This window comes from Labrus bergylta, chromosome 23, assembly GCF_963930695.1.
Source record: "Labrus bergylta chromosome 23, fLabBer1.1, whole genome shotgun sequence".
Lineage (NCBI taxonomy): Eukaryota > Metazoa > Chordata > Actinopteri > Labriformes > Labridae > Labrus > Labrus bergylta.
Window position 1 is genome coordinate 16,544,546 of NC_089217.1, and position 62,085 is coordinate 16,606,630.

At 41.0% G+C, this 62,085-nt stretch overlaps 2 protein-coding genes across 2 annotated transcripts in view; both read right to left on the reverse strand.

Moving 5' to 3' along the window:
- Window positions 1–34,152: 34,152 nt before the first annotated feature.
- On the reverse strand, window positions 34,153–48,205 carry LOC110004222 (NXPE family member 3-like). Its single transcript, XM_020659769.3, has 7 exons — window positions 47,700–48,205; window positions 46,348–46,480; window positions 43,983–44,462; window positions 42,898–43,193; window positions 42,498–42,568; window positions 36,696–36,902; window positions 34,153–36,612 (listed from the first exon to the last, which is right to left on the reverse strand). The coding sequence occupies exons 2-7, from the start codon at window positions 46,462–46,464 to the stop codon at window positions 36,068–36,070; spliced, it is 1,716 nt and encodes a 571-aa protein (XP_020515425.2). The 5' UTR covers window positions 46,465–46,480; window positions 47,700–48,205; the 3' UTR covers window positions 34,153–36,067.
- A 13,791-nt stretch (window positions 48,206–61,996) lies between these two features.
- LOC110002972 (NXPE family member 3-like) overlaps window positions 61,997–62,085 on the reverse strand; it is a 971-nt gene continuing 882 nt past the window's right edge. Inside the window, exon 2 of the mRNA XM_065951609.1 lies at window positions 61,997–62,085. This exon is cut by the window's right edge and continues 618 nt beyond it. The gene's annotated coding sequence lies outside the window, so the exon portion shown is untranslated.

Genomic DNA, 62,085 nt, shown 5'->3' on the forward strand with positions numbered 1-62,085 from the left:
CTTCACAAGACTTTCCTCCCTACATTCAACCATTGTTTAGATATCCAGTGATGTGTCAAGATCTGGACGATAAAGAATAAAAACACCAGCTCAAACAACAGATAACAAAAAGGAACTTTGCTCACTAACAGGTGTTCACTGGCGTTAATGTATTTACTTAGGTTCAGGAGCAGGATCATGCCTAAAACCGCACCTGTAATTACCTGACAGCTTATTCACACCTGGTCACCTCACCACATCCCGTTTGTCTCAGATTCTTCTACCCACCCTCCCTTCCCTACTTCTCATCCATTCACCCTCCTTCCTCATCCCTTCCCTCCTTCCTCATCCGTTCCCTTGTTGTGGATTTTTCTGTTGGTAATAAAAGATCTCAAGTCAAAGTCTTTTGTCTTTGTGTATTTTATTGCATATAGTAAGAGTTGTTTTGCAAAAGGGGTAATCAGCTACAAAAGTAACATCAGTCACAAGTGCATCAAAGATTCCCGGGGCAGTCCCGGTTGCAGAGCATATTTATACATTCACAGGGTGTAGGTATTTTGCATATACATGAGTAATACATGGTCATTGGTTTCAGCTTGCCCTAGTGGCTACAGCTTCTTCTAGTTTGCCTGGTGATTTATCTACTGTATGCAAGCTTCTTTATAAGGTACCTGGTACGGTGGAACAGAACAGAAACTCCTTTGTCAGGAGGGCACTGATTTAGGCTCATGCTGTACTCAGATAATGAGGAGCGTACCTGTTGGAGATGCAGACCAAGGCCATACAGAGGAACAGTTTTTAATTGCTAAATGACGCACAAACATCTAAGTCTTTTAAGTTCAAATGAGGACGACAGACAGACAGTATTTTTCCACTACAAACACCATACATGCAAACACCAAGGATGCATACAGATCATCACCCCTGCCCCCCCTGGGCCGCTCAGACCACAACCTGGTGAGACTGCAGCCCATTTACATACCTATGGTGAAAAAACAACCCCCCACAACCAGGTATGTGAAGAAGTGGTCTAAGGAGGCCACTGAGGCGCTGCAGGACTGCTTCGACATCACTGACTGGGAGGTGCTGTGCAGCCCACATGGGGAGGACATTGACAGTTTAACCCACTGCATCACAGATTACATAAACTTCTGTGTTAAGAACACTGTACCCGCCAAAAAAATACAGTGTTTCTCCAACAACAAACCCTGGGTGACCCCTGAGTTGAAAACCCTGCTCAATGAAAAGAGAAGAGTTTTTAGAGCTGGAGATAGAGAGGAGCTGAGGAGGGTGCAGAAGGAGCTCAAGAAAAAAATCAAGGAGGGGAAAGCCAGCTACCGAGCAAAGATGGAGGAGCATTTACAACATAAAAATGCAAGAGAAGTCTGGAGGGGCCTGAATAACATCTCAGGTCACAGCAGAAGGTGTGGGAGGGGCCCTGAAGCAGGAGACAGGGAGTGGGTAAATGAACTGATCTGTTCTTCAATAGATTTGATTCTGATCCCAACCCCACCCCCACCCACCAGAGCGCAGACCAGCCCGCTTTTCAGACACTCCATCTGAGTACCCTGAGTACCCTGAGTACCCTGAGTACCCTGAGTACCCTGCCACCCCCCTCAACAGCCCTCTCCTCCTCCTTCTCAGACGACCCCCCAACAGCCCCCTCCTCCTCCTCCGAAGGCCTCTCCATAACAGCTGATCAGGTGAGAGGATCAGAGGAGGATGTTAGTGAAGCTGACATCCATCATGGACAACCCCTCTCACCCCCTGCATGACACTGTGGGGGCCCTGAGCAGCTCCTTCAGCAGCAGACTCAGACACCCACCCTGCAAGACAGAGCGCTACTGCAGGTCTTTCATTCCATCTGCCATCAGACTGTTTAATCAGACTCTTTAACAGCATCACCACCTCATGCTACACACTGTGTGTTTTTTTTATAACAATAACTCTTTCCAGTGTAGTTACTGTGTAATTTTCCATTATTGTATTTTTTATTTATTCAACTGATGTAAATGTGTTTGATTTGATTTTTAACATCTATTTTTATTTTTAATAATTATTTCCCGTCCCCTGTTTTCTTGAGCTGCTGTAATGCACAAATTTCCCCCACAGGGGATCAATAAAGTTTATCTTTATCTTTATCTTTAAATGTCTCTCTTTAAGACTCCCATCGAATATGTTTTGAGAATCAGCGGATACAACTGAAGTCCGCTGTTAATATATTATCTATGTTTTTTTTTTATACAAAAGAGAGAAAAGGCTTATTTTCAGTTTAGTTTGCTTGGTTTATGAATTTGTTGTGATAGTTTAAAAACGGTACATGTCCCGTTTGACTCTGGGGAGGACAGTACATGGTGGCGGGCTTTGCTCCAGGCTGCTCTCATTGAATCCCCGTTCAGGTCGCTCACAGATGCGTGAGGGAAATGGATTTATTATCCCACCACCACCGGAGCAGCGTTTCACTGGGGCTGTGCCCCACTTTCTATTGTGCACAAACAAGACTTTATAACATGTAGGGGGGAAAAAACACACAACTTTGAGAAAGGAGGTCTGGTTGACCGGTAGCTTTGTTAAGTTGGCTGCCCGGCTACCGGCACTGTTGCTCGGCTTGACTACAGGACTTCCGTCCGCCAGGATTTTGAACTTGTCAGGCCCGGGGCAGAGGGCTCTCCGTGGGTGAAGTGTCATTGTTTGAAGACAGGGAGTTATTTTAAACTGTAGCAAAGAGATGAGCAGCAAGTTCGACCCGGACTCTCTAAGCGGGGACAGCAATAGTACGAAGTGTCAGGCTGAGAAAGCAGGTGCAGAGGGATGAGTTGGAGCACGTAGCCCCAGAGCTAGCACTAGCTCCAGGCATGGTGTTTCAACCTTTAAAAAAAATAATCATCACCTTCTATTTTTATTTAAATTTTACACAGCATCCCAACTTTTAGGAATCAGGGTTGTAATAATTAACAGCATGAATACTCGACTTGAAAGATTATCTGCATGATTCACAACCTTGCAATGCCATTTGTTCTGCATTATGAACCATTATGAGGCACTATGCACCCAGAAAGTATTTTCTGAAGATCAGATCAACGTTAAAAGAAGTCATCATACTTCCCTGATATCATCAAGTCCCGGTAGTAAAGTAATCCAACAGGATTAAAGCTATGGATAGGATCAAATCTTGAAATCAGGTTGTTTAAAAAAGAAAAGGAAAACATAATCAGATAAAACCAATCCAATCCTGTTTTGTTCACTGGTAAAACCTTCAGTTTTTGTTCTCTAAATTTTTGACTAGGATTTCTTTAATCCAAAAACTCAGGATTATGGTGATACCAGCAGAGTGCTGGATTCAGGCTGGATTACAAGAAAATGTCAGCTATGACATTACATATCAAATGTGTTGCAGCTGAGAGGTTCTCTCAACTTGTGTGGATTGTGGCGCCCCCCTGTGGACGAAGTATGCAGTGTGAGGTCCTATTTAGAGCACTGCTGAACCTTTTAGGCCAGGGGTGCCCAACCTTTTTTGAACCAAGATCTACTTTTAAAGTTGCCAGTCTGCCGAGATCTACCAGTCCACACAGTGAGCCGTAGCCTTTACCGACAGCCTGCAAACGCATTTAATACTCAAACAACAAACAGAAAATAATATCAGATATAATAAATGAGAGTTCTGTAAAAAATAATGCAATATCGACATACTTTTTTTAAAACTCTTCTTTTAGGGTAGGCTACATTTTAATATTACGTTTGTATTTATATCACATATGTTTTTCCCTTAATTTTGTTTACAACAAACAACTTTAATCTGTGTGGAGATGTTCACAGACTACAGCAGGCTGCTGTGAGATGATTTTGCTTTTGTTAAATTAGCTGCAGACACGGTGAGAGTGAACGGAGTAAAGTCCAACCGACCGTTTGACCGGGTCACGTGTGTTCCCGCCTCGGTCCGTACGGATCACGGATCAACTGTGTGCTGTAGCACTAAAAGTAAAAAGGTTCGCGTGGTGGCTGGCGCTCCAGTGCAAGTGCGTTGTATGTTGGTGTGTCTCAGCGTGCCCCGCGATGCTCACAGTCATGACAGCAGAGAGGAGCAGAGAAAAGTAGCTGCAGCTACATCAAATGCGCTTAATACTCGTAGCATAGTTTCTATATATGACTTTTTGGTAAAACATTTACCCCCCCGGTTTTACCTGCACGTCCTTGCGCATGCCTGCACTCTCTCTTGCGCACGCTCTCTCGCTCCCCCGCTCGCTCTCTCATGCACGCAGCAATTTCATGAATAAATGAAAAATTAAATACAAACAGGTCGGAAGTATTCTTGGGCTCCCCACACAGGTATCGTGTGTGGGAAACACTGCAATGAGATGAAATTGAAATCACTTTTCTATTTTACAATTGTATTTTATATTGACTAAACACTGAGAATCAGTCAGCGATCTACCTGTCGATCGCGATCGACTGTTTGGGCACCCCTGTTTTAGGCCTTTATAGAATACTTTGGTTCATCCATAAAAGTCCCTGCTTAGATCAGATTGAGCTAATTTTTATTTTATTTTATTTTTTCAAACAAGGATGAAAGTGAGTTGGGCTAGTGATCCTGGGTAGGTAAAAGTGAAAAAGAGTGAACTGGACTCCTGGATATGAAAAAAAAAAATGGACTACCTAATCCAGATCATTCTTATCTGGATTCATTTGAAACAACTGGGCTCAGATAATTCTTAAAGGATAACATCTTGGGGATATGGAGGTAGAGTGAGGCAGATGGTTCAGGAGGTATTTCAAGTATCAAGTTTCAAGTTTCAAGTATTGCTTTGAGTAGATATTGATAGTGGGTCGTTGTCAGGCTTTGTTTGGACTGAGCACTTAAGTTTCATTCTCTGAGCATCAAGCGTCTGGCGCTTCAGCGTGGCCAAGTCTGGCGCTTCAGCGTGGCCACAGAGCCCGGGCATACATGAGTACTGTTTTGCCTATTTTCTCTGGTCATCTGCTAAACGCAACATGTGCTACAAAGAAATCTCTGTCATTCATGGGAACAGGAAAAGACACATCTGTCATAGACAACAAAATCTTAACAACTTGTCTCTGCTTAAGAAAGCCTCTTCTACCCACCCTTCATTTACTTTTGGCCTCTGGAACTGTCAATCTGCTGTGAATAAAACTGAATTCATCCAAGCACTTGCAAAAATGTCAGACATTCAGGCACTTGCCCTTACTGAAACCTGGATCCGCCCAGAAAATACAGTCACACCAGCTGCTCTTTCTGTTGACACAGTGTTCTCACACACACCCCGCTCTGTTGGATGTGGAGGAGGTACAGGTATCCTCATTTCTAATACCTGGAAATTCAATAAACTCTTCCCACTGAGCAACAACTCCTCATTTGAATATCACACAACCTTGGTTACTGCTCCTATTAAAATGTAAATTGCTATCATTTACCGCCCACCAGGGTGTAATCTGAATAATTTTGATGTGGAACTGGACATGGTACTCTCAGAAATCCCTGATGATGGAACACCACTGATTGTAATGGGAGACATGAATATACACACTGATAAAGCCCAGGCAACAGACTTCCTTGCTCTCCTATCCTCATTTGACCTCACGCAGGTCCCAACTCCTCCTACCCACAAAGCTGGCAACACTCTTGATTTAATCCTGACTCGGAACTGCTCGACAGCAAACCTGACTGTCACCCCTCTGCATCTATCAGACCACTTCTTTATTCAATTCACAATCTCCTTGCCGGAACTCCCTCAGGCACACCCACAAATGGTGTCATGCCACCAAAACATGCGATCACTCAAGCCAGCTCAGCTGTCTAACAAGGTAATGGCTGCCATGCCTGCCCAAAAGGTCTTTACCGCACTCTCTACAGACAAGGCTACAGACACACTCTGCTCCACACTAGCCTCATCTCTGAACAAGCTCTGCCCTCTGGTGTCCAAACCTGCTCGCAAAACCCACCCTAGCCCATGGCTCACTGAAGTCATAAGAGAGCAAAGAGCAGGGCTGAGGGCAGCAGAGAGAAAATGGCAAAAATCCAAACAGTCCGCTGACCTCAATGACTATAAGCAAAGACTTGTCTCATTCTCCTCCAGCCTGAAAACGGCCAAGACAACATATTATCAGAACAAGATATGCAATGCCACAGATACAAGAAAAAATGTTTTCTGCTTTTAACTCACTGCTTCAACCACCTCCTCCTCCACCCTCCGATCTGTTCACACCAGACATGTTTGCCTCGTATTTTACTGAAAACGTTGCAACCATCAGTAACCAGTTTTCTGAGCCTGACCAACTCAGCCCAAAGGCACCAACCAAAAGTTCCTCACTCGACTCATTCTCCTCTCTGACTGAGGATGAAGTCTCTAAGCTTGTGCTAGACTCTTAGCCACCTGTCCTCTCTACCCAATACCATCAAGCCTCATGCAGACCATTTTCCTCTCCGCTTAATCATCAACTCCTCTCTGTCAACCGGTGTGTTCCCCACCGCATTCAAGCAAGCTCGGGTCACCCCTCTGCTAAAAAAACCTACACTAAACCCAGCCCAGGTGGACAACTACAGACTGGTTTCTCTTCTGCCCTTTCTGTCAAAAATACTTGAGTGCACAGTCTTCAAGCAAGTCTCTGAGTTCCTGTCCAGAATCGATCTGTTTGACCCATATCAGTCAGGCTTTAAGAGGGGCCACTCTACTGAAACTGCACTACTATCAGTAACAGAATCGCTACAAGCTGCCAGAGCTGCGGGTCAGTCCTCAGTTCTATTACTGCTAGACCTGTCTGCTGCCTTTGACACAGTCAATCATCAAATCCTCCTATCCACACTCTCTGAACCTGGCATCTCAGGATCTGCCCTCTGCTGGTTCGTGTCCTACCTCTCTAGGCGATCCTTTAGAGTGTTGTGGAAGGGAGAAGTGTCCAAAGCGCACAGCTTATCCACAGGGGTACCTCAAGGGTCAGTGCTTGGTCCCCTTCTCTTCTCCATATACACAAGCTCACTTGGTTCAATAATCCGCTCTCATGGCTTCTCATAACACTGCTATGCTGACGATACCCAGCTCTTCCTGTCATTCCCGCCAGATGATGTTACAGTCTCTACAAGAATCTCATCATGCCTTGCTGATATCTCTAAATGGATGAATGAACGGCACCTTCAACTCAATCTTTCAAAGACTGAGCTCCTTGTCATCCCAGCCAGTCCCTCTATGCAACCACAGATCAATATCCAGCTTGGAACAACCAAACTCATGCCCACAAAGTCTGCCCGGAACCTGGGTGTCATGATTGATGACCAGCTAACTTTTAAGGTTCAAGTAGCCTCGATTGCCCGGTCATGTCGATTTGCCCTGTACAACATCAGGAAGATCAGACCTTACCTGTCAGAACACGCTACACAGCTCCTGGTACGGGCTCTTGTGATATCACGCATCGATTATTGCAACTCTCTACTGGCAGGTCTTCCTACATGCACCATCAAACCTCTGCAAATGATACAAAATGCAGCAGCACGACTGGTCTTCAACCTTCCTAAAAGAGCACATGTCACTCCGCTGTTCATCTCCTTACACTGGCTCCCAGTTACTGCTCGCATCAAATTTAAAACTCTGCTGTTCGCTTACAAAACAGCGACAAAAACGGCTCCTCCTTACTTTAACTCTCTCATCCAGGTCTACACTCCCTCCCGCCCACTATGCTCTGCCAATGAAAGGCGTCTGATCCAACCTTCACAACAGGGTCCTAAGTCTCTGACTAGACTCTTCTTCTCTGTTGCCCCCCGGTGGTGGAATGAACTTCCAAACTCCATTTGATCTGCAGAGTCCCTCTGCACCTTTAAGAAAAAGTTAAAGACCCAGCTCTTTCATTAATGCCTACTAACTTAATAATGATGGCTTCAATATCATTGATGATGATGATGGTTGTCACGATTGTTTTTGTTTGATAACGATGACTTATAAGATGGTTTCTATACTGATTAGAGCTCTCAAGAACTGCCGTCAATGTTGTGCTTTGCCTCGGTGCAATGTCTGTCAGCACCTGTGTGTCCAATCGGACTCAAAGCTGATCGTTTGCTCTTACTGACATTGTTCCCTTTTTCTAGATCCTTGCTTGTATTGTACTTACTCTCTGATGTACGTCGCTTTGGATAAAAGTGTCTGCTAAGTGAATTGTAGAATTGTAGGTGATAGTAGGCTGACTTTGTAATTGTCTTAATGTGGCTTTTAAAATTGAGGTCTGAGTCCATCACTATGCCCAGATTTCTTGCCTGGTCTGTGGTTTTAAATCTTACTGACTGAAGCTGATTGCTGACTCTTAGACTTACACTCCTTTGCTCCAAAAACAACAACCTCAGTTTTGTCTTTGTTTAGCTGGAGAAAAGTTTTGCACATCCACTCATTGATTTGTTCTATGCATTTATCCAGTGCTTTTATGGGACCATGGTTGCCTGGCGACATTGTAATATATATTTGTGTGTCGTCTGCGTAGTTATGATAACTTATTTTATTGTTTTTTATAATCTGAGCTAGTAGGAGCATGTAGAGGTTAAACAGAAGAGGCCCCAGGATGGAACCTTGGGGAACTCCACAAGTAATTTTTGTTTGCTCAGATTTGAAGTTACCTATAGACACAAAAAAGTCCCTGTCCTTTAAGTAGGATTCAAACCAGGTTTAGTACTGTGCCAGAAACTCCCACCAAGTTTTCCAGTCGGTCGAGTAATATATTGTGGTCAACTGTGTCGAATGCAGCACTGAGATCAAGTAAAACTAAGACTGAGGTTCTGCCACTGTCTGTGTTTAAATGGATGTCATTAAACACTTTAACCAGAGCTGTCTCAGTGCTGTGATATTGTCTAAAACCTGACTGGAAGACATCGAAACAGTCGCTCAATGTCAAGAAGTTATTTAACTGTTGAAAAACAGCTTTTTCGATTATTTTACTTAAAAAAGGAAGATTTGATATCGGCCTGTAATTGTTCATTATTGACTTGTCTAGATTGTTCTTTTTTAATAGTGGCTTGATGACTGCTGTTTTCAGGGCCTGTTGGAAGACACCTGAGAGAAGAGACAGGTTTACAAGTTGTAACAGATCTGGAGCCATGACTTGGGAGACTTTTTTGAAAAAACCTGTTTGTAGAATATCAAGACAGCAGGAGGAGGAATTTATTTGTTGTGTAATGTACTCCAGGTTTTTAAGGTTGATTGGATTAAATTGTGTCATGGTGCTTAAGTTGGTTTTAAATGGACACAGCACATATCCTGATCCTGATGATGAGTTCCTGACAGTTTGTCTAATTTTCTGGATTTTTTCAGTAAAGAAGGTGGAAAATGTATTACAGGCCCCGGTAGAATGAAATTCAGATGCTATTGACACAGGAGGGTTTGTTAGCCTGTCAACAGTAGCAAACAGGGCACAAGCATTATTATTGTTTCTGGTGATGATGTCAGAGAAGAAAGATTGCCTTGCATTCCTCAGTTGTGAATTAGAAGTGTGAAGTCTCTCTTTGTAGATGTCATAATGAATCTGGAGATTAGTTTTACGCCACCTGCGTTCAGCTTTTCGACAATCTCTTTTTCCGTTTCTTACCAGTGTTGAATTTCTCCATGGAGATTTTTTCTTACCAGAGACAACCTTCACCTTAGTGGGAGCAATGGAATCAATAACATTTGTGATTTGACTGAGCCCCAGGACAGGGCAGCTGTGGAAGAGAAAACCTGGTTAAATATTTCACTGGTGTTTTCAGTGATACACTGTTGTGCGATCACTTTTGTTTGAATACTTTTGTACACTGACATAGGACTCTCAAATAAAACACAGGAGTGATCAGGGAGGGCAACATCTGAAACAACAACCTTGGAGATGTCCAAGCCCTTGGAGATGATTAAGTCCAGAGTGTGCCCTCTGTTGTGTGTGGGCTCTGTCACGTGCTGAGTCAGCCCAAAGCTATCAAGAGTGTGAAACAGTTCTTTAGTCCCTCTGTCCTGGGGGTTATCAACATGGATGTTAAAATCACCAACAATAATAACACAGTCAAAGTCAATACAGATCACAGACAGCAGTTCAGTGAAATCATCGAAAAAGTTTGCACAGTATTCAGGTGGCCTGTAAATATTTAGGAACATGGCTCTGGGGGTGGACTGAAGGGCCACATATTCAAAAGAAGCACAATTTCCAAAAGATAATTGCTTACATTGGAAGGAATCATTAAACAAAACTGCAACTCCTCCTCCTCTCTTACGCACTCTAGCCTCGCTTACAAAACTGAAGTTGGGAGGGGTTGACTCGATAAGAACAGCTGCACTGTTATTTTGATCTAACCAAGTTTCAGTTAAAAACACAAAATCAAGCTTGTGCTCAGTAATAAAATCATTGATTAAAAATGATTTCCCTGCCAGTGATCTAATGTTTAGTAGAACCAGCTTTAGGGTCCTAGAAGCTTCATCTGCTAACGTTTTTAGGACAGGTTGTGGCTCAAAAGGAATGGATGCTAAGTTTGACAAGTTTGCAAAATCACATAACTGCTTTTTTTGATTGAAGATTTATTTTGGGCTTTTTTCGTGCCTTTAATTCAGAGGGAGGACAGTGGATAGAGTCGGAAACCAGGGAGAGAGAGCGGGGAATGACATGCGGAGGTGTTGGTGTTGGTGAGGGGGTCGAAAATGGGTGGAGACCCCTCCTCTTGGTTCCGATGTCTCTCCTCTTTAGGTCTCTCTTCAGATACTGGCAGACGTGATTCTTGACGAAGGATTTCATCCCGCTGTGTTTTGTCTTTCTTGAAAGCTGTTTTCTTTTGTCTCTTGTCCTTGGCAGAGAGAACTGATGGTTGAGGCAGGGAGTAAAATAGGTTAGAGGTGAACAGTTTCACCCCTGACATGTTCAGGCAAAATCCATCTGCCTTAAAAGATGTCTGCGTTCCCAGAAAAATGTTAAAATTGTTAATAAAATTCACTGAATGGGCATTACATGCAGTTGTAAGCCAGTTATTCAGTGCCAACAACCTGCTGAATCTCTCCTCTGCTCTTCTGACTGGTGGTATGGGGCCGCTGATAAACACATCCACATCCAAGGGGCTGACCATCTTCGGCAGACCAGTGAAGTCCTGCTTCAAGACTTCAGATTGTTGTTTTGTGACATCATTTTGACCCAATGTGCAGTATGACATTCTTCACAGCCACAATATGCAAGATCCTTTCTGCTAAATCAGAGACCATATCTCTGGGAAAACAGAGTACTTCTGTGTTTTTACCGCACATCCTTTGTACATCTTTAACAGCTAAGTCACCCACAATCAGAGTTTGAAGCCCAGGCTTTAGCTTTCCCTGTAGCCTTTTACTTTTTGATATGTTTTCAGTCCTTACCCTGGTGTCTGAGGATGGAGAACCAGATGAAGATCCAGGGCTCTGCAACAGAGGGGAATATCTGTTCTGTAGTTCCACATTCATTTGTGGGGGAGGATTGTTCCTAACCTTCCCTTTCGCAGCTGTCCACGGCTGTGTCCCTCTTGATACAGGGGATTAAGAGGCACTTTGCAGGGGAGGTAGTGCAGGCCAGCCGGTCACATCACATATCTCAGCTCGCTGTGCTCTGCCTGTTATACGTCCTCCCTTTTCCCAGAGAAATGATTTCTTCTTTGGCTTAGCACCAAGACAGTTCCAAGGAGGACTACCATTCGTAGACTTATTAGACAAAACAGAGCCCACCTTTGTCATTGTAGAGGTCTCTGTGCTCCTTAGCTGTGTGTTAGCTTGCTCTTGTCCACTATTCTGAGTTAGTGGTAATGTGGTGTCATTCCCGCACAGTCCGTTCACTTCTAGACGATTCATCTCTGTCTCCAGCACTGCAATTTTCTGACAAAGTTTGTGGTAATCGTCCTTGGAGAAGGGAGGCATCTTGTTGCTGATTAGCTTTAGCTGTGTACAGCGTTTCAAAGTACTGCGGCACAGGCTTGTGCTCTTGTCAGGCCACAGTCACAGTGTAGCGATGCAGAGGTAAATATGGCTAAAGACCTCCTGTATCTATCAAAAAATACAGTCCTGAGGATTTGGAAATGTCCAGGACCGGCTGTCGATTAAATTAGGTTTAAAAAAAAGAAGATATCAGCAAAAGAATGTAAGTAAAGCAGAGAGCAAGAAAAAAAGCGTCTGCACTGTAAGAAAGCAGGAAGTAAAAAAAAAGGGAACATCGATTTTTTTTTTTAAACTACTTCAAAGTTTTCTCGCGATATGTCGTTGCTCCGCGAGATTTCCACTTGTTGCACGGAGCTCTTGCTTGGAGCTTCTTTTTTTTTAGTTTGCCACAACAGACTGGTATCACTATCTCTTGATTTTTCATGGCAAAATCTAACTCATTCACCTTATGCATTAAGGAAACACGATTATTTGAGTGCTCTTTATTTTCAAGTTGCAACTGCCTTAGGTTGAAAACATCATCGTGAAATCATGAAACTAGAAAACAGTTGCTTCATGGAAGACTATGGCCTCTTATTTATAGAGCAGTAGAAGTAGTTATCACAGCTACATGATATAGTTTAACTCCTGGATGCAGCTTTTACCAAAAAAAAGCTACTAAGTAGAACTCCTTCAGACCTCACAGTGAATTCCTTTGCAACCAAAGCATTATTTACGTGTAAGATCCCGCCACTTTCCACAACTTCGGTAATAGATGATACCAAAGCATTATTTACGTGTAAGCTCTTTAAGACTCAGTCTGGTGATAAATTATGGATTTAACTTAAAGCAGCTCAAAGGCTGATATGGTTCCCCCCACTTTCCACAACTTCGGTAATAAATGATACCTGCAGCTTTACCTCTAAAGATAGAAGCACATGCGAGTGCTTATGCTGAGCAGACTCTCATTGGTCAGTGATAAATGCAGTTGCTTCTCTGTACTGTGGACTGTAGGTGTTAGATTAGCGAATTAGGACATGAGCGCTTTTCCACAGAAGTTCTCTTAATAGATGCATGAGCAGAAGTGTTTGCATTCAGTTCTCGGTCTGATGCAAAACTGCAAGGGGTGTCCTTCAAGTAGCGACTGCATTGCCACAGAGTCTTTTCCCTCTGCTGCAGAGTAATGATTTAACCTCTATCTCCCTTGAGATGGAGTTCCAAATTAAGCCTCTAGTTTCCAGTGTCAAAGGCTATTTTTTTAATTGAGCACGGAACCTCAGTGATTGCAAGCTGTGTTTCTCACCAAGATATTCAGAAATATCAATACAATCTATATGTATATTTAATGCAGTGTGTACCATGAAACACTAGCAATGTTGTCTGAAACTTTAATTTGTCACAGTTGCTCCCATATATATATGTAAAGTTGTATACATCTTTAACTCCTATTTCATTATTTTGTTGTGAGGTTCAAACAAAATGTAGTGGCTTTTTTATCTGATTTGACACCCCTGGTGCATCCCTATAATCCTAAAATCTGATTGGCTATTCCTTTGTCAGAGGCCAAAAAACTATTTTAAATGAAACTATTTGGGCTATTGAAGGCTGGTAGTAGCTAATTTTGCATTTCAATATAGTGCTTTTCATTTTGTCATTACCGTATTTTCCGCACTATAAGGCGCACCGGATTATAAGGCGCACCTTCAATGAATGGCCTATTTTAGAACTGTTTTCATCTATAGGGCGCACCGGATTATAAGGCGCATAGAATAGAACGTGTTTACAACTGAACAAGGCTGGGAGATATTGTGAATATATAAATATAAATACGTATAAAACGTAACGTATAAAACTACAAAAACAAAAGTACATAAGACGATTTCCCCAAATAATAAATTATTTCTTTGACGTTTCTCTTAACTCTCGAAACGTAGTTTTATACGTATTGCATTCACAATAACTCAACGTTGTTCAAACGTTAATGTGCATATTCACAATATCTCCCAGCCTTGTTCAGTTGTAAACACGTAAAAGAAACACAGTCTGATACCGCTAATTCAAACGTTAGTGCAGGGGTGCCCAAACAGTCGATCGCGATCGACAGGTAGATCGCTGACTGATTCTCAGTCGATCGCGAGATGTTTTGTCAATATAAAATACAATTGTAAAATAGAAAAGTGATTTCAATTTCATCTCATTGCACTGTTTCCCCACACATGATACCTGTGTTGGGAGCCCAAGTATACTTCCGACCTGTGTGTATTTAATTTTTCATTTATTCATGAAATTGCTGCATGCATGAGAGAGCAAGCGGCGGAGATAGAGAGAGAGAGAGAGAGAGAGCGCGCAAGAGAGAGTGCAGGCATGCGCAATGACGTGCAGGTAAAACCGGGGGGGTAAATGTTTTACCAAAAAGTCATATATAGAAACTATGCTACGAGTATTAAGCGCATTTGATGAAGCTGCAGCTACTTTTCTCTGCTCCTCTCTGCTGTCATGACTGTGAGCATCGCGGGGGACGAGACACACCAACAAACAGCGCAAACGCACACACACACACACTTGCACTGGAGCGCCAGCCACCACGCGAACCTTTTTACTTTTTACTTTTAGTGCTACAGCACACAGTTGATCCGTGATCCGTACGGACCGAGGTGGGAACACACGTCAAACAGTCGGTTGGACTTTACTCCGTTCACTCTCACCGTGTCTGCAGCTAATTTAACAAAAGCAAAATCATCTCACAGCAGCCTGCTGTAGTCTGTAGTCTGCATTATTTTTTACAGAACTCTCATTTATTATTTTCTGTTTGTTGTGTGAGTATTAAATGCGTTTGTAGGCTGTTGGTAAAGGCTATGGCTCACTATGTGGACTGGTAGATCTCGGCAGACTGGTAACTTTAAAAGTAGATCTTGGTTCAAAAAAGGTTGGGCACCCCTGCGTAGTGCATAACTCAACATTGTTCAGTTACGTATAACATGTAAAGCTCACTTTTTCAGTTCATTCCCCGTCCACGAATCCCTCGAATTCTTCTTCAGTGTCCGAATTGAACAGTTGGGCGAGTACGGCATCCAACATGCCCGGCTCCCTCTCGTCATTATCCGAGTCAGTGTCGCTGAGCGCCGTGTACAACCAGTATGGATCAACCAATTAACCAATTGATCCATATATAAGGCGCTCCGGATTATAAGGCGCACTGTCGTTTTTTGAGAAAATTGAAGGCTTTTAAGTGCGCCTTATAGTGCGGAAAATACGGTACTTTAAATTGTGACTTTCCACATACATTTTTGAGAATTATGCTTAAAATATTTATAAGTTGCTACCCTTTTACTGCAAAAAGATATACACAGGAATATGTCATCTTTCTTTAAGGTTAGTAGTAAATTACATACCAAAATTGCTGGGTTAAAAAAAACCCAAATCAGGTCAAATAAGGGCCAACTACCTGCTCGGTTTATTTTTACCACACAAGATCTGTTACCTGTTTAACCCAGCCACATGTCATATATTCACCCAAGCTCCTTATTAATTTTAACTGTATTTCTGGTTTATTTCTACCCCAATGTTTGTTCATTTTATTTTTGAATGTTGGGTTACTTTTACCTCATCAATGGGTTTCTAATTTCTCATCTCTTCTTTGAGTAAATTAAGGCAATTCTTTCTTGTGTTTTTACGCACACATAAACACACATACTCTCAATAAGCACCAAACACTCTTTTGTCAGGCTTTAAGATATTAATTTAACAATGTTGTGAATAATTGTGTCATATAACGTCCTCTAGAGTGATGGGCTCATTGAGTTTTATTCACCATGTTCTGCTACATTGGATAACTCCATTTCTTTCTCTATAAATTGGTAGACCAAAGCACTAAAGCTGCCAGACTCATGGATTTTATCCCCTTAACTCCGACCAAGGTCAAGGGTTTTCCCCCTGTGTGGCTCGATGTGTGGAGCAGGGCACTAACATTGCAGGATTGGGGTTTTTATTCCTGTAACACTGCAGGGTCATGACTTTCCTCAAATTGCCAGGAGCAGTGCTGTAAGCGGCTTAGTGCACACTTTATTGACACTCTGCGAACCAGGAAAACATTTTTTGCTGTACAGATCCAAAATGGAACAAAAAGTACATGAAAGTATGACTGTGATAATTTTGGTGATCATAAGTGATTTGGATGTAAAGAGTTTACCTGATGTCTGTCTCTGTCATAGACCGTGAGCCCAGCAGTGGCAGCTACAATGTCTCTTCAGGAACCTTCTACAGCTGCGTCAGTCAGATCACCATCGGTAAGTGCACTTTGGGGAGGAAAAAAGTTAACATGAAAGGAAAATCTTTGTACATTTTGCTACTGACTTATATTTAAACTGTAATCTGTATCCGAAAGTTAAAGCATATGTAGAGTGATGTTATTTTGAATCTATTGATGCAGTTGAGTCTGTTTTATAATTGTCATAGAAAATATGTGAGCTACTTTTTTCTAGCTCAATATGGTTAATGGACTTGAGCTTATATAGTGCTTTTCTAGTCTTCTGACTAAGCACTTTAACACTGCATGTCATACCTACACATTCACATCCATTCACACACTGATGGCAGTGGTTGCTATTTAGTGAAACTATCAGAAGTAACTAATCCCATTCATTTGCATTAATACACCACTGACAAAGCAGCGGGAGCAATTTGGAGTTAAGTGTCTTGCCCAAGGACAAATCGGACATGTTGCTGCTGGAGCTGTGGATTGAACCATTGACCTTCTGGTTGAGAGATGATGACTCTACCAACTGAGCCACAGCCACCCCTATTTTGTTTTTTATCAAAAATTGTATCTGGTCAAATCAGGTCAGCAAAGTCAGTGATCTCTTTTTAAGTTCTTTTTAAAGCAACTCTAGAGGTGAATTCAGTTTGGTGCGCTTTGGCGCCCATCCAAGGTTGCTGAGTGCAACTGCACTGTAGAGAACTTTCGTTACTTTATGGCTGAAAGCTGCTCTGTGAACTAGTGCTGTAAAGCTGTTTGCACTTTTCACCAGAACCTTGGACCGCTGCCAAAGTTACATAGTGCTGAAAACAGGGCACCCAGGCCCCTTTTGGAAATCTGGCCGCTGGCGGCTGGCCGCCGGGACCGCCACTGGCCGCAGCAGCTGAGAAACAAAACCAGCCTGTCAGCAGCAACCGTCTCTCGGCTATATTGCTGGCCGCCACTGCCAGCTCAGCAGCCGAGACATAAGGCCTGCCTGTCGGCGGCGGTGAGGATGAGGAGCCGGGGCCAGCTCGAGCTGGGGCGGACTGGTAGTGTCGGTGCTCTCACTGTTTGCCTATGGACACAGACATAGAGTCTGTTTTCTGCCAGGAATTTCCAAGATACCAATTCCTTCTGGAAGAAATCTCGGAATCAGTTGAGGAAACGGCCTTATGTGTTAACGTAAATATGTCTGTAAACCTGACCTTAGTGGGAGTGGCCGGCAGTGCTGTGCATTCTGGGATTTGGTGTCTTTCATCCACATGAGCCAAAAAGACACTTTCTGCCTTTTCTCGGCCAAGAAGGCACCAACTTCAAAATGTATTTCACATTTCTACTCCATATATGACCCAATGTCAATACAGATTCATGTTTCAATGGGTGAAGTATCCCTTTAATAAAGTTGATCTTCGTGCTGCAAGTGTTGCTGGAGCTTTTTGAACTCTTCAAGCCTTTCACTCTTCATGCACCTTGTTAGTTGGTGAAGGTGTGCCATAAAATCCTCTGCTTCTTTGTGGAAATGGGAATGCTATTCTCCATGTCAAACGTTATTGAACTATTAAATTGACTTTGAAAAGACTATTTTATGGTTAAAAAATGTAAATTATGTCACTTTTATCTCAGAGCCTTTTCAGATTTTTTTTTTCAATTCCTTTGATGTGTTTCAATGTATTTGAGGCAGAAAAAAAAAAAACATTACTTACATTTCTTGATGGAGGCTTTCCTTTTACAAGCTCTTGACTTCTCACAGATTGCATTGAGGTTTACGATCACTGATTCATACAGCTTTTGCCTGAAACACATGGGCCCCAAACAGAGGGCTCCTTTACTCAGGGGAGACTCATGCCTACATAACATGGTTATCAAGAAGCCTCCTAACAGCAGGCCCTTCAGGCAAGCTTTGGGAAAGTGAGTACTTGTCAGTCACTTCACAAAATATATTTGGCTTATCATAGCACTGAAGGGCGGTGTTATGCAAAGCTCTAGTTAGAAAAAGAAGATATGACTTCACTGCCGGAGGATGATAAGTGTTGTTGCTAATGGACGGATGGTATTGACAAAGATAATGTTTGGGGTATCTGTACAGTACGGGTGTTACTCATGATATTTAACAAATTCCAACCTTCATAACAGCAACACCTCTGAGAACTTACTGAATGCATTGCGGAAAATGCGTGGGAATGCTGACCGCTGAAATGTTTTGCAAAACACTGCTGAATGAAGAAGAACCAACCAAACTGTAAGGCTGCAAAACTAGCGCCCACTTGAACACTCTCTGATTTGATGTTTTGAACTTTGCTAGAAAAGAGAGGGGATTGTGGCCCGTAAACACCACAACCTCTCGGCCTGAATGAGACACATACACTTAAAAAAGCCAAAACCAGCCCAAAAGCTTCCTTCTCAATGGTTGAATAAGCTTTCTGATGTTTGTTCAGCTTTCGAGAGAAATAAGCTACTGGGCGATCTCGTCCAGCCTCATCAGTTTGTAGGAGCACAGCTCCGACCCCAATGTCACAAGCATCTCAAGATTTCAACTAATACCATCCGTTGAAGATGCCTGGAATTACTTACTACTGCCTGAGCTTGTTGAAATAATTAATAAACATGCTCCCTGGACAACAATTAAAGTCAAGGGTTGACATTTACCTTGGATAAAAGGAGATCTTATACACTTATTCAAACAAAGAGACAAGGCTTGGAAAAAATACCGTGCAACAAATGATTCTTCCGACATGAATGCTTATAAAGAGCTGAGGAATAAATGTAAAACCAATACTAGAAATGCTAAGGCAAATTATTACAAAGACTGTCTGCCAACTGATTTTAAGAACCCAAAGCAATTTTGGAAGAGAATCAATAGTATAACAAATAAACCCACAAAAACTACTCGTTTCAGAATAAACAATGAAACTGTCAGTGAACCATCATTAATTGCAGAGGCATTTAGCCAACACTTCTCTACAATTGGTAGCTCCCTGTCTGGTTATTCTCACTCTGACTTTACCCCGACTCAGAATAATTATAGACCTATCTCAATTATTAATTGCATAGCAAAAATATTTGTGTATATATATATATATATATATATATATATAATATATATAATATATAATACCTCTCACAAGTCTGTTCTGACTGTCAAATTCATTTATATGCAGATGACACTGTAATATACTCCTCCAGTTCGGACATTTCACAAATTCAATATGATCTGATTTTAATCTAGTCCAAAAATGGTTCTCTGTCAATAAGCTTCTTCTGAATAAGAAAAAATAATATTTTATGTTGTTCTGCACTCGACCAGATTCTTTGCCCTTAACAAAAAACTTGCATATTAATATCCTGGATGGAACAGCATTAGAAAAAGTAGATGAATTTAAATATGTGGGCCTTTGCCTAGATTCCCAGTTATCTTTCAAACCTCATATCAACTCAATTTCTAAGAAAATATATGGTCGTCTAAAATCACTTTATCGTTCTGTTGAATGTTTTTCACTGCAAGTCCGGAGAAGAATCGTGACACAATTGGTGCTGCCAATCTTTGATTATGCTGATGTTATCTATGGGAACACCTTAGATAACATCAGGGAAATCTTCAACCCCTCACTATCTTATATAACAGTCTCTGTAGATTTGTTCTGAGGTGTCCATATAGGACCCATCATTGCCTCATGTATGAGTACAGTATAGCCTAAGGCATACTGATCATCTATTTTTCTTCACACCAAGAATCAAGAAAGAAATTGGTCGCCGTGCATTTAAATTTAAAGCTCCATCAGATTGGAATAACCTACCTCGCTCACTTAGATCTATCACCTCTTTTCATATTTTTAAATCATCTCTACTTACTCATTGTCAAACATCCTGCTCTTGCTTTTGATTTTTTTTCTCTGTTGGACTTAGTTTGTCTGGACTTGCTCTCCTCTTGCTCGTGTACCTCATAGCTACATGTATGTACTGTTCTGTACCTTGTGCCTTAATGAGATGAGATTCAACTTTATTGTCATTACACATATACAAGTATAGAGTAACGAAATGAGGTTTGGCATCTCACCAGAAGTGCAAATAAGCAGAAAGTGCAAGAGTCTGTGCTATGTACAGTAATTGAGTGCAAGAGTCTGTGCTATGTACAGTAATTCTGTGCTATGTACAGTAATTGCAAAATTTACAAATGTAGACAAGAAAGTGAATTATTAGGTAGATCTGGATGGCTGGATTAATGGGATGCAATAAATATAAATAAATGCTATAAATAAGTAATGCTACAAAATAAGTGTGTTCTTAGGATTATAATATACAGATTAAGATGCAGTGAGCATGCTATACTAATAATATACAGATTAAGGTGCAGTGAGCATGCTATACTAATAATATACAGATTAAGATGCAGTGAGCATGCTATACTAATAATATACAGAATAAGATGCAGTGAGCATGCTATACTAATAATATACAGATTAAGATGCAGTGAGCATGCTATACTAATAATATACAGATTAAGGTGCAGTGAGCATGCTATACTAATAATATACAGATTAAGATGCAGTGAGCATGCTATACTAATAATATACAGATTAAGATGCAGTGAGCATGTTATACTAGTTTACAGATAATATAAGAATATGGACATAATATGAACATACTATAATACAATAATACAGATGGATAATATGAGCATACTATAATACAATAATACAGATGGATGAGAGATGTGTGTGTGTGACCAGGAGGAGTGGTGGGGTGATGAAGGGTGTGAGGTGATATGGAGGGGAAAGGGGGGTCAGCAGGGTGCGGAGAGAGAGAGGGAGAGAGAGAGAGAGACAGAGTTCAGAGTTCGGGGGGTAGAGTTCAGTAGAGAAACAGCTCTGGGGAAAAAGCTGTTCCTCAGTCTGCTGGTTCTGGTCCGGAGGCTTCTGAAGCGCCTGCCGGAGGGCAGGAGGGTAAACAGTCTGTGGGCAGGGTGGGAGGAGTCTTTAAGGATGCCATGAGCTCGCCGCAGACAGCGTTTTCTTTGGACATCCTCAATGGCAGGATGTGGACACCTTGTGATGCGCTGGGCGGTTTTTACCACCCGCTGTAGCGCCTTACGGTCTGCGACAGAGCAGTTTCCGTACCAGACTGAGACACTGCTGGTCAGGATGCTCTCGATCACACAGCGGTAGAAGTTCATCAGTACAGCTGAAGACAGGTGGTGTCTCTTCAGTGTCCTCAGGAAAAAGAGGCGTTGATGAGCCTTCTTAACCAGACTGGAGGTGTTAGTGGACCAGGAGAGGTCCTCTGTGATGTGGGTCCCCAGGAACTTGAAGCTGGAGACACGTTCAACAGCCATCCCGTTGATGTGAGTGGGGTTGTGCGTGCTTCCTCTTTCTCTCCTGAAGTCCACGATGATCTCCTTCGTCTTGCTGGTGTTGAGGAGCAGGTTGTTGTCAGCACACCAGGCGGCCAGATGCTGTACTTCCTCCCTGTAGGCCGTGTCATCGTTGTTGCTGATGAGGCCAATCACCGCTGTATCGTCCGCAAACTTGATGATGGTGTTGGATCCATGTACAGGTCTGCAGTCGTGGGTGAAGAGGGAGTAGAGGAATGGGCTCAGCACACAGCCCTGTGGTACGCCTGTGTTGAGTGTGATGGTGGTGGAGCAGGTGTGTCCTGACCTAACATACTGGGGTCTGTTGGTCAGAAAGTCCATTATCCAGTGACGGAGGGAGGTGTTGAAGCCCAGGTCTCCGAGTTTAGTGTTTAACTTGGAGGGGATGACAGAGTTGAATGCTGAGCTAAAATCAACAAACAGCATTCGTGCGTATGTGTTGTTATTGTCCAGATGAGTGAGCACAGAGTGCAGCGCAGTGGAGACTGCATCCTCTGTACTCCTATTGCTGCGGTAGGCAAACTGGAATGGGTCCAGTGTGGGTGGGAGGCAGTTTTTCAGGTGTGCTAGGACCAGTCGCTCAAAGCACTTCATTATGATGGGTGTGAGTGCCACATCTGCTCCGCACATGCCCTAAGCACGCGCCCGGGGGTGCCGTCTGGACCAGCAGCCTTTCGAGCGTTGATCCGGCTCAGTGCAGCGTGGACGTCTGTGGAGGTGAGTGAGAGGGGCTGGTTGTCTGCAGGAGGTCTGTTCGTGGTCTGTGTCTCTCTGTTGTCTCTATCGAAACGAGCATAAAAGTGATTTAGCTCGTTCAGGAAGGAGACATCTGTGGTTATCGGGGTGGAGTTTCTGGGTTTATAGTCACTGATGGCCTGGATGCCCTGCCACATGCGTCTGGGGTCGGAGTTGGAGAAGTGTTCCTCAACCTTCAGCTTGTAGCAGTGCTTGGCCTTGATGATGCCCCTCCTCAGGTTTGCCCTGGATACGCTGTAGGCCATTGCATCATCTGATCTGAAGGCGGTGTTGCGGGCCTTCAGCAGGAGACGCACCTCCTTGTTCATCCATGGCTTCTGATTTGGGTACGTGGTGATCTGCTTCCATGTTGTAACACTGTCGATGGTGGTGTTGATATAATCCAACACAGAAGAAGTGTAGGTGTCAATGTCTGTGTGAGAGCCCAAGGTAGCCTGCGAAGCAAACATACTCCAGTCTGTGTGATGGAACTTGTCCTGAAGTACAGAGTCTGTCCCCGCTGGCCACACTTTAATCGTTGTTACTGATGGCTTCACACGTTGGATGAGTGGGGAGTACTTGGGGATGAGGAACAAAGAAAGGTGGTCTGACTGTCCCAGGTGGGGGAGGGGGGTCGTGGTGTAGGCTTCTGCGATGTTTGTGTAAACATGGTCCAGAGTTTTGTTTCCTCTTGTATTGCAGGAAACATGCTGGTGAAATTTAGGGAGCACTGTCTTTAAGTTTGAGTGATTAAAATCACCTGCAACTATAAATGCAGCCTCCGGGTGAGCAGTCTGTTGTTTACTGATAGCGGTGTAAAGTTCCTTCATAGCAGCTTTAGCATCAGCATCAGGGGGGATGTAGGCTGCAGTTACAATAGTGGAGCTGAGCTCCCTTGGCTGATAGAAAGGTCTACATTTAACCATGAGAAACTCTATGTTAGCTGAGCAGTGTCTCCCAATAATGACAGAGTCTGTACACCAAGCTTTGTTAATATAAATGCACAGCCCTCCTCCTCTGGTCTTACTGGAGTCCTCTGCTATTCTGTCTGCTCGGTTTGTGTGGCGACCGGCTAGCTTGATAGCATCGTCCGGTACTCCGTTGTTTAGCCATGTTTCCGTGAAGATCATGACATTACAGTCCATAATTCTCTTACTGTGGATGATGCGAAGTCGTAACTCGTCCATTTTGTTCACCAAAGACCGCACATTAGCGAGGAAAATGCTGGGTAACGGGAGACGGTGCGGTGTTAGCTTTAGCTTAGCCCTTATACCTCCGCGCTTCCCCCGCCTTTGTTTACGGTCTCGACGCCGCCTGCGAGCACTTCCGCCCGGCCGGGTAGAGTGCGTAGCCTCGGGTGTTTTGGCGATCTCAGGGATGAGTTGAAGATTGTTGATTAATGTTGCGTACACTATGTGTGTATGTACTGTATAGTGTGTATGGATATATATATCTATATATATATAGATATATATATATGCAGAGGTTTTCCTTTCTTTCTTTCGTTTTTTATTATTATTATTGTTATTTTTTTCTTGAGTGATTGTGAGTGTGTGTGTGTGTTTGTGGTGTGGGTGTCTCTGTGTTTAAATGTTTGGTATTATGTTTTGGATTTACCTTTTATTTTGATTTTGTATTATGATGATTCATTTATGTTTTGTAAGGACCCCCTTGAAAATGAGATGATGCATCTCAAGGGGCTATCCTTGAAATAAATAACAAATTACAAATCTATGGCAAGTTGAAAAGGTGCATCAAAGTTCGGAGCAAGCAGCACAGGTTTACATGCCACGACGGCTTTCAACCCTCCGAAAGAACGCTCACAGGCATCTGTCCACACAAACTTCACATCTTTCTTCAAAATGTTAGTCAATGGTTCAGCAACCACAGCAAAGTTGGGAACAAATCTTCTGTAAAACCCACACATGCCTAGCACTCTCATGACATCGAGTCGGTTTCTCGGTACCGGAAGATCGAGGATTGCCTCCACTTTTGCACGACGGGGCATTACTTTCCCTTGACCCACCTGATGCCCAAGATATGTTACTTGTCCCTTCCCAAACTCACATTTAGGTAAATTGACCTGCCTCTTGTAACCTTTCAAAGAGCTGCCGTAGCTAGCTGTATGAAGTGCTCTTCTCATGAGCTACTGTACACGACCACATCATCAATATAAGTAACCACAGAGCTCAACCCCTAAGTGATGGTATTCATCATCCGCTGAAAAGTAGCGGGAGCATTTTTCATGCCAAACGGAAGAACATTGCAAATATACAGACCATCCGGTGTCACAAAGGCTGAAATCTCCCTAGCCCGTGGAGTCAGAGGCACCTGCCAATAGTCTTTCAGTAGGTCTAACTTAGAAACAACCTCGGCTCCTCTGATCCTGTCTATGCAGTCTTCAAGTCTGGGAATTGGGAAGGCATCAGCCTTAGTCCGCTGGTTCACTTTCCTGTAGTCAATACAAGGTCTCGACGTATTATCAGATTTTGGAACAAGTACCACTGGAGAACTCCACTCACTCTGCCCATGCTCTACCACCCCAATGCTCAACATATAAGACAACTCTTCCCTCAAACACTCCAATTTAGAGGGTACTAACCTGTACGGATGTTGTTTGATTGGAGCCGCACTGCCCACATCCACATTGTGCACCGCTAGAGACGTGCACCCTGGGACATCCTGGAACATGGGGGAGAACTCGGCCAACAGAGCTTTCATCTGACTCTGACACTCTGCAGGTAGATGCCCAAGTTGGTCATCAAGCGACTTAAGAGCCTCAGATTTTCTCAGCCGGAACCCAACAGTTTCCGCTTCCTCACTGACATCTTCAGCAACCAGCCCACACTGGGACCACGTGACCGACCCAGATACAGCTTTAACAGGTTTATATGGCACAGTCTCGTCTTTCTCCTGCCTTCGGGAGTGCTGATAACATAGTTTTTGTCTCCTACCCTCTTCACAACAGTATAGGGACCACAGAATGACGCACTTAGACCAAATGCACGCTGCGGCACCAACGCAAGAACCTGGTCCCCGATGGCATAATGCCGGTCAACAGCCTTTTGGTCAAACTAACCCTTCATACGCATCTGCAACTAATGCAAATTCTCCCTGGCAACCCGACAAGCTGACCACAACTGATCTTTAAATTCGGACACATACTGCAACATAGTGGTATCCGATTTGGGTTAAAGCAACTGTTCCTTGAACAACTTCAGGGGACCTCTAACCTCATGGCCAAACACCAGCTCAAACAGCGTAAATCCAGTGGACTCACTCACTGAATCTCTCATGGCAAGAAGCAAAAACGGAAGGGAAACATCCCAATCCCCAGGAAATTGAATGCCGTAAATCTTCAACATTGTTTTTAGGGTCTGATGAGCCCGTTCAAGAGCCCCTTGAGACTGTGGATGATAAGCTGAGGAAACTGCTTGTGTGATACCAAGTTCGACCATCACATCCTGAAAAACTCCAGACACAAAATTTGTTCCCTGATCATGCTGCATCTGCTTTGGCAAACCAAACTGGGAAAATAAACCTATGATGGCCTCTATGATGGTTCTGGCTTTAATATTTCTTAAAGGGACAGCTTCAGGGAAACGGGTAGTGACATCCATGATGGTCAAAAGGAACTCATTGCCTTTCCTAGTCTTAGGCAAAGGGCCAACACAGTCTATAACCACTTTAGAAAAGGGCTCTTCGACCACCAGCACAGGGGCCAATGGAGCTACAAAATAAAGCTAAAATAGCTTTTTTTTATTAAAAAAGTATTAAAAATAATTAAATACATTTAAGTTATAAAAAAAATCTCATACGTTTGTTTTTTAAAGATGTTCCCCTTCTTCCCAAATTGTCTCGCTGGCCGGATGGAACCTGCTGTCGGGCCGGATTCGGCCTGCGGGCCTTGATTTTGATACCTGTGTGATAGACGGTTTAAGATTGGGGTGTGAGAAAGATGAGCGTGAGCTTTGTAGAAGAGCGCTGACAGGACATTCTGGGGTATGAGAGGGAGGTTTGGGCTGCACAGATTCAACATTACAGTTTGGAGTCATGACCTCCCCAGTACCTTGATTCAACTGCTGAATGCTGCAAAGTTAACATGGTAGCTATAGAAACCAGTTCCTCTGAAAAGTAAAGCTCTGTCGACTATGATGGACAGATAGTCATCCAGCTCAGACCTTCGTGAAGGAAAGGCTGAATAAATAGTGCATCTATATTGAAAAAGCTAGAGTGAACTCTGCTGTAGTTTTGTCTGAAAGACTGAAGGAAGAGTAGAGGAAACTATAATGGGATGGAAGGATGTATGTGCACAGGAATTTTGTGAAGCATGCAACCTCCAGGATATAAAGAAAGCTGTGATAGCTTGAGAAAGATATGAGATGTCAGATACAGAAGGAGCAGGCACAGGGGGTGATAAGCTCTGTCCCCTACAAGGGTAGCTGCCTCTGGACATAGTGGCAGTTGAAGGGGGATTCAGGGATTGTCAGAGGCGAGCAGCGGTCCAGTTCCTGATGTGGACTTGATCTAGTGGAGGAAGAGGAAGACATCGCAAGCAGTGATGTGTAGAAGGCTACTGCACAGTGAGAGTGGTGAGGAGAGGCTTGGTTCCGATTCTTGAGGCTATGCCTGTGGTGTGTTTGATCTTGGTGTCTTGCTGATGGTCGAGATGAGGCCTGGGAGTTGGGGAAATTTAATTTGAGTAGTTTGAATGGAGATGGCAGGGCTGCTGTATGCTGACCATGGACCACAAACGGCTCTGATTGGGTGCTGGACTGGGGTCTGACTGCTTGACCATGGGTGCATAATAATAACCTGTTGAAAAAATGTTCGAGTTGTGGTACTGGAGTTTGGAATCCATGATGAACATTTCGATTTTACTGAACTGAAACAAGCAGGGAGAAATGGGATGGCTTGAATAAAAAGGCTTGTCAGGTGATTAAACCTAATATACACACGCCATATAAATTTAACAACCCGCTCCAAATGTAACATGTTTGTTGAGGAGAAAATTATTTCAGAATACAGTGCAGTAACAGGGAAACATTACTTTTGAGTGAGCAATGCCAGCTCCTTCACATCTGGTTTGATCTGCTGTCTGTTGAGAGATCTATTGCTGTTGCCGTTTTAAAAATGTTATAGTTCTTTATGACTGGCAGGAGTTACACGGAAAATGTAAAACTGGCAGGACTGTCACCTGTTCAAAGCACTATGTTGTTACAATGTTACAATTCACTTACCCCAAGGACACATCGGACATGTTGCTCAGCTGGGGATTGAGCCCTTGACCTTCCAGTTGAGAGGCGACGACTCTACCAACTGAGTTACAGCCGCCACATGTTCTTTACTGATATGACCTTTTCATACTTCTTCAATACTATCCCCCAGCTCTCATCTTGTTGAGAAAGGAGATGTTCAGTCATTAATGCAAGACAAACTCCTTTTTTATAATGTGCTTACACTGTAAAAAAAAAAAGTTTGAACTTTGAGTGTTGAACTCAGAACACTTTTTACAAAAATGTCTATTCATCATAAAAAACTTAACTAGTCAAATTAATTTTGTGACAAAGTCGGTGACACGCTCTTCTCTTATTCACCATTTAAATCATTTAAGTCTTCATTTATCAATTTATATTATTCTTTACAGTTGTGTATTTTGCTATAATTAATTTTTGCTTTGGTAACATTGCAGCAATTACAATCATGTGTTTGTTTGTGTTAGCATTAAGTTAACGTTCACATCAAAGTATTAATTAATTATAGACAGTTAATAATTATTAGCGAACACTAGTGATGTTACGTTTGACACCGAGGCTTTGAAGCGTGTGTCGAGTAGGAGGGGCATTTCTAGCCGAGGCCCCGTATCGAGGCTCGTGTCATTGTCAGAGAATTGTCATCGATGACAAACGAGGCCGCACTTCGAGTAGAACTACGTCATTGATTTGTTTGTGTTTCGGGTTGTAGATAAAAGGAAGCGAAACTCACTTGTCATGTTTCCTTGTGAGTTTGCGTTAGTTGGTTGTTGAGAGTTGGAGTTTTGGTTCTATTTTTTTTTGAGAAATGGAGCCTGTGAGAAAGAGGAAAACGTCTCCTGTTTGGGAGCATTTTGAGTTATCGTCTCCCAATAAGGTAAATGTTAAAAAACATTAAAACAAAACATTTTTTCAGCGGTTCCAGGAATTGAACACGAGCCTCTATGACAACGTGACGTTGCCATAACCAAAGCTACAAAGCTTTCATGTATTGCCATGCTGAATCGCTTCCATGAGTTGATTCTATTTCTGTCATTATCATCATTTTCTGTGTTCATTATCGATGGCTTATTAGGTGAAGTGCTTGGTGTGCGTCAAGGATCTTTCTTTCAATCTTCCTTTTTTCCTGGACTTGTAGTTAACATAGGTCCTCAAACTTGTTGAACAATAGATTTATATATATTGTTGTTTCATAGGCTATATCTTGATAGGAAATCATAAAAAAATAAGATCACTGAATGATAATATGATTATATTAACTAAGGTATGTTATAAAGTAATATCACGTGAATCATTATTGGTTACCACAGTAGTACAATTTGCTATAACATGTCAGTAATGCAATGGCATGTGATGTGATCAATAATAATTTGGCTGCTCTAAATAGTTTTGACCAGTAGGTCTCATTAGTGTACACTTGCAGGAGGAGAAGTGAGGACGTGCTGTAGTGATGGTGAAATGAGGCTTTGTAGCCAATTGTATCACAAATAGATTAATTACTCGAGGCCTCATTTAACACAGTGTACACTAGTGATGGCTGATTGAGGCTTTGTTGAAGCTTCGAGACTTGATTGGTTCATTACTCGAGGCTTCAATGACACAGTGCTCGAGGAAGACATCTAGTGGTCAATAAAATGAATTGCAATCAAGACATTTTACTTATTGGTCCATAGATTGTTTAGAATTTGATTCGCCATGCACATTCCTGTTCGATTGGTTTAAAGCTGACACTTGTCACCCTTGTGAAAGAGGTCTTGATCTCAATGGGTTATTACCTGGTTAAATAAAGGTTAAATAAAAAAATGAATCATCACCAGAAATGTCATTAGTCATTCCTTATTCATAATATAATAAAAAATAAATAGACTGCTGCTGGTGCTGGAGGACGAGGCTGAGGTGGTGCTTGAGAAGTGGATGGCTGCTGCTGCTGCTGCTGGGCATTGTTTCTATTGATGATTTATGTACATTCTGAAATGAGACGCTCTTTGACACCAGTAGCCACTCTCTGACTGTTGAATCCAAAGGTTTTGAAGCGTGGATCCACCAGTGTAGCGACTGCCAGTGAACTATCTTGTAATCTGTCCACCAAGCACCTGATCAGGTTATGTGCCATATATTATCCCATGGGGGTGATGGTCTATGAATATAGTTGCTCTGTTGTATGATTCAACACACGGTAGAGGGGGATGACCTTTGATTCCAAAACTATCTTCTCCTCCTACAGCTGAACAGTTGCCACCTGGAATGCAGCCAGCAGCTGAAATGACAGGAAAATACGTGTTGTCCGAATGCATAAACTATGTGGTGAACTTGACGTAATTTTTTCTCTGGTTTTCTATTACATACCTTGATGCATTCCCCTGTGTTTTCATGTTGCTGGTTGGTCAGAGGAGTCAGGTCTGTGTTTAGCCCATACACACATTATACTGATAGGAAAATTATGGGGAACATAGATTAGACTAAATGGACCCCATATAAGACATTTCTGACATTTTTTTAAAAATACCACCCACTAGTGTTGGAGATCTGAAAAATGACATATACATCACATTGGGCATTTATGGTATATTCTTTTCCACATTTTACAGTAAATCAACTTGATTTTTTTCACTTTATAACATTGATTTGTCTATTTATTTGTATTTGTACAACATATTTCAAAATTATAACTTTACTTATCTGGTTAAACCATATTTTTTTTGTTTTGCAACCAAAAAAAAATATAAGACTACCTCATATTGGAGGTCTTCTAAACAAGTTACTGTTACTGTACATGACTGAAAAGCAGTCAGACTTAAGTAGGAAGCTTGACTAAACATAACGCAAATAAGTTTAGAAACTATAACTTTCATATTATCACACCAAGTTTGAATCAGCCTTATCAGCATTTGTGGCAGTTGAACTGTGACAAAATGGTCATATTACTACAATATTATAACAATTTATTTCTGCATTGAAGCAGTGACACACATTAGAGGGTGGTGGTTGCATTGATTTGGCAGAAATGGCAAAAGCCACACTTTTCCCATTTCCCAGGCCAGTCTACAAACTGGTCAATGTGAACATTTTCAGCAAAAACAACACCAACTTTCTTGGGAGGGACGTTTATATAGTAATTAATCTTTAGATAGGCTAGAAGCAGAATAAAAGTAATTTCCATGTATGGACTTTATGACTGAGTGGCCTTAAAGAATTTAAAAAAACACAGGTGTGTTCATGTTTATGTGTAAAGAGCAGCAGACACCTATACTGTTGACTGCTGTCATGTGGTTTTATTTGAACTCTAACTACTTAAGTATTTATTTTTACAAAAATGAGCTAAACAAACAATTTTAAATGATTTTACATTTATATTAGTTCTTTGAAAGGCATCTCGCTACCTCCCTTTTGTGGCTGGCAACCCCCTGGGGTGTCCCAACTGTTTGATCTAAATCACTTAATTCACTACTTTCTGAATCAGACTCACTTGACTAATTATATTATATGAATTTGTTGCTGGTAGTGTAATCAGGTCTTCAGGGTCCTAATTTGAGCTAACTTCATGTTGCTCATACTTTTACCGTCATCTCCATGAATAACTGACAATTTATCCTGAGCTCTGAACTGCTCAACGTTATTCAAACTAAATAACACATTATATGACATTGAAATTTCATTGGAATAGGGTATTCAATCATTGTTTGTTTGTTTATTTTATTGATTAATTGGAAACATGTATTGTATTCCTTCATTTTATTAATTTAATCAATATGACATGTTTTTTATGTAAATTTTAAAATCAAAATCCTTTGGATTGAACAATATAACATATAGTTCATTAAATATCATTAGATCAGCTTAATTAACTGAAAGGATTATTAAAATATGTTTTATTGTGACATATATGTCACATGATGTTTTACGTGACTATTTTCAGGTTAAAGGCCTGACGTGACACATACGCCACAAGAGAAAGAGAAGAAGAGTCAAAGGAGAAAGAAGACAGAAAGAAAACAAAAAAAACCAACAAAACAAAAAAAAACCTAGGTGGTGCTCCCCTAAGTGACTGTCAGTCCGATTGTCTTGATCCCAAAGTTTCAGTACAGTTCCTTCCTACCATAATATGTTGACCATTTAGACCATCTCTTTTCAGATGGTTTTGAGTTCCCCCTCATTTTATAAGTTAAACTTTCCATCTGATATATTTGTTGAATTGTTTCTCCATTTCTATATCAAGGGGCATGTTTTTTGAAGCCAACTTCTTAACTCATATTGATCGTTTTCATTATGAATGTTGTCCACTGTTTTACCTAACAATATAAAGTCTGTGTTTAAGTGAATGGCGTCATTGAAAATGGTTTTGACTTCTCTCTGAATATTGTTCTAGAACACTTTTAATAATGGACAGGACCAAATAATTTGACCAAAATTGGCACAAGACTCGCCACATTCCCTCCAGCAGTTTGGCAATATTTTATTATTATACCTAGCTTGTTGCACTTGTGTTATAAAATAACGTGATTGTATTTTCCATGCATATTCTCTCGAGTAAGGAGATATAGTGGTTGAGTGCACATTCCGATTCATTTCCTTCCGGGTATCATCAGATTTGTGTGAATTAAGTTCTTCCTCCCATCTTAGCTTTGCCCATGTATCGTCAAAATTTTGACTATTTTCTAAAATATTATACACAGTTGAAATTTGATGTGGTACACTAACATTACTAAAGTTCTTCACCAAAAATTGCACAAGTGGATGGAGATCACTGCTAGTCTTCCTCCCTGTTTCACTGTTCTGCGTGTAACTTCTCAGTTGCAAATATTGGAAGAAGTGGGAGTGTGGTAAATCATAATATGTCCTTAGAGATTCAAATGGTATAATTCTGTTTTCATCTAAACATTGTCCAAATATGGTCAGTCCCTTTTGTACCCATGTATTAAAGACTGTATCCTGTTTATTAGGACTAAATTCAGGATCTTCTTTCATTTCTCTCAGTACAATGAAGTCCTCTTTCATTTTGCATTTTTTTTTAATTATGTGCCAAGTCTTTAAGGTGTTTCTTATTAATGCATTGTTGATTACTTGTGTCCTACTTTTAGTCTTTGTACAGAAGGGTATTGTTTTTATTGAAACATGGCAACATGTGTTTTTCTATGGATCTCCACCTTGCTTCAGAGTTATCATTTAGCCAGGTGCTTATTGATTGTATTTGAGCTGCATAGAAATAGTGCTTTAGGTTAGGGATAATGAGTCCCCCTTTTTCTTAAGACATTTTCAACTTCTGCATTTTAACTTGTTTTTTTCTCATCGCACGTTAACTCAGGTGCCTTTTGACCCAAGTTACGCGCTTAGCTTTTCCCTTTAGTATTGACCGCACATCTTTCAGAACCTTTTTTTTGTTAGTCTCAAACTCACTAGAATTGGCCATTGAGTGAGAATTGGCCATTGAGTGAGAGTTAACGACTGTTCATTTTTAAAGGACGTTGTTTGGACCTGCTTTGAGCAGCTGAGAGACGGACCCAATGGACGACGACCGGACCGCTATGCCATCCATTTCCCCACTTCACTCATCAACTCCGACCACATTTGCTACGGCTCTCACCGTGGACCGCCGGCATCCTTGATCCGAAAGAACTTGACGAGTGGTACCATTCGGCAGAGTTCTACCGAACGTGACTCAGAGTAAGGAGCGTTCTGATTAAGCATTGGGTGTGTGGAAGCAAAGCTTGTCGTATCCAAATCAAAGCCTCTAAATCAACTTTTATAACAAATTAATTAAGTCCCCTTTTTTATAAATCCTTACCTAGTTAAATCACTCAAACGATACCGTGTTTTACCCCGTTACTCTAACATAAGAAAATCACCATATCAAACTTAGAAATCAAGAATTAACATTCTCTTATTTACGTTGTCATGTCAGTATCACTGTTGTAATTATATTTTTTGCATATTTACTTTATTCATATATCTTGTTCACCATTTTCTATATTAAAGAGCCCATATTATGCCCTTTTTGGGGTTTGCATATTTAATCTATGTATCTATTTTTGTGGGTTCACAATAGCTAAAGTCCGAAAAAAGTGTCTGTTTTCATACTGCTCCTCCTTGCTCCCTCTACGCTCTGAGTCCATCAGCTACGCTCTGCTGAGCCCCCACTGTTAGACCCCACGTGGCCCAAGTCTGCTCTGATTGGTCTGCTGATCCGCTCTGTCGTTATTGGTCAGTTGCTCAGCACACGTCTCGGAAATTTCAACATGAGCTGCAAGGCTTGCCACAACGAGCCAATGGGCTTAGATCAGTGATCTCACACTGACAATGATGTCGGACTGACAAATGTTTATCGAGGTGGGCTAGAACTGAGCGTTACATGTGGCTAATGCTACAGCTAACAGGAGAACGTAGGAGAAGCTGCGTTTCCGCGGACTTTGAATTTTTGCACATAGATGTGGCTAAGCATGCACGGGACACTTGGAAAACACACTAAAGGGCATATAAAACCAGCAAAAGCATAATATGGGACCTTTAAACTTTACACATAAAAATTCTGTAATTTGTCTGTGTATTTTTCTGGTTTTAAACTGCTTGAGAACTTACTCTGATAATATGAGACAGATTCATTTATTAATTCATTACTATAATTAAGGTTAATAGTCTTGTGCTTATTCTTAAAGCTGGTGCCCCGTATTATAATTGTATATGCTACAAGTGCCTCAGCATGGACAAGGTGTTGTTGCTGTATGACAGCCTTGAATCAAACAGCACACACTGGACCTGTGAAACAATCAGTCAGCAAAGTCAATCATAATTTGAATGCATTCATATGTAATTTTCCACCCCATTGAAATTTGGCATTGGCTACTACAGGCATGTACATCAAGGACAACAATTGTGTAATTATGTTTTCTATAGCAACATCATTGTACTTGAGGGCTTGCCCTTAAGGGGGTTTCCAGGGTAAATAGGCTACAAGTGAAATCAAAATAACACTGGTAATTACCTTATTATCCGGGTCTATCTATCTACACTGATTCTCTACAAAATACGTAATCTGATACAACACTACTAACTCTTTAAGCAACCAACAGCAACAACAGCGAAAAAACCAAATGAACCACACTAAATAGGGATAGCCTACCCCGGAACATACTTGATCCCGCCAAGTGATCCAAATGACAAACCGAACCAATCAGGTGATTCGTATGACATTCGAAGCCTTCAACTGCTTCGAATGTCACTAGTCAAGTGACCAAACCATGCCTCGGCACAGTGGTTCGACAAATTTGCTTCAAGAGCAGAGGACAGTCACTTGCTGTATGCTTATTTACCATGTATTGCAATTGCAATGTGGTTAGCCTTTTGTTGTTCTGTTAGCATGTGGTTGCAGTATGTATTTGAAGTAACAGGGTGTACTGAAGTTACTATGTGTAACATTAGCATTAGCCTTGTTATTAAGTGTTATGTATTGCTTCTGATGTAGCATAGCATGTAGCATAGCATTAGCATAGCATATAGCTTAGCATTAGCGACAACCAAGAGTGGCAGTAGCTCAGTCTGTTGGGACATGGGTTGGGAATCGGAGGGGTTGCCAGTTCAAGTCCCCGGACCAAGTCCGGAAATTGATCTGGTAGCTGGAGAGGCATCAGTCCACTTCCTGAGCACTGCCGAGGTGCCCTTGAGCAAGGCACCGAACCTGAAACTGCTCTGGAGAGCTTGCTGTGGGCAGCCCACTCACTCTGAGACCTCATTATTAATGCATGTCCAGAGGATCCTGTTTGTGCATGTTTGTGTATTTCGGCCTATGTTTGTGTAGCATGTAAATTAGACCATCTAGGTCTTTTATGCATTTAGACAGAGATCATTCTTTATTAATAAAACACGTTTTTTTTGTTTGAAAAATCTGTTAACAATTGGTTCTGTTTCATTTTTCATGAGGTAATTTCTAAGGTACTGACTTTTCAACTACTTTTAATTCCCTCTAAATGAATACACAATGCGATTAACAATAAGTTCATATTCAAACCATTATTACTCTTCATAAGCATTTTAAGCTCCCCATTTCCCTATTATGGTAATCTATTCTCGTTGTACTTAGGGATTGCAGGCAGTTTGAGCATGGATGGACCATCATGCGATATTTCTATTTCTCAAAAAAAGAGGGCGTATTCAGGCCGTGCACGAAAGTTCAACTCAACAAACATGTTTTTTTACATGACCAAAATTATCATTTTAATCATGATTTATAAAAATAAAAACATAAAGTCCTTCGGAGGTCTGATAAAAACATACACATGATCAAACATAAGCAGTCCTAACTGTTTCATCATACTGTTACTAACGTTAATATTAGACTGATCAGTCTATTATCATGCCTAACTGTTACTGCTAATAAAACACATACTTTCAAGCCCAACACTGTTTCAGCAGTTGGCTGTTAAACATGAATCTGGTTTTGCTCAAGGTTTCGGTTTGTAAAAAGACAGTTTTTCCTTGCCACTGTAACTTCGCTAAATGTTGCTAAGTGCTGTGATGGATTACTATTGGGTCTTTGCAGATAACACAGAGTTTACCTGCTATACTGTAACACAATGTAAAAAAGAGTGAGGTCTTTAACCTGCTCATAACAAATGCACATCTATTAGCCCTATTTGGTGCATATGTAGGACAAGATAATGTCAATCATATTCTTAACAATAGGACGGCCTGGGTGAATGTTGTGAGGCAGGTGGTGGGCCAGAGTCATCTCCCAAGCGTCCACTAGTCGAACATTAAGTCCTTTGAACACAGCTCTTAGCACCTTGTCCAGCTGTAGTGTGTACCAGTCACTGTAGTTTAACGATACAGAAGGTGTTAAACCTCTGAGGTTTGCAGTCCTGATGACCACCAGCGTGTCTGGAGCCCTGTTCAACAGACGAATCACCGCCCTGCGGATGCTCTGAAGCCGTCTGATGTAGAGCTCAATTGGGAAAGGGCTGAAGTGGGCCCAGATGCTAAAAACTACAACTGTGTTGGTGCCACCTACCAACCCGTCAATTTCATTGGAAATGTAACGCAGCTCACTGGTTGGGACGTAGATAAAACTAAGAGGAGGACCATGGACACGGTATGTTACCAAGATGTTTTTTGCATTGTCCCATATCATGTAAGGTCCAGTTTTCTTCGGACTATTCCGGTTAATCTCATTAGCATCTGAAAGTATGACAGAAGGAACAAGTTTAGCTGTTATATAAATAATATTAAACTGTCACCTGAAATGAATGTGTATTAACTACCTGGAAGTGAAGCATCAAGGTACTCAAACCACTGCCTAAGGGTGGAGTCTCCGTACATGTGGACCGCCTTTCCTTTCAGACACTGACTGATGGCAGAGGAGTTGTTGAATTGGTGGACTTTGGTGCCACCAAGTGATCGCCACACACCATGGAAGTAATACCCAGAGAGTCCAGACTTCCCACTGCCTTGATCGACCTCAGGTTGCCCTAAGAAATATTGATCAAAATAACCTTTAAGTTATTAAAGTCATTGTTTTAAAATATATTGTCAACAGATCCCATAAAAAACCCAAAACAAGGTTTCTCCTTGACCTTGCTTATTTCACTTGAGACTTAAGATGACATCATATATGACCATAGACTGTAAATATTACTGGACGAACCCTGACCCGTCTGTTACAGAAAATGAGTCCAATCGACGGCCGCATCCATATTGGATTTGCAGTCTCAACCTAACTTCGGATCAACCTAACGACAGCAGTAAGGCGGGACCGGCGGGACTTAACTCCACCCATTCAGCTCGACGTTAGCAGTCCACTTCACAGCAAGGCTGCTATCATCCCCTACTCCTGCTCGTCCTGAGAAAACTCTACAAACAGTAAGTTAACATTTAACTTTTCTACAACACAGTTAAAACTAATTATATTCAACCCAAATATTTAATTAAAGTCTTAAAACTACACTTTTTTAAATATACAGTCATGGTTTTTAGTTATTTGTCAGAGCAGTTAGACTTTGTCAGTGTTAGCAGAGCAATACATTAACAAAGTTTTATTCATAAACTGTAAATAAATATGAGACATCCAGAAGAAATCAATATTACAAAGCATACAGTTCATGTTACTGTTCTGACAAAAAGAGGAATGTCTGTGTTTTATATTTACTGATGTCAACAGCGATGAGGTGAACATGACAATTGAAAAATAATTATTTAGTATTTATTACAAGACATTTGTTTTCTATTGAACCCCGTGAAGTCATGGAGTCTGTGGACAGTGTCAGCTTCACACCAAAAACTTTATTAGAAAAAATAGTGTTTAAGACTGGCATCTATTATGATGAGTTGCAGCTACCTTGTTCAATATTATTCCTGCAGATGTGGCTCATAACAAAAAAACAGCCTGAGCTGTCACATGTAGTTAACTGTACATTTTGTCTTGTCTGAGGCATTAATTGAACACCTTTGTTTTTCTCCTATAGACACAGTGTGAATTATTGGTGACTTGTCCATCGAGGTGCCCAGAGAGCTGCAGAGACAGAGGAAGAAACCTGAGCCTCAACAACATCTGCATTTGTTGGTTCTTCTGGGGTGGACTTCAGTTGCTTCTCTTCAACAACTCGCTGTGAGGGAGGTCTCCCCCGGATGGCCTGAGTGATGTCACCCACAGGCTGAGAGCTGAGACGGGTTTTAAGCCTCTTGACAAACCGTTACACTGCGCCCGCCTGTCAAGCTGGTCAGCTACAAGCCTTATTGTGAATAACTCTTATCCTTCATCAAATCAAAACTGATGAGTCATCAAAACAGTCACCCCCCGTACAGTGTGTGTCCATCGAGACATGAGCTAATCACACCTATTTGTTTGTTTTGTACCAAGCTGTAAACATGTTCATCTCTGCTGTAAAAACAGATTTTTTTTTATGTTGTTTTTCAGATTAAATAAATATTTCTATATAAATGCACTCCTTTATGTCTACTTATGAGTATACATTTCAGATTTGAAATGACAAGACTAAAATGTGGAAGTCTACTTTTACACAACTTCTTATTCTTTCGACATTTTCTTTTACCAAATACTAATGTAGTTCATTTCTGAAAGTGGGATGGAACAGAGTCATTGCAAAAATATGCTCTTAAACACAGCCCCATTCTTAAATCAAGATACATGGAGAGTAAATAAGATCAATAACTTGTGAATAAAAACACAGTTAAAAATGATTTAGAAATGTAGTCTTCCCTGATCAATATCACATAATATCAACTTCTCCCATCTAAACTGGACAAAGGGTTTTAAAATGGGAAGAAAATGGTTTGATTGCAAGTTGTTTGGAGGAGATCTATTTTTATTTGAACAGCATGAATACAGTCTTCCAAAGTGCAAACCCTCCTCCTCTTCCTGAAGCCTGTGGAGCTCCTTCATGTACTGCTGTCCTGCCTGCTGGCCATCTTCTCTCAGCAGAACTTCAACTGTTGAAAAGTTATTCAGAAGAAGCTCGAGCATGTGACATGGATCCAGGAGAACATGGACTTTTAGTGAGAGGTCTTCAGGAGGACAAAGAAAGAGAGAAAATATCAGTTATTCATTAAATCACTTTTTTTGTTCTCATCTATTTTTCTGTATTCATCTGTGTGTAAGATTACATTTATAAATTCAACAGTATACTACCCAGACAACAAAGGTACAGTATTCAGGTAATCAACATCTATTTAAAGTTAAGAAGATAAACCTTATTGTAATCATGCTATTTTCAGCTCTCTCACTCACACAATGATATTCCACATCAAATTGTCTCAGATTTTGTGAGGAAAAATTAAGCAGTTTATTGTGGATAGTACTTCATCTTAACATGAAACAAATATAACCTGAATTATTTAAATCATTAACAGATCCCAACATACAGTAACTCATTTATTATTAACATGAGCTCAGTACATGGCTGTATTCTTCAAACTATTTCTTATACTTTATATCTATGTGCTTTAAATCTTATTCTCATACATATTTCATATGTTATTTATATTTTATATTTCTACTGCTATATTCTGTGTATGAGTTCAGTGAAAATTAATATGGTTATTAATATAGTTCTTAATGGTTACAGATGCTCTTACAAAGTGAAGTTTTTTTAATTTGTTAACAGTTTGCTCAAATCTTAAGACACTACATCAACCATGTAACTTTAATGTCATCCTCTATAACCTACACAGCACATTAGGTTCAGTTCAGTTTATGTTACTGACGGATAATTACTACACAAAGTTTGTTTTTTAATGTCCACATTTACGTGGAGTATAACATTCATCATAACGTCAGATAACAACTGAGGTGAACCTTTAGCTTCTAACATCACACAAACTCATTTTCAACATCTTAACAACAAACATTTCTAAACCATTGACCGTAAATAATGTAAATAATGAGCTACACAGTTCGTCGACTGGTTTACAAGCTAATGCTAAACAAGCTAGGTCCGTAAATATAAATACCGACACACAAGTATACAGTAAATATAACACTACTATATCACTTACCGAAGAAAACTGAAGCATCAACTTGTTGGATGGTCTGTTAACCGCACAGCAAGCCATGTATGTTGTCAGATATGTGTTAAACAAACTCTCCAAACGAAGTAAGAAAGAGGAGAAATCAGACGGATCAAGCTGTTAGCCTCCTGACCTGCTGACCTGACAGACAGATGCAGCGCGCAGAGCTGTCAATCAAATCTGACACAACCAAATATGGGCATAGTCGTTTTCCTTCATAGAATAAAATCCGATGAGTTATAAAAAAATTCACCCCCCCCCCCACAGTGTGAGGAGAAGGGGCCGTCAACTTCTCAGATATATCTCGTTTTGTGAACCAGGCTGTAAACATGTTGATTCCTGTGGTAAAAACGGGCTTTTTTGGCTGTGGGCTTATGGCACTTCCGGCGCTTCTGCAGCCAGCCTCAAGCGGAACCTCGAGGAACTGCAGTTTTTTGTACTTCCGCATAGGCTTCATTTTTCGAGACCGGAGGTTGCCCCTTGTATATGACGTGATGTTGATAAAAAAATGAACGTTCTAAACAGCAATACAGAAAACGGCCACTTTCTCCTCTAATCTTTTGCCCTTTTGTGTTGTATAAAATATCAAATCAAACATTGACTTATTCTACAACCTTTGCCAGACAATGTTAAGTGTTAATTTACAAAAAGATTTAACCTGCAATATGCTCTTTAAGGAAAATGTTACCAAATACCTTTTATAAGAAAATATTAATTATTAAAAGCAAAACGTTGCAGTTGTTAAATAGTTAAAATTTTTAATAGTACAATAGAACTATCTCCTCACACTCCTGACACTTACCTGAGGAGATGGCTGGGGGTCCCAAGAAGCTTCTGTTCCATTGGCCTGTACAGCACAGGCAGCAAGCTGCAGCTGCATCAGTAGTGGAGGAGTACAAGGCAACAAAAACCCGCCAGGCCATGATGCTGCGAGACAGCAAAGATGCAAGAGTTCGCCAGGCAGATATTGAGGTCAGAACAGGTTGCAAGTGGTCAGCCAGCAGAGCGCTGAGGGAGGCGGAGGATTGCCTTCACCATGCTGACATTGTTGGGGCAGTAGCCCAGGGCAGGCTAGGCCTGGGTTGCTCCACTAAGGCAAACTGGAAAAAGGCTAATCCAAAGGAACGCCGTGGCATGGTTCAAAGGGAGGTACGCAGGGCAGAGGAGGAAGGCAGACATGTCAAGGCAGTAGCCATGAACAAACAGGGCAGCTGGACGAGGTGGGAGAGTGTGCGAGAAAGGGCACTGACTTGGAAGGACATCTGGAGCATGGAAGAACACCGGATCAAGTTTCTGTTGTGTTCCGTGTATGATGTCCTGCCGACTCCATCAAACCTCCACACATGGGGATTGGCCGAAAGGCCCTGCTGCACGCTCTGTGGAAGGCCAGCTAACCTGGAGCATGTCCTCTCCTTGTGTGGGTCAAGTCTGGCGAATGGGAAATTCAGGTTGCGACACGACCAGATCCTGACACAACTGGCTGCTGGTGTGGAACAGGCCAGAAAGAGGCCAAAACAACGTACTGATGGTCCTCGTTTCATCCACTTTCTCAGGTCAGGGGAAAGTGCAACAACAACAGCAGAGTTGAGGACTAAAGGAGTCCTGGGCACGGCAAGTGACTGGGAGATGCGGGCTGACCTAAGCAGCAGCTCAAATTTCCAGAGGAGATAACCCTTACCAACCTCAGAACCAACATTGTCCTCTGGTCTAAAGGTACCAAGCAAGTGATCCTAATGGAACTTACAGTACCCTGGGAAGAGAGGATGGAGGAAGCACATGAGTGCAAGCTCAAGAAATATCAGAATCTCATCCTCGACAGCCAGCGTAATGGGTGGAAGGCATGGAACCTGCCGGTGGAGGTCGGCTGCAGGGGCTTCGCAGGACAGTCGCTCTGGAGAGCTCTTGGACTGCTTGGAATTGAAGGCCAGGCTAGGAAGCGGCTGATAGCCAACATCACCAAGCAGGCAGAGGCAACATCCCGGTGGATTTGGATGAAGCGGAATGAGCACTTGCAGAGCAAACCTGGGGAGGGAAAACATCAGAGTTGAGTGGCAAACTGCGGGGGTAGTACCAGGATGCTGGTTCTACCGTCGAGCCCCCCCAAGATGTCATGGGCTTAAATCAATGAAACATCGAGGAAGGGGGGTGCCCATTTGAAAACCTGCATAAGCCACTCAACTCATTTCCAGTTTGGAGGGGGTGCCTTGAGGGAGGGAAAAGGAGAGAGCGATTCCACTGGCTCACAGATGGTGTAGGGGAGAGTACCTGTAAAGGTGAGCCGGTTGCGATAACCCCTATCGTATTTTGCATAAAATAAATCTTGTTTTGAGCATGAATGAAGTAAACGCTTCCAGCTCTATCTCAGTTTTGTAGATGGAATCTGTTTCATTTATTTATTTTTGCCTTATATGTGATATGCTCTCTACAAGGCACAGAGATAAACAGCTATTGTCACTTTTTTTTTTTATTGTGTAGTATTTTTTATTTTCAAGGTCACATGGATATCTTTTAAAGGTGGAAGTAGAAAAGTTGTGCGTTACCTTTCCTTGGAGGCAGCACAGTAACATTGGCTGGTCCTGAAGAGTGAATGAAGACTTTCAGGTTGATTTTGCTGGGTGGGAAAAACTGCCATGATTAAGAATCTCTTAAACACACTACAATATGTAAATGTCAGAAGTGATTTACCAAATGGTAACACTTTAGTCATAATAAATCACTCCATATTTGGAATGAAAATATACACTTCATAGTTTTGTTGATTAGAGTCAACTTTAATTGTTCAGATTAAGTGTTTTGATAGGTATTATCTTAAATTATACATTTCATCTTTGCCACCTGTAGTTACAAACACAAAATTCTCCACCATGTGACACATACTACATACTTAAAGTCATTACATGTAAAACTAGATGCAACTTTTCTACTGCTGTGCTCCCTCACCTTTGGAAAAGCTTCTCCTCTTTGTCCTTGAGTCTTACATTGAATCCGGCTCTCATGTGGTTAATCCTGTCATCACAGCTCAGTTTCTTTGGCTTGTAGCAGAACCAAGGCTCGCCTGTACGGAGGTCAGTGTAGTTGCACTGTGGCTGGTTGGTTTGACGTAGGCAAACGTTACAGGAGGCAGTTTCAGAGATTGAACCTGAGCGGAAGAGGCTTTTAAAGAGAACCCTTTCAGGATGTTCTCTATTCAGCCTGTGCAGAACTGTGACAGCCTCGCTTGAGTGGACAAGCGTTACCTGATAAAACAAAACACAAGAGTTCTCAAATTACAGCATACACCCTTTGCCTGCTATTTTTTGTTTAAGATTAAGATCAAGGGGAAATTCTGTTTTTACACTCTGTTAATCATGCAACATGTGGTGGGGAGGGGACTTTGTGGCTTGCTCAAGGGCACCTAGGCAGTGCTCAGGTATCTCTGCAGCTACCAGACCAACTTCCATATTTCGTCGGCACCGTGACTTGAACCGGCAACCCTCCGGTTGCCAACCCAAGTCCCTACAGACTGAGCTACTGCCGCTACTGTAACATTTGATTGTTAAATCAATGTTTCCAAGATAATTCATCTGTATTTTTGGTGCCAGCTGACTAAAGTTAATAATTTACTTAACTTAAAAACGTAAGAGAGATTAATGGAATTGGTCAACTCTCTACTAGCTGGAAAGTTGAACTTGTAATACTCTAAATAACTGCGCGTGGTGGCAGGCGCTCCAGTGTGTGAGTGTGTGTGTGTGTGTGTGTGTGTGTGTGTGTGTGTGTGTGTGTGTGTGTGTGTGTGTTTGTGCAGCATGTTGGTGTGTCTCACAGTCATGACGACAGAGAGAGGAGCAGGGAAAAGTAATTGCAGCTACATAAAACGCGCTTATTACTCACAGCATAGTTTTTATGACATTTTGGTAAAACATTTACCTGCCCAGTGGCAGATAGCACTCTGAACTTTGGAATTAAATGACCTACAGGACAATAACATTAGGTGATTCCTTTACCATCACTTGTTTTACAATACCATTTTAAGCCTTGAACTTTACCTCAACCTGTGCACTTCCTTCCCAGAGTAAAGGGAATACAGCAGAGTAGGAGCTATTAAGGTGATCCACCACTCGTCCAGCCACACCTGCTTCAAGTGCCCTGTTGTGCAACCGGGCAAGTAAGACATCTCCTCCAGACTTCTTGGGGTTTCCTTGGAAGTCGTACATTTGTATCATAACTTCCAGCTGGTCTCCTATGTGCCGCTCTACTCCACCCCTCCCTGGGAGAATGGTGAAGGTGCTGTGGGCGGGATCACTTGTCTGGTTTAATAAAAAAAAAGGTGGCGGACGTGGAGATTCAGGCCAAGCAATGGAATCTAATAACAGGCGTTCCTCCTCAGCATCTGCCAAAGACAGTGGCTTAAAGGTGCAGAAATCATCAGGCCTGGGAGGAGCAGTGGGAGGAGCAGTGGGAGGAGCAGTGGGAGGAGCAGAGGTCACTTTCTTAGGGACGATGGTAGAGTTTTCTTCATAATGTAGCTGGAAAGGGGTTGAAAAAGAGAGATGGTGACAAAGACGCATCGAACAAATTTACTTCAATAAAATAAACTGAAAGAAAGATAAGTGATTTTTCTAAAAGAATAAGGATTAATCATAACTGTTGATTTGTAAACTGTAAGCTGCTGGAAGGCACTGAAATGTCTCTAAAACGATGCCTAAGGGCAATAGTCTTTTACTAGGGGAAGAAGGCAAGAAGCCCGGGAGTTTCATTGCTCTGACCAGCCTATTGTTCATATCCTTTCACTGGAGATATATGCTTTGATTCTAGCTTTAGTACATAAGTCTGAAAAAGTGCATTATTATCTACAACCTTGTAGCTTATTAAATCGTGTATTTGATTGCCCAACCTTTTTTAAACCAAGATCTACTTTTAAAGTTGCCAGTCTGCAGAGATCTACCAGTCCACACAGTGAGCCGTAGCCTTTACCGACAGCCTCCAAATGCATTTAATACTCACACAACAAACAGAAAATAATATCAGATATAATAAATGAGAGTTCTGTAAAAAATAATGCAATATCGACATACTTTTTTTAAAACTCTTATTTTAGGGTAGGCTACATTTTAATATTAAGTTTGTATTTATATCACATATGTTTTCCCCTTAATTTAGTTTACAACAAACAACTTTAATCTGTGTGGAGATGTTCACAGACTACAGCAGGCTGCTGTGAGATGATTTTGCTTTTGTTAAATTAGCTGCAGACACGGTGAGAGTGAATGGAGTAAAGTCCAACCGACTGTTTGACCGGGTCACGTGTGTTCCCGCCTCGGTCCGTAAAGATCACGGATCAACTGTGTGCTGTAGCACTAAAAGTAAAAAGTAAAAAGGTTCGCGTGGTGGCTGGCGCTCCAGTGCAAGTGTGTGTGTGTGTGTGTGTGTGTGTGTGTGTGTGTGTGTGTGTGTGTGAGTGTGAGTGCAATGAGATGAAATTGAAATCACTTTTCTATTTTACAATTGTATTTTATATTGACTAAACATCTCGATCGACTGAGAATCAGTCAGCGATCTACCTGTCGATCGCGATCGACTGTTTGGGCACCCCTGGTCTAGAGTGTTTCTCACAGGATTTTATGAGGCTATGGCAGGAGGACACAGAACCACCTCGGGGGTTCCGGGGGCAAGTTCTATTTTAGATGTGGCTGTGGCTCAGTTGGTAGAGACGTCATCTCTCAAGCGCAAGGTCGATTGTTTGTCCCTAGCTCCTGCAGCAACATGTCTGATGTGTCTTTGGTCAAGACACTTAACCCCTTCGTCAGCGCCGTATGAATGGGATTAGTTACTTCTGATAATGTCACTACATAGCAACCTTTGCCGTCAGGGTGTGGATAGGTGTGACATGCAGTGTGAAAGCGCTTTGAGTAGTCAGAAGACTAGAAAAGCGCTATATAAGTCCATTTAACAATTTTGTGCTGCTGTAGTAATTAAACAGAAATTGTAAATGGACTTGAGCTTATATATGACTACTAGCGCAGTGGTTAAATCTTCATATTGCAAATAAATTGACACAGAAAGGCTGTGACCTAAAGGCACTTATCTGACATTTAAATAAACAGTGTGTTGGCTATGTTATTCTTATTTTGTCCAGTCCTGACTGAAACAGCTTTATACTCATGTAAACATGATGTAAACACGGCTCCAACAACAACACAGCCAGCAGGACTCTGCTTCTCACTAATAGACAGTCATGACTCAGAGAGACATTTACAGAGGACATACTTAATTTCTACTTTATTTATGTGTAAATTGTCGCACATATCTTGGTGAATTAGGCCTTTTAGTAAATTAAAAGACACTGTTGAAAATAGTACCCTTTAATCTGACTCACAAAAAAACATTGTTGCCACTTATCCCAGTTCTCACCTGCAGCAGGTCCATGTTTCTTAATACAAAGAACAACACAGTCAGAAGGAGGAGGATGACACAGGTCTTCAGAAGTTTCATGTTGACATGGTTACTTATAAAACCTTTTAGCCCCATGGTGAGTCCTCTGGTACTGGATTAAAACAACAAAAAGGGGAAACAGACTCTGTGTTAAGTTTATCATATGAATTCTTCTGGAAGTCACTTAACTCAGTCATAAAAACCTCTGAATATTCATAGTGTCATCATGTCTAGCTTTCAACATCAAACTAATCTTGTCAATCGAGAATGTGATAATTATATGTTACCAAACAGGGAGTTTACAACAAAACAACTTTTTGGTGCTAGAGGTTTGACAGGAACATAATTACAATGTTCATACTGATGGTCAAATTCTCACAATCAGGTGTGCCAAGGTTACATGGTCTTATGAAATGTAGTGAAGTCACTTGAGGACAAAATGTTGACTTAAGATAGGGTTAGTTTCCCTGCAGGCACGCAGTAATGGAGGCACGAAGGAAACATGTACATTTAGTCTAATCAATCAATCAATCATTTTTTATTTGTATAACCAGAACTCATAACAAGTGTTATCTCGACACACTTTACAAAAAGCAGGTAAAAGACCTTAATACCTAACTAAAGATTGTTTTGAAGTAGACATTTTAACTGGTACTATTTTGTTACTTTATACTTTAACACATTTACATTTCAGATTCTAATTCTATTCCATTTATTCCTCAGTGTTTTTTCTTCAGTTTCACTTGTTACTTTGTCGATTAAAAAATCAATGATTCTAAAAATCATGATGTATAATTTTAGAAAACATTAAATTAAGCTCATCAACTCTGTGTCTCACAGCTTCAGCATATATGATACCATGTCTACAGTAATTTAATTGAAACTATTCAAATAGCTCATGCTTACCAAATGACAACACTTATTTTTGGGCATTTAAATATATTTTGATGGCACTGTACTACCTCTAAATGGAGGACTATTTTTAACTAGATTTATCAAACTGAACATGTGCTTTTTAACTGATGGGATCATAGATTGATAAAGTATGATATATGACATGGGGTTTTATATCAGAGCTTGAACTCAAACAGTGAAGAGTATTTCCTATCCCTAAAGTATCCAGTAACAAAACAAGTAAATGTGATACAGGGGTTCAATTAAAAACAAAAATCAGAAGCAAGAAGCTTAAAGCATGCAGCATAAAAGAGGTACAGAAAACGTTAAAAAAAATACCTTCAAAGTAGACACTAATGGAAACATGTTGTTTTCTCAGCGTCTATAAAATGAAACACAAGTTTCACCCAAACAACATAAAGAATATTACGGCTTACCTCAGAAGAGATTAATTTGGAGTGAACACAGTGGTGAAATCTCTGTGATGTGACGGAAATCCAAATTAAAAAAAGTAAACCTTTTACTCAGAAAACAAGACAACCTGTCATAACAAGAAGCGCCAAAAAAGTGATAAAGAAGCTTCATAAAGTCATCAAGGTTAGAAGTTCGATTATCAAGACGAATGATGCCCTTCATAAGAATGTTGCCTCCTTACATTTAACAGTGGGTTGCAATAACATAAACGCCAGCTGAACAACTGAACAGATGAAAACCAGTTTGACAGTAACTGATGTATGGGCCTGAAGCATAAACTTTGTATAAACTCTGCAAAAACAATGGATCTCCATTGAGTGCTGAAATATGTCAAGGTGGCGGAGACACCCATATGGGATGGTGTCACGGCTCTGGCTGTGAACCTGTTTCTCTGTGTATCCCTTGTGTCCCCTCCCCCTCTGTCTGTCTGTGTGTGTGTGTGTGTGTGTGTGTGTGTGTGTGTGTGTGTGTGTGTGTGTGTGTGTCTGTGTGTGTGTGTGTGTGTGTGTGTGTGTGTGTGTGTGTGTGTGTGTGTGTGTGTCTCTGTCTCTGGAGGGCGTGGCTTCAATCAAACACCTGGTGACTACTCACACCTGCAACTCATTCAATTTTGCTGTGTCTGCTTTGTCTAAATACAAACCATAACAGATGGGCAATATTTCTGGTTTTCATAATTTTATGGCAGATTTTGTTTTCAGTTTTCTTCATGTTTCCAATTAATTGATATGTAAAAATTGACCTGAGGGTTGATGGGGGCCACCAATTGCCCACCCCTGCGCATGACAGTCACACTACTCAAAAAGAGACTTAGGGTGCGTTCCAATTGTCCCTCCTATCTCCTTTCACTATCCACTTTACCTTAACCCCGCGAAAACGTCATGAGGTCAAGGAAAGATGTTAGGAGAATTAATAAAGGACTTAGGGAAAGGCGATCTCGTTGCTCTGACAATCCGACCGCATTTTCCACTAGGCGACGCATTTTAAATGCAACGGGCCGGTGGAGGTTAATGACGTGGGTCTGCCGTGTTGAAACTACAATGTTCCAAAAATGGACTACAAAAAACGCATCTAAAAAACTTTCCCCTGTGCCTTCTTACCGGTGAAATAATCCTAATCACCACAAGGTTGGGATTGAAATAAAAGCAATATAGACCACCAGGCTACAAGTGCTTGAGGTTTTCCAGGAATATAGTTTACTTGTTCACACTAAGGCTATTAAACATTTAAAATTAAAAATTTTGATAAATTGCTAAATTTCAATAGTCATTCGCGATGAATCACATTTTTAATCGTATGTTTGAAATTTCACATCAGATAATGAAAATAAATTGTTAGGCTTTTATTTTGAAGTTATATAATGTCTTTAGCTGAGAGTACTTGCTGTTTGAATCCAACCCTGATTTTATTTTGATATAAAGTAATGTTGGGACCCGGCCATGTGTGCTGGACAAAGGACTCAGGCCTGTATTCCCTTTTTAAAGCCTGACTAGAGTTTTTTTCGAGGGAACTAGACAAAGGAGTCTTAGGGCGCGGTCACACTGGCCATCTGTACCATGCTGTACTCAAGTACGATTGGCCCCCCGCTGTACCATTCCCACGCTGGCCGGCCTGCGGTCATACTGGCCAGGACTAACCGTGCTTAAGCACGATTACCTCTTGTACATAACGTTGTAATACCACACACACATGCTTTATGTTATTATGAAGCGTGCGAGAGAAAGAGAGAGAGAGATAGAAAAAAGGGACGCGCACACCGGAGAACAACACAGAGAACATGACAGCTGCTTTGTGGCTTCTATTGAGTCATTTTAGTCAGATACAGCCATAAATTAATAAAAAATAAAATAGACGTGCGGCCGAGTCCGCCGGCGAGTCCACAGCCGCACATCGGAGAATACAGAGAATATGACAGCTACTTTGTGTCTTATATCGAATCATGTTACTCAGATACAGCCATGAAACTGTGGATTTCTCCATAATGAAGGCTGTCAGCGTTGTGTGCCCGCGTGCTCGTGCATGAAGTGTACCGTGTCAAAGCACACCTCTCCGAAGTGTGCCAATGTCTCCGATCATTTCTGGAAACACTTCACTAAATCCTACCTACCATTAGAGGTGGGCGATATGGAAAAAATATCATATCTGTTAAAAAGGCCAGCTTCGCTTGGACTGTTCCAAAAAAAAACCCTCTAAAAGTGGTAGATTCCGGCTCCGTAGTGTCTGGCACAGTGTTCGAAAGAGAAGAGAGTTTACAGTTTAAGTTGCAAGAGTGCTTGAGTAAGAAAAGGGTGCTGCTTTGTTCAATTCGACATATTGTGTGCGTCCATTGAAATGTAAGTAAATGTAATAGTTTATCGGTGCTAATTATAATTTCTATAGGTAAATGTATATCCCTTTGATGTTAATGAAGACCAATTAAGATGAAGTGAGTTGATGCAGCCACGGTTTTTGTTGATTGTTTAGTACACCTTTCTTTCATTATTTCTCATGTTAAGCATGTTTTTGATTGATTGATTGATTAAATTTATTTCAGACATATCAAATAAAATCAAACATATCAAAAATACAAAACAAAATGAAAAGCACGAAAATACAATAAACAAAAAACAATGTTCAAATTATTTCACAAAAAAAGAAAAAGCAAATTACATAAATTCAATTGATATGCCTGAAAAGGAGTAGGAAGAAGTATAAAACTTATTTAATCCTACCCCTTTTCCACAGCTCAATCATTAATATTTATTAAATTATATTAACTTCCTGTGTTCCTTATAATCTCTCTATATATACAATCTATCCATATACAATTTGCTATATTATATTTAAGATACTATATTTGATATTTACAATCCAATGATTTTCCATAATTTATATAATTTATTCATTTTATAATTTATGTATTTATACAATCCATATATCTATATATACATATCTATTTGTACAATTTGATGTACTATATTTACATTTTATATATTATACAATCCTTATATCTATACAGTATGTTTACAATTATACATTTGATTGACAATCTATATCTATATCTATATATATATATATACAATTTGATATAGGCTACTATATGTAAAATTTACATATATATAGTATACATTAACATACACCTGTGTATAGAAAACTTGTAAACCCAATTATTATTGTTATTGGGTGTATTGTACATGTAATGTAGCAATAATATTTTACACGTGATTTGGTTGCAACAGACAGTTAACACATTCATACACTTGTGTTTTATTAGGAGTAGGTCATTTAGTTTAATATTCTGAAAGGAATGACTGAGTTTAACACTTTGTATATGTTTCTCTTGTTTATTTCCATTTTCAGAAACCACACACACACACACACACACACATACACACACACTCACAAGCACCCATACACAGATATGAAGAGAGATACATTCACACATTCATGCAAATGTGTATGAACACCTTGTCAAGCAGCAAGTTAAATAAACCGTTATAACTGGAACCTGTGACCCCTGCGTGATTTAACCAGTCACACCAGTGGTGGTTGAAGTTTTGAGAGAAGCCTCAGTCAGCTGATCTTTCTTTTAATATAACTTTTTGTTTTGGCAAAATCACAATCATGATTTCACCAGAAATGTTTTTTCCCTCAATTTGATCAATATTTATGCACAACTCGAAGGTTTTCTGCACCACATTGAAATTATGATTGAATAATGTTTCCTAGTTTTGTGTTCATCAGGAAAGAGCATTGATGCATTTATTTAAAAACATAACAAAAAACACATGAACTTCAAGTTCTTGTGAATCTGTGCTATTTCAGCCCTGCATAATTTCTACAGCTATAGCTTTATATAGGCTAAGCAGACTTTGTTTGTAGACTGTGTTGTTTTGTATGACATTATTGGACTAACTTTAGTTTAGTTTATATTTAATCAAACATAATACAGAATGTGTTCTTTCTGTGACACATGATCAAAGTAAGTTTTACTGAAAGAAGAGTTTAATTCATAGAGGGGGCGAGACATCGTTGATTGACAGACAGACAGTCACCATGGTTACTCACTTTCACCTGCCTGCTGCTTTGTAACATTGTTTAGCCTAATCCCTATAAATTTGGTTATCACAACAGGTGACCTTCGGGTGGAGGGGCTTGATAGTAACTTTTAAAAACCGAGAGAGAGCAGTTAACACCGACAGCAATATATTTTACACCGGGGTTATATCTCCCATCACTGACTCTCTTTCCGGCTCGTTAAATGGTTTCTTGTGTCGCTTTCCGAGATGTAAACTTAACTGTGCAAACTATGCAGATAAGTTAACTGTTGCTCACGGTGTGTGTGTTTGGAAAAATATCCGAACAGTTGCATAGAACCGGGATGGAGTAGTTTTTACAGACTTAACCTACTCTTAAGTTTTATTTTCGCAGAAGCGAAGGGAGAGAAGCGTTTGTGTAAACTGCAGCATGATAGAATAAACACATTAGCCTGGTTCTACGATCTCTCTGCTTTGGCAGATTGTCAGCACGTTAAAATTCTTCATGATCTAAAAATAATAATAATAATAATATATTTTATTTATAAGATACATAGATAGATAGAAGCTTTATTGTCATTGTATAAAAAAACACAACAAAACTTTTGCAGCAATCCTGTACAGCAGCGTTTGCAAAATAGGTTCACATACAAATATATTTGTAGTTATGTACATTTGAGTAAATGATGAGTGAGTAGATAATAAACAGTGTGGTGGCTGAATGAATATCCAAGTATTTATGTGCAGTGCCTGGGTAAGTGGACATATATAGAGAGATATAGGACGAATAAGTTATATTGCAGTTATATTATATATAATAAATATGTATAGTTATTATTGTACAGTGAATGAATGAATAAATACAAGAGATATAATAAATAAAACAGATATAGAGCAGTGATTGAATGAATAAATAGACAGTTAAAGTGCAGTGACTGAGTAAATCAATAAACAACAGTTTTAAAGCAGTGTATCAAAAGTTATTGCACAAGAAAGTAGTGGACAGTTCGCAGCAGTAAGGTAATTATTGCACAGTTTATGGGTTAAGGAGTTTGTCCACAGCTCTGGGATAGAAGCTGTTTCTTAGTCTGTTTGTTCGTGTTCGGATGGTCCTGAGTCTGCCTGAGGGAAGGGTGTTGAACAGACAGTGTCCATTGCTGGGCTTTCTTTATTATGTGTGAGGTGTTCAGGATCCAGCTCAGAGTCCTCTGAGAGGTGAACTCCCAGGAACTTGAAGTTGGCGACACGTTCCACCTCTTCCTGGTTTATGTGCAGACTGTTGTGGAGTGTTTTTTGTTTTTTTCTGTAGTCGATAATTATATCCTTGGTTTTCTTTGTGTTGAGTTGCAGGTTGTTGTTTTCACACCACACAGAGAACGTTTGGACCTCCTCTCTGCAGGCCGCCTCGTTGTTGTTGGAGATCAGTCCTACAATGGTGGTGTCGTCTGCAAATTTGAAGAAGGTGTTGGAGGTGGGTGTGCAGTCATGGGTGTACAGGGAGTAGAGGATTGGACTGAGGACGCAGCTCTAGGGTACACCGGTGTTGAGGATGATGGTGGAGGAGATGCTGTCTCCCAGTCTGACATGTTGAGGTCTGTTGGTTAGAAAGTCATGGATCCACAGACAGAGGGGAGTTCCTAACTGCAATGTGTGCAGTTTGCTGACCAGTTTGCTGAGCTGGATGGAGTTGAATGTAGAGCTGAAGTCGTAGGTGTTAGGCTGTTCCAGGTGGGTTAGGGCAGTGTGCAGTGCGAGTGAGATGGCATCGTCTGTGGATCTGTTGGCCTTGTAAGTGAACTGGTGTTGATCAAAACCAGAGGGAATTGCAGGATTTGATGTGTGACAGTACCAGTCTCTCCATGCATTTCATGATTACTGGAGTCAGGGCAACTAGCCAGAAATCATTGAGGCTTGAGATTGCCGATGTTTTGGGCACTGGGACAATTGTTGCTGTTTTCAGGCAGGTGGGGACTGTGGCTTGTTGTAGTGACTTGTTGAAGATTGGTGTGAAGACTGCAGCAAGCTGGTCTGCACAAGCTTCAGCGCTCGTCCAGGGACTCTGGCTGGCCCTGCTGCTTTGCTGCAGTCTATGCTGAGGAGGGCCCCCTTCGCCTGACGAGTCTGCAGGATGAGTGGCTGGTCGGGGGGGGTTTCTTTGTTAGTGTTGTCCGCAAAGCGAGCAAAGAATGAGTTGGGCTGGTCTGGGAGGGAGGTGTAGATGGGGGTGGGGGTGTTGTGGCTTTGTTTGTTGTCTGTAATGTTCCTGATGCCTTTCCACATGGAGCGGTGGTTGTTGTCATTGAAGTTGTCCTCAATCTGCTGCTTGTATTGTAATTTAGCAGTTTTGATGCCCCTGTTTAAGTCTGCTCTTGCTCTGCTGTCTTTGTCCCTTGATCTGAATGCTGCATTCCTGGCTTTGAGCAGCACTCCCACGCTGTTGTTGAACCAGGGTTTTTGGTTGGGAAATACTTTGACCTGCTTCTTCGTGTTCACATTGTCCATGCAGAAGTTAATGTAAGACAGTACTGATGAGGTGTGGAGCTTGATGTCTGGTTCCTCAAAGAGCTCCCACATGGTGTCCTCGAAGCAGACCTGGAGTGCAGAAGAGGCCTCCTCACTCCAGACCTGCACTGTCTTTATTGTGGGTTTTGATCTGCTGATGAGGGGTTTGTAGGCTGGTGTCAGGAACAGGGATAGGTGATCAGATTGTCCAAGATGGGGGGATGAGTGTGCCCTATATGCACCAGGGATGTTTGTAAATACCTGGTCAAGTGTCCTGCTGGTCATTGTTGTAATGTCCACATTTAGTAAAATCTTGGCATTACAGATTTAGGATTGGAGTGATTGAAGTCTTCTGCCACAATAAAGATGCCATCTGGGTGTTTCTTTTGCTGTCTGGTGATGTTGTCAAGCAGTATGCTCATGGCTAGTTTGGCGTTAGCCCGGGGGTGAACATATACTGCTGCGATGAACACTGCGGTGAATTCTCTTGGCAGGTGAAAGGGTCTGCATCTGAGCATTAAAAACTCCAGATTTGGGCAGCAGAGTCTCTGGGTTACGGTTACAAACAGACACCTCCTTACTCAACATGATGAGAGCATATGGTGAAAGATTGAGAATGACATCTGAACTACAGGAATGTGGTCTCTCAACATGGTTCGTTTGACTGTAGTGAAAGGTGAGACTGTAAGTACTTAAACCTCTTTTTAAAAAGCCTACTCTTGATTCGATAACATTAGCTAACTATAGACTTATATCTAGCCTTCCTTTTATCTCAATTAAATGACTTTACATCTACTGGAATATTTCTGATTTTGCGTTTGGATCATCATTTGTTTTTTGGGCCCTTAAGTGTCCCCTGAACTGGAGATCATGAATTGATAGATGTGCTGGAAATTTCTGTAATGAGAGATTGTTTAATAAAAGATCTTTGAGTCATTCAGTTGTATTTGTTGGCATTTTATTATTCCTTTTGCAAATAGGAAGAGCAAATGTACAGATTGAAAGATAAGTCTTCAGCATAGCCCAGAGAAGGGCAGTCCGACTCCACACTATATAGACATTCAGTTACAAAGTTATGACGCACCCACTGTGGCTATGCTAAGATAAGAAAGAAACCTGATAAGGACAGTTCTCGGTGCGGATCCAGGGAGGATCTGTAATTATAATCTTCGTGTGCATCACTAACAGTCTAGTACATTTCCAGGAGGCACATACATTTCCTGTTACATTTGTTTTTTAGAATTGCATGTTTAGGCTTTTGTTGTTTTGGTGTGCTCTCAACCAGGAACTTGATGTTTATTTGTTGATTCAGAGCTCACATCATAATGATGATTGGTTACAGGCTTGTAGCCACTGATGCTGGGTGCAGCACAACTCAAATAGTGGGTTTACACTTTTCTCTTGAAGCAAAGAAATCAAAATAAACCCTTAAATTAACCTCAGATCATTTACTAAACCAAATTAACTTTCAATAATTAAGTGATATTGCACCAGTAACTTAAATATAAAAGAAACGATTAGAAAGAAAACATTTCTCAGAATTAAAACCCCTTCAGTTGGTCTGCCCCAGTGATGTCAGCAATAATATCATCAATCTGAAATTGTCAACTCCCTATTGGAAAAAGAGGTCAAAGAAGAATTCATGATCAGTCCATTTGACAATCCCCCATTTCCAGTATTCAGAGTCAGTCATAGCCACCAGGAAATACTATGTAAAATAGAGGCCCACAAAGCTCACACATTCCATCAACAGTGTCATTTCTTGTCCTGACTTCTCTATTCAATATGCATCTTTTATCACACCCCCTCAAACACGGAAATCCAGTTGGAAAGTCGATATGAAATGTTCAGTCTACATGGTACTATGCAACCCTGCTGGATTTCCACCTACCTGGGCTTCTCCACCGAACCCTGCGGGGGGCCTTTTCCCGTCCCACTACGCACCGTTCGAAGCCGAACTACACTCTGGCTTCGCGGCGATATGCAGCAAATCATCCTCCCTCACCTGCTTCCTTGCAGCGAGCGGATCCTGCATCGCTAGCGATGGAGCCGAACACCTTGGTTATTGGTGATTCCATAGTGGGGCATGTCAGGAGAAGATCAGCTGTGACATACTGTTTTCAAGGCGCTATGGTCTTGGTTATATTGGATAGGATCCCCAGTCTCTTGACAAAACACCCACGCGTTACGAACATCATCTTACATATCGGCTGCAATGATGTTTCAAAGCGATCTTCAGAAATATTAAAATATGACTTTAACAGACGCCTTTGCTCGCTGGATTCATGTGGCAGGTGTGTTTTTGTCTCCGGCCCCATTCCTCCACTAGGCCGAGGTGCCGGTCGTTTTTGTCGCATCCTCAGTCTCCACACATGGCTGCAGTCTACCTGGGCAGTCCATAATAGTCCTGCTTTCATTGATCATTTTAACCTCTTTTGGAATCGCCCCTCCTTTTATGGGAGAGATGGAATATCATCCTAGCAGTTTGGGTGTACATACTTTGACACAGTCACAACCCCATCCTGAAAAATGCTCACCACCTCCCTCATGTGGCATTCTCTGTCAACTACCAGCTGTTAGCCCTATACTCCCTTATGTCAAAATACAACAACATTTGATACACATGTTGTAATCAACAATAGGCCTTAAAAAATAACATCAATATGCCTACAGCCCCTAGGATCTGTACCTTAGTCCCTATAGAGACCACCCCCTCTAGCCACCAAAGTATCCCTGTGGAATTGGCTCTCTTGAACGTAAGAAACGTAAAAAATATTTAATTCTGAACGATTTTATTTCCTCCAAGAATCTAGACGTTTTATTTTTAACTGAGACCTGGCTGTTACCTGGCGACCACAGCCAGATGCTTGAGCTATGTCCTACTAATTACAACTACTTCAGCTCACCCAGAGCAAGTGGTCGAGGTGGTGGTCTAGCTGTTGTCTTTTAAAATTGTTTTAATTGTTGCCCTATTTCAACAGATACATTCTCTAGCTTTGAGGCCTCAATATTTAAAATCTGCTGCACTTCACCCACTGTTTAAAGAGTAACTAAACCTCATATTTTCAGCTGTACTGCTCTACCCTGGAATTTCAAAAAATGCTTTTAGAATGTCAATGTATCAACTTGGAGAGGGAGGGGGGCACGGGGGTAAACTCGCCCACTCACTCCTTTCGCACCTTTATCAGCCGCAACATGATACGATGTTTGCCCCACACACACAAATACACACACACACTTGACTCCCCACAGTTCGCTGAGTCGGGTGACCAGGCTTTTATAGATTTGGTGACGTAGTAATTCACTCCTACGTAGTACTGTACTCCACACAGCCGTTAGAGTTTTTCAAACGGAAGGGCAGACACTCTGCACATTTCTAACACAATATTTCAAATTTCAATACTTTGTACTCAAATGTCGAGATTGGGACTTGGATTGATCCATAACACTACTTAATACTCAGATACAGAGGTTTATAGTTGAAAAAAGTGGTTTCAGGGTTTAGTCACTCTTTAATGATCTACCACACGCCTGGACACAATGGATATTTTTTTTTTTGTTGTTTTTTAACTTGAGCTTTATTTCAAAGTTGCTTTGTTCATTTCAATCATCAAGTATATGTACAAAAACAAACAAAATATGGGTCATACAGCAGGTGGAAAAACAAAACATAAGACACTGATAATCTTTTATCTGGTCAGTTCATAAATGTACCACATGCACAGGTATCTCTCAAAACTTCAATTCAGCCAATACTTAATACCCCATATGTTTAAGCATATGTATCCTCATATTCTTGACTTCCTCTGTCCAACACCTATTGCATGTAGAAAGTACATTCCCAGTGCCCATCTAATTGAGTTATGCAGTTGTGATCTTAATGTATCTTTGCAAATGAAGTAGTACCGGTTCCCATTTATTTTTTTAACCTTTCCCTCCATTGTTGTACAGTAGGTGGCTTTACATTTCTCCACAACACCGTAATAATTTTTTGCAACACTCAGAGTAAATATGTCTGTTTTTTTTGTGTTTATTTCTTCTTGAGTGTTCCCCAGTATAAAAAAAATGCTGGTTCTAATGACAAATCAAGCCCCAGAATTGTTGTGGTCTCTGCCTGAATATGTCTCCATTTATTCAATTTGGGACAATCCCAGATTTTATGAATATGGTCTCCTATCTTCCCGCACTCTCTCCAGTAAAGCTCAGATGTGTTGCTGTATCTCGCCATCACGGGAGTGGTTTTAAATATTCTCATTCAGACTCCCTCCAGGTAGGACTGCTTGTTAGTTTATGCACAGAAAGACATGTCTTTTCCCACATTTCATCAGTAATAATAGTATTCATTTCTAATGCCCATTTCTGTTTCATTTGTAAAGTGTCTCCTGTGTCCTTACCCTGAAACCATCTGTAGAGATGGGAAATCAGATTCTTTTTCAACACTCCTTCCATAGTCAACATAAAGATTCTTTCTAAACTCGATCTTACATACCAGCTCCTAGTCTTAATGCGTCTGTAGATAGTGTCGTAACTGGAGAAATCTTAAAACATCCATCCCTAATAAACCAAATTCTCTCTGGAGGTGTTCGTAAGATGTCAATACTTCCCCTTGACAGAGCTGAATAACGATAGTTAAACCTTTGTCCGACCATTTTCTGAAGCCGTTAACAGTTTTAATAGGTAAAAAACCTGGAATAGCTACAATTTTAAATGTCCTGGAATTAAAAAGATGAAATTGTTTTTTTTTATATCCAGCCAAGTCTTCATTGTGAATTTTATCCATTCATTCTCTATTTTTTAACTTCTTCCAGTTCACTTGGCTTAGAAATGGAAGCTCCCCTAAAGGGATGTCTGGACATGAATTTTGTTCTATACTGACCAGGCCAGTAATAATATTGTTAGTTATCCTTGCTATTAAGGTCTGCAGTTGTGCCGCCCAGTGGTAGTATTTGAGGTTAGGTAAATTAAGCCCCCCCTTTTGCTTTGGTAGTAATAGTATCTTAAGTCTTACTCTTGGTTTCTTGTTCTGCCATCTAAACTTTGTTATCAGTTTGTTGAAGACGTTGAATATTGCCATAGGGACTCCGGCTCCAATGGTAGTTTTTTAAATGAATTTTCTGAACTTTTATCGTTTGCTGGCTTTGACAAACTTATTATTGCTGGTGACTTTAATATCCATATTGATGATCCCTCTAATGGTCTTTCAACTGAGTTTTTAAAACTCACTGAGTAACCTAGTACAGCATGTATCTGGGCCAACTCACAACAGGGGCCACACATTAGATTTTACTCTAGGTTTGGCCTTGGAAAACGTTTTTATCTCAGATCATTTGTGTGTCTACTTCAGCACTGTGTTTGATACTGCCCCAAAATACCCCAGCGTTACTATTTGTTCACGTATCTTTAATGAACATAGTGCTTCTAAATTTTCAAATTCTCATTCCCTTGGCCAACTAAACCAAACTCCATCTTTACTATCTCAACACAGTGGCTTAGTTGACTTAGTTAATAGCTTTAGAAGTAGCGGCCGAAGCAACAGAGTCCGCTACACGATGCTATAATGAGAATATTTGACTTTAAATCAATGCTATGTGTAGTCCAATGGAATGACAACATCCACAAAAGAGCGGAGAACAATATACTGATGAACAGAAAACATAATGCAACCTTTTAATTACGTGCACCGAGATCGTAGTGGTCACGTGCAGACACTTTATGCACTGTGTGGCAGTCACTGTATAAATGTCATACTCTTCCCATTGGCTCGAGGTGAATTCCCCGGAGAATTTTCTGCGGCGTTCTCACTCGGACTTTCTGCGAAAAATATACTAGGGGTCTGGTCGGAGTAACTCCGGGTAAAGTCTGCGTGAAAAATTTGGCTGTGTGTGTTCACATATAGCCTAAAGCCCCTCCGGGGAGCCTAATCTCCGGATTTTTTCAAGAGATTTCCGTATGTGTGAAAAGGGTTTTATTAACCCTGCCCCCCGAGCTCTGTCAGCTTCCTCAAATGCTGACTGTGAAAAGTTCTTCTCTTTTTCCCTCAAAAAAAAATCATGAATATTAGGTCTAATATTGTACCAACAACTGCACATATTTATGATTATCCTGTCCGCTCTGAACTGCTCAGCCATTTTCAATTAATTTCTCTTACTGAGCTTATCGATACTGTGTCTCACATGCGTACCACCTCAAGCCCTATTGATATCTTACCCACCTCACTCCTGAAAGAGGTTATTGGTACAATTGGCCCCAGCTTACTTTACATCATTAACTGTTCCCAATCATTTTAAACAAGCAAGCATCCAGCCCTTACTCAAAAAGCCTAACCTTGATCTATCACTTCCAGAGAATTATAGACCCATTTCCAAACTCTCGTTAATATCTAAGGTTCTTGAAAAGGTTGAAAAGGTGTTTTTTTTTTAGCCAGCTCACATCTGTTTTAAACAACAATGAAATCTGTGACAAGTTTCAATCAGGGTTCTTCCAACGACACAGTACCGAAACTGCTCTTATCAGGGCTACAAACGATTTGCTGATGAGTGCTGATAATGGGGAATGTTTGGTTATATTGCTGTTGGACCTAAGCGCAGCATTTGATACTATTGATCATAAAATTCTAGCCAATAGACCTAATCAGTTTGTTGGCATCACCGGAACCGCACTCAGATGGTTTGGGTCATACCTGTCAAATAGAGGATTCTCTGTCTCAATTGATCATTTTGTTTCTTCCTCGGCCCCCATGACGTACGGTCTGCCACAGGACTCAATTCTTGGTCCAGTCTTGTTTTCCCTGCATATGCTCCCATTAGGAAATATTATGAATCACTTTGAGGGGGTCTCCTATCACTGTTATGCTGATAATGTGCAAATGTACCTGTCCTTCAGGTCAGACAATATCAGCCGCTTAAAGAATTTAGTGGAGTGCATGGCCCCCATTGAGAAATGGATGAACTGTCGTTGTCTGCAGCTTAATACAGGGAAGACAAGAGGTAATTTTCTTTGGCCCTGATCATATAGCAAGCAAATTCAAGCCGCTCTTTGGTCCGGTCTAACACCCAATATAAAATCTACAGGTGGAAATGTAGGTGTTACATTTGATTCACATCTTAACTTCATTCTGCACATCAATAATCTCATTAAATCCTGCTACTACCAGCTAAGAAACATTAGTAAATTAATTCAACTCTGTCTTTCCCTGATCTAGAGAATCTTATTCATGCCTTTGTCTTTTCACGTTTGGGCTACTGCAACTCACTTTTCACTTGCCTGAGTCAGTCCTCAATGGCCAGACTCCAACAAGTGCAGAATGCTGCTGCTCAGATTTTAACAAATGCAAACTGCAGGTCCAACATTACCCCAATCCTTTCCTCCCTCCATTTGCTGCCCGTTACTTACAGGGTTGATTTAAAAATTATTTAAAAAAACTTTTAAAACACAACACGGTCCAGCCCCCCCCCCCCCCCCCCCTTACATTAAAGAACTTTTAACCCCTTATGCTCCGAGCTGAATCTTAGATCATCAAGAGCACCTTTATTAGTCATTCCTAGATCTAGGCTGGTTACCAAGGGCGACTGGGCATTTGCCATCAGAGCACCGAAGCTCTGGAACTCCTTACCTGTAGAAATTAGGCTGGCAAACTGTTCCTATTTTGAAATCGTTGCTCCAAACACATTTTTATAAGTAGACCTTTTTAACGATTGATTAATAATTAATGTCCTGCTTTAATTAATTTAATAAATTTTTATAACTCACCAATGTTTTATCCTGATTCTTTTGTGAAGCACTTTTCATGTATTTTTTATTTTGTTTGATTGAATACATTCTGTAAAGCACTTTG

What these genes read in the sequence shown, in the direction of transcription:
- LOC110004222 (XM_020659769.3), bottom strand. Translation starts at nt 46,464, where the DNA reads ATGGGGCTAAAAGGTTTTATAAGTAACCATGTCAACATGAAACTTCTG. An exon ending in GAGGAGAAGCTTTTCCAAAG is followed by an intron (nt 42,569 to 42,897) that starts GTGAGGGAGCAC and finishes TTTCCCACCCAG; the next exon opens with CAAAATCAACCTGAAAGTCT. An exon ending in CCTTGATGCTTCACTTCCAG is followed by an intron (nt 36,613 to 36,695) that starts GTAGTTAATACA and finishes TCATACTTTCAG; the next exon opens with ATGCTAATGAGATTAACCGG.